This window comes from Natator depressus, chromosome 2, assembly GCF_965152275.1.
Source record: "Natator depressus isolate rNatDep1 chromosome 2, rNatDep2.hap1, whole genome shotgun sequence".
Taxonomy (NCBI): Eukaryota; Metazoa; Chordata; order Testudines; family Cheloniidae; genus Natator; species Natator depressus.
This window is the reverse complement of record NC_134235.1, coordinates 96,319,930-96,392,018: the sequence shown is the minus strand read 5'-3', so window position 1 is coordinate 96,392,018 and position 72,089 is coordinate 96,319,930. Positions and strand designations below refer to the sequence as shown.

At 39.0% G+C, this 72,089-nt stretch overlaps 1 long non-coding RNA gene across 1 annotated transcript; it reads right to left on the bottom strand.

Annotated features, from left to right (window-relative positions):
• Nucleotides 1-14,549: 14,549 nt before the first annotated feature.
• LOC141981472 (uncharacterized) lies at nucleotides 14,550-54,167 on the bottom strand. Its single transcript, XR_012637791.1, has 3 exons — nucleotides 54,049-54,167; nucleotides 17,950-18,047; nucleotides 14,550-14,670 (listed from the first exon to the last, which is right to left on the bottom strand). It is a non-coding gene; the product is annotated as an uncharacterized LOC141981472 (long non-coding RNA).
• Between the last annotated feature and the right edge of the window lie 17,922 nt (nucleotides 54,168-72,089).

Sequence of the window (72,089 nt, the reverse complement as noted above, 5' to 3'; positions counted from 1 at the left end):
CTTTGTCCCTCTGCACTTTGCTTCTTCACCATTGTGACTAATCCTTTGAATTACAGCATTGCTGCCATTACTGAAGGTGAACAGAAATAATTAACAAATAATGCATATAAAATCTGTTTTAGATCCTGAAAATACTACCAGGGTATATGTGTAGACTTAAATTACAAATACTTCCCTTTTACAGTAGAAGTTTATTTCTCCTTTTTCTGCCAGGGTCCGTGTTTTCATTGTCAAGGGAGTAGTGTTTTCTCTACAGCAGTCCAAGGCATCTCTACCACATAGCACTGATCAAAGAGGTGTGTGAGGAGGTGCTGTTAGCAACTCTAAATAGAACCCCTTCTGGGAGCCAGCACCCTGGTTAGTTAGAACAGGCAGGACACTAGTTACTTAGAGTAGGAGAGAGTTAGGCAGTCTGATTGGGGTTGAAAAGTTAGTGGAAATCAGGTGCCCCTGTAGGGAGTCTGATGAGCTAATGAAGTAATTAGCTTACCAGCTGGATATCTGAGAGAAGAAAGCAAACAATACAAAAGGCTGAGCCAGGTGGCAGGAAGTTGGCCCCATTTATCTGCTGCTACATTGTGTTGTATATAGAGCATAAGGCAAGAAGTAATAATAATTAAGAATAATACACTTGGTGAAGGTATCCTGGTAATGTGTATGTGTTCTGTTTAATCTCCAGGAGGTCTTACTAGCCAGGGATGGAGGGGGAACCTGCTTACAAGGTGGCATAATGCTACTAGCCATGACAGGAGAAACATAGAAATGGAAAGGAATGAATTTAGGTCTTGGCAGATTTCAAAGCTTACAGTTCACCTTTTAAATGAAAAATCATAGCTTATATTGTGTGTGATGAACCTGATGATCACTGTTACCCAGTTCAATGTTCAGCCAGTACAGGGCTTTATAATCCCTTCAATTCAGGGGATCAACTGATTGTAACTCTCCCTCTCTTCCTATATCCATAATGGTTCCCAATCCAGCCCCTGCTGAAGTTAGTGGAGAGACTCCCATTGACTTCAGTAGGAGCTAGATCAGGTTTTAAGACCCATTATCAGTTATAATTAAAACTGGCCCAGATCCTCCTTTTTTCTGTCAGAGAGAGCCCAGCTGAGGTCTTCTGGGTTGTCTTTGAAGAAATTTAAAGCTGACAAAATCCAGCTAGTCTCTCTCTCCAGTCCCCTCTCCAAAGGGATTTTGCTAATGGAAACAAGGCTTCTGAAGGAAACTAAAAAAATAGTAAAATGTCTCAGTCTGCATCTCTTGGCATTTACTTTCTTATAGAGAGAGAGAGACCGAATATGGTAGAATATTTGACCAAATCTGCAGTTCTTAATGAGGCAAAAAAGTCAGTGGAAGTTTAGGTTGAATAAGGATTGTCAGATCAAGCCCTGAGCAGCATAAGTTTGAGAAAAGTTTCACTGTTGACAATGGTGTTCTACAAGGCACTCCCATTACTGTCTGAAAGGAAGATTAGTTAGTAATAACTACTATTGGGAATGCCTCCATTTGTAGCCTGGTATCCATTTTTCAAAGGACTTCCAAATGTGTTCTCTGGCATTTATGTATTGCATAATGTCTGTTTCTTTCACTCTTTAAAGTAAAACTAATTATATTATGGTGCCACAATTACTTTGATTATTTTGACAAATAACGAGCATTCAAGTAGATGATATTGAAATTGGTGATTTTTTTTTAATTCCCTTAAAATCCCCCAGAAGCATTAACTTGTATCTCTGACTTTTAAAGATTACAATCTTCATCAATTAAGAAAACCATTTCCTTAAATAAATAATTACAGATAGGAGAATTATCATGAAACATCACATTTTTGAGACTGAAGTGAATGAAATTATCAAAGTCAAAGGTTTATTATCTCCTTAGTGAGTGCACTGTGATTTCATTAATGCTAATGGGAATTTCACGAGTAGCTAGTCCCTTGTATGTCTGTCTCTGTATCTAATCTATCATATAGATTCTGATAAAAGTGCCCATCACCATGGTATCTGAGCACCTTGGGAATCACAGATGTCTTATAACCAGGTATTGCAGTTTTTACACATCACTGAATTCACATGGAAAGTTGTAACTGCACAAAGGCTATAGTGCAGGGCCTTTTATGATGAACAGGCATATTTTTCAGGTTGATCTTTTGGGGCTATACATGGGCACTATCGGATAAATATTTATTTCCAGTCCACATCCCTAGATCTCATATCAACTGTGTGGTAATATAGTGTATTGCTGCTATGAACGGTACTGCTATTGATATAAATAGTTGTTCTATTCATAGAACAAATGCAGAATAGGGAGCACAGAGCAGTGAAGAGAATCTTGCATTCTAATTTGTTGTGCAAAGTAATAGGAATATACCACCTGGAGGTAGCAATTTATTAATATTCATTACTATTATACTTCCTTTAAGGTTAATTGCTCATGAACTAATCATTACTTTCTTTCAGTGTGTTCATTATTTATTAGCAATTTCTGACAAAAATAGACTTATAATTTTGAGAATATGGGTTATTCACATACTGTTTACTTAAACTGTTTGCTTTTTGTGGTGGTAAGTCACGCTGTATTGTTTTTCCTCTCTGAACGAGTAGATGAAGCATTTTAAACAAATGCATATCAAAGAGAAAATAATGAACAATGTATTTCTGGTGCAAATTTTTGTAGCAATAATCATTCACCTGAAAATATGTGAAACTTTCTGCATTCACAAACATGTTCATTAATGCCTGGCAGTTGTTTGAATAATGCCAAATAATGATTAAGTGTTCATAAATCATAGTGAACTGAACTTAACATTTTTGTGAATCCTTCCCACCTCCACCCCCGCACTCCCAACATACTAACATCTAGCTCTGGCATCAGTGAGATGGCATATGTTCTCCTGCTATGCAGTTGTAACTTGTTGACTTCACTGAGAATTTTCAGTGTGTCCCTTGTATCAGAATTTGGTTTGTTCTGAAGAGATCTATGGCAATAGGGATGAAGCATCAGTATGGATGTTAACTGTTCTCTGACAAATCCTTTTCTATTGCCAGAACTGAACATTAGTCATCAGGAAAATGAGTCTGAAAGAATATGGGTAGGAGCTAGATAAACTCATAGGATGGTGCTGTTGTTTCTGAGGTCTGAAGCTTTACAGTCTATTGAGACTGTTCATTGTCAACTTCTCCTTTTAAAGGTCAGCCAGAATAATCAGTTTCAGTTTTGGAAAAGGGAGAGACATGGTGGATAATTAAAAGGTGAACTGGAGCTAAGAAATGTACTATTTGTTAGTGGGAAGGGCAAACAGGAGCTGCTGCCTGGGTGCTCCCAGCCAGTGACAGTAAAAATGTTAAGATCCCACCTGTTTTGTTTTTTTCTGCAGTGAGCTGGGGAGGGGAGTGACCGCTCTGTGGCCACAGAGAGAACACCTGAAGCCAGGGATACATATGTTGGAGGACCAAAAAGTCGAAGATGTGGTTGTATAACATTTGTGAAAATTTGCCTACCAATATACAAACATTTGCTTAGTCATGGTACGGAGGAAAATGAATACTACAAGCTTCATAGAATCATAGAAGATTAGGGTTGGAAGAGATCTCAGTATGTCCTCTAGCTTGATGTAGAAATTATTACATCAGAAGTTCCCTGGCCTATATTATGCAGGAGATCAAGTTAGAGCATCATAGGCGTCCCTTCTGGCCTTAAAATCTATCAATGTGCTTATTGTTAGGAGCAGATAGACACATTCCACTTTTGGCATCTTCAGGCGCATCCCCTTCTCTTACTATGAGGGCTTAACCTGGCTTCCAGTTCCTTTTGGTTATGTGGTTACCAACTGTCTTTGTGAACTTAGTGCAGAGATAGGTTGAGTTTGGTTCATGCAGTTCATACAAGGGAATTGAGATGCCAATGAAAATAACACGTCTCCCGTTGTAAAAGAGGGATATCCTTACTATATGTCAGGCCAAATATAAAATAAGACCATTTCAAAGGAATTACAGGAGGTAATAAATGTACACGATTCCTACTCTCTGACCTGCTCCATATGATCTATACCAGTGCACTTAATATGAAATTGAAATTCATCAGCCTGAAAAAAAATTATCTGTAGGTAAAACGGGGCGGGGAGAAGAATGGGACACAAAAAGGCATAAATTAAATATGAGCAAACCACTGCTAGTTCATGGATGCAATTTGAATTTGAACTCTAACCAGAGCTGATTTTTCCAAGAACTTTTGTGGTTTTCTAACAGCACTAACCCTAACCACACTGATTAACAAGAAAAGTGAGTCTTGTTAAAGTTTCTAAAATGAATTTCTGTGGCTGTTCATTGGTGAAAATGCATACCAGGTTTACAGAGACCTTTTTAAAATCCTGACTTGGGAATTTCAGAGAGGGGAGTAAACATTTAAAAATGGTTCCACATCCTATTGGCCTAATTAAATGACATAAACAGACTGCACATAAAACACACACTTTCCAAATTGCTACAACTGGAAAATCTGCACAGTTTCAAAGTCTCAATGATGGGCACAATTATTTCCTGTTTAAAAATTACTGTAAATTGGCATTTGATCTGTGTCATTTTTAGAAAAGCAAGAAAAATATATTCAGATGTGCATCCAATTTAGGCTGAGTTAGCATATTTTGACATTTTATTACTATGGATTTGAGAACTTGATTGCTGAATATTAACATTTATAGTTATAGGGCCCAATTCTGCACTTAGATATTTTGTAATTGAAGTCAATGAGAGTTTTATTTGAGTAAGGACATGGGGATGGGGGTAAGGACAGATGGAGAGAACTGTATATATTTATTTAGGATTGACCACATGAGGATAAAGAAACATGGCTAGTATAATTTAATAATAAAGTTTAAAATACCTTATTACTCACACATGCGTTCATGCAAGCAGACAAACATATACAATAGTGATGATACACTTATAAATCCATATTACATTTGAAGTACAATGAAAAATGTTCAGGATGCTCTTTTTGTTGTGTTCTCCATAAACCTCCAGGCTGGTTTGTAACAAAGTAAACAAGAAAGAAAAGAGAAGAAAAAAAGAGAGAGTACTGCCTTTTGAGACACCTCATTGTTCAGTTGATAGATGCAGTTAAAAAGAGCATCTGTGCAGTATTTCTTCCCCTTTAATTAACGATTTTCACCAGTAATGCATCTATGACACATGCAAACATGTTTGATATGCATTTTATCAAAGCTGACAAATAAAGGTTTAATAAGGCATACATTATTTAAAAAAAAATCAAATTTGGACACGCTTTTCTGAAGAATGCAAAGAGATATATCTTGGCAGCACTCTCCAATCAATACATTGGAGTTGAGTTCCTTATTGATTCCCTTGGTAAAATGATAGTTTCTCTCTCCCTCTTTCCCCCCACCCCGCGCCCCGGTAAGATAGTGAAGTATTAAAAAAGCAGGATAAGTACATTTACAGCCTTCTCACTGCTGGCCGCAGGGTGCTATAAATGCACAAACTGGATATAATTGAAGCACATATTAACTTACCTTCTGTTGTACAGGAAGAACATAAGCAGGCTGTTAATGTTCACTGTGTTGAAACTCTTAACTTGGGGGTTGTGAATTAGCTTGCAGTAGTAATTTGGTAAGCACCTGGGAAAATTGCAAGCTTTGTTTCCTGCAACGTGGAATATGATTAAAAACAGAATATATTATCATCATGGGTACCATTTAAAAATGTGTAGACAGCATTCTGTGATGTTAAAATGGAAATTGGAAGTTGTATTCAAATGTTGAAGATGCTGCATGTTAATTATTGTCTACCACAGTGCATTGAAAGTGCAATTCAATTATTTGCTTTGTCAAGCAATATTTTGATTAACTTGAACTTTAATTTTGTACATCTGGTGTTTTTCACACTGTGATAAAAACAGTGTTGAAGTATGCTGCTCTGCCAACAGTACCCTTAAACAACAGAGAGAACATATGCAAAGCAACAGTGAGCCATATTAAAGACTGGAAAGACAGTCTTTTCAAAATAAAAAAAGAAACCTGTCTTTAAGGGTATGCAATCAAAGGAATTAATCTAGTGGGGTATTTATGGATACAAAGCCTGAGGACATGTTTAGCCCTTAGACTCACACAAACATTGGCTTTAATTAGGATAATTATATTAATATAATTGCTATACTAAATTATGATACACCCTTAGGTTTTAATTCACAAAGCAAAACACATTTGCACATCCAGGCCAGCAGTGAAGGAAATCTGCCAAACTAATGGTGAAACAGGATATCTTGATTTTTACATTGGGGCAGGTTTTCTATTTCTTAAGCTTGTACACAATGATTGGGGCTGATAGATGTTAATGTAATACAAACAACAACATGTCCCAGTTAATTATTTTAATTATTGGGCCGGAGGTTCTTTGAAATGTTCTTCTAGATTTATTATTTGCCTGCATTCTTCCATCCAGAGTGCAGGATTTTTATGTGATAATCAAGGACAAATTATGCCTGGTTCTGTGGGGGGTGCTCAGGGTGGTGGTAAGGTGCACAGAGCTGCCTTCTCTTGCATAAAATCCATCAGCATGGTTGGGGAGCAGAGGCGACATTCCATGAAGTACTCGCTTCCCTAAAGGAGAAGACATGATGTGAGAATGGGGGCGGGGGGTCATAGAGATTCTTAAATGAAAAATCCTCTAATTCAAAAAGTATTATTACATTAAATATGGAGTGGTAATAAATCCCGGTCATGATCTCTGAAGTACTGTATCTAGAAGATGATGATTTGAGAAGTTTATATCAGTGAAATATTCAGTGTGAAAGTTAAAACACTCTAAATTTTCTACTTGTCAGGTTGGTTGAGTTTCCATGAAATAGTGTTTTATGCAACATTTTCCATATGTGCTGGCAATTAAAAAAAAATTTTATTGGAATGAGGAGTTTGTTTTCTGGATGTCCAAAGGGATTTTGAGGCATTTTATTATAATGCATTATCAAGTTTTGAGTTGGGTTGTTTGAAGATTGACATGTAGTTTCAGTCACATTATATTGATACTAGGTGACTGAGCCTACCCTGTTTGCTCAGGAAGTTGATCAGAAGCCATTGTAGCTGAGAGGTAGAATTTGTTCATTGTAGATTTTCTTCAGCAAAAAAGTATTTTTTTGACAAAGTGAAACATTTCTTGCAAGAATTCTGTTTGATGAAAAATTGAAAATCTAAAAACTGAAACTGAAACAAATTCTGTTTATAAGTTGTCTTCCTTTTTTTTAACAAATTCAAAAAGTGGAAGAAAATTCTTGCAAATTGATGTTGGAAACTAAGATATATTTTTGACGACTTATACTAGAAAGAGATCTGTTAGTCTACAGAACCTCTGAGGCACATTTGTTTCTCTTCTACCACCCCTCTCATTATCATCCACCCAAAGCACACACATGATTTTCTGGGAGAGTGCTGACTATGAATAAGGCAATATTTGATCTAACCCAACAAGTCATATTTGGATAATTAAAGTGGGGAACTTCAAGGGTGCTCAGGAAATTATTTCTTTTTGTCTCCCTGAGAACAGGAGGGCAGTGAGCATTTCTGTTCTAGCTCATCACGGCTCATCAGGAATGTGTTTAATAATTCAGAAATTCACCAATAATTGGTATGTTGCTTAAATGATTGTAGGCTTTAGAAGATGAACGTAGAGTATTAAACTATTAAAGTAAGGTGAATACTAATTGTACTTCAAATCACAACAGTACCCTGTTGTCATACTTTTGAAGGTTAGTTCTTATGATTTTTGTATACTTTTTTCTTTCAGAGGAAAGTAATATGACTGATCACCCTGTCTTTTGGAATAAAGTAAAGCCTTGAGCTTAAAACTGTCTAGACTCTCTTTTCAGTTTGTTTTCTGACCTTTTCTTGTAATGCAGCATGTGAACATCTGACAAAACCTTTAATTTTGGCAGGTTAGGGTACATGTTGTTTGGAAGGGAAATGCAACTAAAAAGATAAACCCTTTCAAACTTTAATGTCACTATGTTTCACAATTCAACCTAACTTCAATATTCCTTTGGTTTTTCTTTTAAAATAAAAATATTTTTTCTGACACCAGAATCATTTTGATGGAATGGTTATGGAAGCTGGAATACTATTTACTTTGAGCACAGACAGCAAAAAGGCAAGATTTTGCTGATTCTTTCTTATTTTAGTTCTTTGAATAGCTTGACCTATTTTCAGTATCTTTATTGCTCCTTTGTCTATTGGATTTTTATAGCAGTCTCCAAATGTTATATAAGCTTATCTGGTTTTATTTAGCTGACATTTTTTAAGTGCGAGAGGAAGGGAACACCTATTATACCACTCACATTGAATAATAGGGACACCATAAATATTCTGGAGTGTTTTTTTTATAGTGAAAACCATGAAAGTTTCATTTTGCTTTTCTGTCACGTTGTGAAAATGAATATACACAGAGACGCATATATTTCATACAAAGAAACCTATATTAAGATTGTAAACTCAGGGCATGAAATGTAGTAAATGTTAGAATTAAGGTTTCTGGTGCAATCTGTATTTGGCTCCTTGGTGCACATGTATTATGATAGTCATTAACTAAGTGATCACTTACTATGTTTCCCCATGGTTTCTGCTTCAATTCGTACATAGGATGGACAACAAATATGGCAGGTGCAGTGAATGAGGCTGTCATCTGGAGGGCCTCTGCCTCATTTACAGTAGAGTTTGGAAAGTATGGACGGATATAGTAAGTGAACACATGACATTGTGGGTAAGATACTGAACTGACTTATATAAATGGATTCTGTAACTGACTCCGCCACTGCCCTCCAGGTGATGTTGGCAGTGTCATTTAAATCAGAATGGTCCCCCTATGTAGTTCCTTATTTTTCAGGTGCCCAACCAGAGACATCAAAGAACTGATTTACAAAAGTGCTGAGTACCTTCAACTCCAGTTGAAGTAAATTGAAGCTACAGGTGCCTCTAAAAATGCAGGGATGTGTATATAGTTCCCTAGGCTTTTAAAAAAGACAACTGTAAAAACAGAAATGTCATTTTGTAGACTATATGGCATACCACACCATTCCTTTTGTTTGGGTCACCATTGGAGTTTTATATATTTTGAAAAATAAAAGTTCTTCAGGACACCAGAAATTAAGGATCAATTCATTTCCTCCTTGATGGACCAAAGATTATTTTTTGCATTAAATTCCCAAGAGTGACTCTCCTTTCTATTGTGCAATGTAGTGCTTTGTAGTTTACTTTTGACAGATTTAGTGCTTCATTTGAATTAACTCCACTAGGAGGCCAGGCTTGGTAAACCTTTCTCTGAATGCAGTTTATTTATTTGTGTTATTTTAATGCAAATCTTACCTCATTCTGAGCAAATACTGCTCTGTGGCCTTTGAAACTTAATCTTTCTAATAATATTTGTGGCATATTTTGTAAATATATAGTATTTGCAAAAATGTGGAGCTGTCCTAGTAATCAAAGTAGCCTATAAATCTATTCTCTAGGAAGGTTACAGTTCAGCTGGAATTTTATGATGAATTCTCTCAGGTACATTTAAGTGTTCAGTATTTGGATATTTACCATTGTGTGTGGCGGGGGGAGGAGGAGGAGGGTTGTTTTGTTTTCGTTTGTTTTTTGTTTTTGGTTTTTTTTCCTCCAGCTATTCAATAGAATTCCCTGTCTCTGTTTGTCTGTCATAGCATCATCATAAATGCTGCAGAAATGAAAAGCAGGAGGAAATGAAGGAAATGTCTAGAGTGGACATTTATGAATGGATACAGTTAGACTGTATATAGAATGCTATGATTGTTTTGAGACTGCATATCTGATGGCGTAGATCTGTGCCTGATACCTTCTTGAATAATGCATCTCATTTGTAGATCTTTATTGGAATCCTCGCTCGCTTTTGTTCTCCCCTTGCGCCTCCTCCCAAAAAAACAGATCGCACCAACATTAAATGTAGTTTGATTTAAAAAAAGCTATTTTACAGTATTCCAATAATCAGCTCGCCTATTTTGGAATGTCTTACACTGAAAGAAATGAGTCTGGTCTGAATAGGGAGAGTGATGTGCAAAAGTTTGCTGAATGATTCACAGACACATATGCTTGTGATACTATAGAGTTTTTATGTGATCTTCATAGCATCTATGAGCAAGAATTGGTGGGTTTTACTGTGTTCAGATGTTGACAGGTAGATGTCTTTATCAAGAAGTCAAATTGTTCTTTTTTTAAGCAAAGATCAAATATTTTGATGTGTTGAAGTTTTGACTTGTGAGGATGTGAGTGCAGTTCATGACCACAAATCAGTCACCTTAATCCAATCCTTATGAGTAGACACAGTGACCAAATCTTGGGGGCTTAGAATGTTCAACCCATCTGGATTGCAAGAAGCTCTCTGTCAGAATGTCAGTGCTGTGTGCTAGGGAAGTATGCAAGAGTGTGGAATCTTTTATTGTGTTTCTGGAACTTTGCTGTCATAATGCAATTCAGGCTAGGTTATGTCTGATGAGGGGAAACCTCAGAAGTATCTTTGATTTCAACACATGGGTATGCTGGGCCAGGCAATGAAATGTCCTTAAAGATAGAAAAGCCGGATGGAATGGATAGCTTATAAGTGTACGTAGCTTTTCGCCTCTAAACTGTAAGATTTTGTCTGTCCGGTATCAATAGTGCACTCTATACTGTCTACACTACAGTGCTACAGCTACAGCCAAAGAAGGGGTTCTCCTATCACTGTAGTAAATCCACCTCTGTGAGAGGTGGTGGCTAAGTCGACGGAACTTTTCCATCAACCTAGCAGTTTCTATACTGAAGTTTACATCAGCTTAATTACGTTGTGCAGGGTATGAAATTTTTCACAGCTCTGAGTGGTATAGTTAAGCTGACCTAATGTTGCAGTGTAGACCAGCCCTGAATTATGTTCTGACACATAGTAGTGATCCCTTTGCTTTAAGACAGCAATACATTAGCAGCGTAGGGATCTTGTAGTACTCCTACTACTTGTGTTGTACCAGTTTTGTGGACTGAGGACTTCTATGTTTCTGGAGCTTAAACTGGTAACTTTAAGCAATACTAAAATTAATTATAAAGAGTGTTTAAAAATAAAGACGGCATGATGTGGAGGAGGCTTGAGTTTCTGCAAGGGAATTAAGAAAACAAGTCAAAGAACTGAAACAACAGGGAATCTTGTGAAGCCATATTCGGCTCAGCAGATAGGACTAGGAGACAAAACCTGCCAGACAGTCTTACATTGATCTGCATTCGCTGCATCTTCTGAGTTCTTCTCAAGGGTAGCCCAATATGGAGTGCATTGCAATAAATCCACCCCTCAGGCTACGTAAACATGGAGCACTGTTACAATATCTGTATCATAAAGGAATAGTCTTTGACTTTGGGCCAATTGTAAATGGTGGGAAGAAAGAACTCCTTGCCAGAGCTATTGCATGGAAATCCAGGACCCGTGGTGAATCCAAAATAAATCTAGGGCTGCAAAACCTATTGTCTAATGTCAGATAAATGCCTCTGCTAGAAAGTCACTTAAACCCCAGGCTTTTTTTTTTTTTTTTTTTTTTGAGGTTTCAGAATTTGTGTTTTGTTTTGCATTGGAATTAAAACAAAACCTGTTGAATACTTTCATGAAAATGGAATGGTGTTGAAATGTACATTTCAGCTTTCTGATGTGGGTAGGTAGAAAAGTAAATGTGAGTGACAGGCCTGGAGTGTGAGAGACCCAGGTTCAAGTCCTTGCTGTGCCAGATTCAGAATAAAGTTTTTCATCCCAGATCACTCCAAATCAGGCAGAGCAGGGACTTGAACCTGGGTTTCACATGTCCCAGGCCAGTGACCTCAATGAGTCTCTTCCTGCCCCCAAATAAAAACATTGCTGAAAAAGATGTCTCCCCAAAATATCTGGTTTTGATTAAACCAGCATATTTCAGCAAAATTTCATTTAGTCAACAATATTCCAACTAGGTCTACTATATATTTATATTGCTTGCTAAGAATGCTGACTTCATTTCAACAGCTGTAATATATTCATTATCCTGGAGACATACACCATAAGAAAAAAAGCAGAAACCTGAAATATTGGGGTTTGGTGGTTCTTGTCATCTGGTTCTGAAAATGCTGTTCACTCTGACTCCAAGTACCAGTCTCACTGGCATTACCTGCTACCCAAGAAATTATTTCCAGTGGTGATTATGATACAGGCAATATTATTTCAGTTTTAGAAGCCTTCACACTTACAAGTGTTCAGAATTGGCCTGAAGGATCTTCTGTCTATTTGTTTTGTTTTATCAAAACAGGACTTCTAAGGAATGCATTTTTTTAAGTGGAGAAGGCTAATAAACAAGTGCAGTGGCTTAGAGGCTATGGGGAAAAAATATAAACAGACCTGGTTCAGATACATTCCAAAGTAAGTGAGACATGTCAGGTATCAAATTCAAGGTAGAATGAAATGAAAAATAAGTCAGGTTTTGTTTCCAGTTGAGCTATGAGCAAGAAGCAACTATTATTGACTCAGGGGGAAATATTCATTTTAACACAACCATGATATTTGCCTTTATACAATACTTTGTGTGGAAAAGTACAGAATATTGTTAATATAAGACATTGTAAACCACAACCAATGCTGAAAAAGCAGGGGAGCTAAACAATAAGGACTAGAAACTGTAGTGAGATAAGAAATTGGAACTAAATTCCATTTTCTAAAGAGAGAAGAACTTCAGCTGATAGGCCTTGCAGTCTAACTATAGGTTGTTACCTGTCCCCTTATGCGGGGGGGAGGGTTTACCAGATTCCCTTGTTGCCTAGATTGTGTCCTCTGGTGATGGAGGTTATAAACCTCACACTGGTGCAGCCACAAAGGGGTTAATGGGAAGAACAGTTACCTTCCCAGCTGTTACTAGGTGGCTGACCAGCAGCACTGATGAAACATTGCTGGTCCTAGAGACAGAAGCCTCAGCTGGAGGAACACTCCAAGGCAAGGGAACTTAGAGATCTCTCAGATAGTTGGAGGAGGCCCAGCCTGTGAAGGGCTGCACACTGTCAGAAAGTCTGAGGGGATTTTGGATCTTCCTGAAGGTAGGAAAGGCTGTTTCCCTGGATAAACTTTGAAAAGTCTGTAGAAACAGACCATAACTGCTTAATACAGGATCCTTGGGCCAGAACCGAGAGAAGAGAGGGGGCCTGGATTCCCCTACAGACTCCCAAGGCAGGGGAGGTGTAAAAAAAGATTGGCACAAAGGGGGACAAGGACTATCAAGCCCGGGGGTGCGTCTGAAGGCCTGGAACAGGGTCATTTGACTGCTGTTTTATGGGACTCTTTATTACCCTGTCTGTGTGTGTTTGGGGGTGGGGGGAGTGGACAATGAGAGACCTGGTCAGAGGACTGAATTGTGAGAAGAGGCAAGCCACTCCAGGCTCAGAGTGACCACTGACAGCGGATGCCAGAGTTGAACTCCACTTGTGTGACGGGTGTATAGACACTGGAGTGAACCACACTTTATACTTTTTGGCTTGTACTTTATATGAGGGAAGTTCAATTGCCATTGGGTTTGGTTTTAAAAGGACTTTCTTTACGTTTATTTTTTTCTGTTGAATGAAATGCACCACAGAGATGTTTAAGCTCCATTTTAGCATGAGTATAAATCCAATTCCAGGTATTCTTAGGAGCCCAAGTGTCCCATCAGATCTTTTGTGACTTACCACCATCATAGGGCAAACAGGTGCCAAGGACAACTCCCTTTGTGGGGTGGGAAAGAAGCATTAAGGAGGTTCCAGATGGGAGAATAGAGGGGCAGGATAGTTGCAGGAAGTTCCCTCTGTAGCATGTAGAAAGGAAAGTGGCTTGAAGCAACCTTTTGTTTCCCTCCATTCCTCTTCTCGCTTATCCCCAGCCCTGTTCCTACAGTGGCCCCTGGAATTATTTGAAGATGTAGGATGATGTCACCTGCCTCCGTAAGAATCAGACCAAAGGTCCATCTAGCTCAGTATCTTGTATTTATACAGTGGCCAATGCCAGGTGCCCCAGAGGAAATGAACAGAACAGGTAATTATCAAGTGATCCATGCCCTGTGCCCATTCCTGGCTTCTGGCAAAAGGGGATACTATAAAGCAGCAACAGCCTTCTTTGGCAACTACCAGACATTGTGGGAAGTACCCAAGGACACTTGGTACTCCTTATCAATCCTGGTTATGCTGAAGGGCAAAGAAACTAGAGATTTCAGGGTAGCAGAACCACAGGCTCTTATGGCATGGGTTGGAGTGGACTACTTGGGTAGGTGATGTTGGCAAAATGATGACTTTCCTTGCATTTGCCATTTGTTTAGAAGGAAAATGTTCATTAGAAAATGAAGGCATTCACTTCAAATATTACTGTATTTAGTTATCCTGCGACATTTTTTACTTACCACTATATCAACTTTCCTTTGTGTCTTTGGTGGTTACTTGCTTTATCTTGAATGACTTGACTTTACAAACTTTATCATTTTACAGATTTAATCATTACTTCAGGTACTGCTGAAGCTATATTGAGTATATTGATTCACAGAGCCAGCAATACAAATCTTTCAGAAGTTGAGTTGAAACAACAGTCACTTCCAAGCTCTTTATATTTTGTCCCGAATTCTGGGTTCTGCTCTGATAGTTTCTTCTGTGCTGTGTCACTGCAAGAAAAAAAAGTCTAGATTAATTTGAGGTGCCCTTTTGCAGCTCAAACTGCTGCAGGTTCATATTAAAATAAAACAAATAATTTTGTTAATGACTCTTGAGGCATAGAGGTTCATTTATTTACAAATCAAGACAGATGTTTGATTCTTGCATTTAATAAACCTCCAGTAGAAACTTTTGAGGAGGGAATGTTTGAAATATAATTAAAATGAAGTTCACACCATGAAAATACTACCACTCCTTCGGGTTAATCTGTATTCCTCTATTTCTTGTAGGAGGAATACAGATTAACTCAAGGCAGTGCTCTGTTTTCTTCAGTGTTAATAATGAATTGAAAGTGAAGGATGTTGAGATTTGGGCTCCTTAATATATGTCTACACTGCAGATAAGAGGTGTGATTGCCAGCTTCGGTATCATAGAATATCAGGGTTGGAAGGGACCTCAGGAGGTCATCTAGTCCAACCCTCTGCTCAAAGCAGGACCAATCCCTAAATGGCCCCCTCAAGGATTGAACTCACAACCCTGGGTTTAGCAGGCCAATGCTCAAACCACGGAGGTATCCTTTCCCCAGACTCATGCTAGACAGACTCATGCTAGGTCAGCTGAAGCTAGTGTGCTAATAGCAGTGTGATATTCAAGTTCAGACTCAGGAAGTCAGGGAGGCTTGGACTCAGGTGGCTAGCCCAAGCCCATGTTGCAACTTTCACATTTCTATGTTTAGAATGTTGGCTTGAGTTGAGCTAGTGAGATTCTGTCAATCTGCACTGGGAATCGCACTTCCCAGCTGCAGTTTAAACATCCCCTTGGAGTCTTAGGGTTTAGGTTCCTAAATTACTTTAGGTGCTCTTGAAAATTTTACTTTTCGCAAGTAACTTACCTCATCTTTGTGTACAATATTTTGAGTTCAACAAATATACCTACTATGTGGAGCATACTATTCAGGTAGTGCTCTGGTTCCAGGTGTGTAGCTTTGAAGTGCTGCCATTCTATTGCATAGAGAAGCAGCACTGTTACTGAGACTTATTCTACATGACTGATTATCCATAGCTGAATAAAAGTTCAGTTCTTAAAGCAAACGAACAAAAATCATGTTCTGACAGTAGGTAGATGAAGGAGAAATAGGGCTGGGAAACAAGTATGATTTTGTCCTAATCCGTATTTCCCCCCAGCATAAAGCCACCATGTCAAATAGCACCAATTGACAAAGTGGGTAAAAAGAGGTGCAATATTTCAATAAGGAAGGAGTGCTGAAAGTCAGGGCTGAGATGTGTTAATAGAACTCTGTAGGGAATCTCGAGCAATAGCTATCAATGTTGTGCTTTCTCCAGTATGTGTATGAGTTTGTTATTTCCTTGAGCACTGAAATTGGTTCTTTTGTTTTCCAGAGGGGCATTTAATATTGATTTGAATAAGTGGGTAGAATTTTATACTGCATTGGAAGAAAGCGGGTGTTTAAAAACTTCTTCAAACGCTTTTCACTTATTTTAATGAAAATATTAAAACAGATAAAACAAAATCAGTGCCTGACACTGAGGCACCCAAGGAACCAGTCTTTCAGCCTGTATGAAGGTCAACCCCACAACTGTGTTTTACAGTGTCATTTCTGAAGATACTTGCTTCCTTCATCTCAGAAGACCCAAGATCAGATGAAGATGGCACAAAGCAGAAAAATAGGCTAAATATCGCAATGGAAGATTGTTCAACAAATAATAAATTGGAATCCTAGCAGGAATACTTTTCACAGTTTCAAAAAATAACCCTTTTAATTATCATACTCAGTTGAGAAGAAAAAGGTATAACATTCAATAAACTTCTACCATAAAGAGATTAGGGCCATTCAAAATCTAAGCCACATCAAAATAAGTATTTATCATGAAAAGTTGGTCACATTTTGGAAATAAAAATAAAAGAACAGATCTGCTAGCTTAATATACTATGCACACAAATGTGTGAGGAATTCATTTTTATTATTAGTGTGTGTACTTAAAGAACAGAAATGGCCATAATCATTAAACGAGAGCATCATCTAAAGAACAACTCAAAGGAAATACTTTTCTATTGAAATGAAAAAAAGGTAAAATAGACTATACCTCATATTACAATAGATTTAACCTTCCTCATAACGTACCTGCCTCTTTGATTCCATTGTGACTGATGTGTACAAACAAATCTGATTATTAATAATGGTAAAGAAATTTTCAAAGTAATTGGTGAGAAAACTTAATATAATTGGGGGAAAAGTCAAAAGAAATTCAATAAGAAAATCAATACCTATACTAAAATGAAGAGAACTTACATTCTAGCACCATTGGACCTGAATAAGGTTTTGGTTTTTTTTAAAGAAACATGTATTATAGCTAATGATTGAATCTTTCAAAAAACGTAGTGTTAAATAATATCTCCAACAATGAAAAGAGTGGAGTCCTACACAGAATCATGCATTAAGAGTCAAAAGATATAAGAAGAGAAAAGGTTTCAGAGTAGCAGCTGTGTTAGTCTGTAGCCGCAAAAAGAACAGGAGTACTTTTGGCACCTTAGAGACTAACACGTTTATTAGCGCGTAGGCTTTCGTGGGCTACAGCCCACTTCATCGGATGCATAGAATGGAACATATACTAAGAAGATATGATCAAACCAAATGTGTACACTGGGGTATGTGTACCAATGCTATTTCCACAGGGTGGGAAGGGGTGGAGGGAGGGAGGGGAAGGAGGAGGTTCACAGCTACTGTGCTGGTGCTCTGTACTTGACATGAACACATCTATCTTGACCATCCTAAGCCAAAGTCCTGCAGAGATGTCCTGCCGAAACCTATTTACTCAGGGTTATTCATAGCATGAGAATTCAGTCCAGAGAACTTGCTTCTACCCCACCTTCTTTCTCTGAAACATGCAGTATAGGCCACAAAGATAGCATATGGGACTAGAGAGATCACTGTTTTTTCCCCAGTATGGCAATGCCTATGTAACACACGAGCGTTAAGCACAGAAATGATGGCAGTAGGGGAACTGCAGTAGTGGTACTACCTATATTAAAGACAAAGCAGGACTGAAAAGCATGGCTTTCCTGTCATAAAGCAATGGAAACCTCTAAGCTTCAAAGTTCTGGTAAGGTAAGTTCTATACTGTATCTGAAGAAGATGTGGTTGTTGCCTTACAAGTGATTACAGCAACTTTTAAATCAACCCCAACATTACAAATTCTGGAGTTTACTTGACAAGAACTCTATTCCAGTTTCCAGTGGGTTAAGAAAAAAGTAGTGTTGCAGTGACTCACCCCTTCTGCTGATTATTTCAAGCACTTTGTTAAAAGTGCTGCTATCTGCCAAAGAAGGCTGGCAACACAGAAAAGAAGGTGAATTGTATAAGGTTGGCCTAAAATGGAAAAGAGAAAGGAGGTTAGAAAAAAATCCAGCTTGTCATACTTGCTTTTCCTCTCACCTTTAGAAAGAATATACAATTACTTTCAGATTGGTTGAAGCAAAGTTTTATTTAGGTGTTGGATAATTCATCACATTGTGTGTGTGTGTGTGTGTGTCCATTTCTCCTAAAGATACATGTTAATAGTTTGTAACTAGAAAAACAGCAGCAGCATCTCCCTCAAGCTCTGGTCTTCAGATTAAAAACCAATCTGTTTTTAATACTCACTGGGAAACATTTTCAATATATTGAAATATTGAATATTCAGTAGAGCTCTTCCAGGATGTGAGGTAACTCCATTAAACAGATACTTTAAGGATATTTTTAGAAGAATCTCCAGAAGAGCACATCTCACTGCCATGCTTAAAAGAGGAATGAAGTGAAATGATTATCCTGGCTCCCATCCATCCTTCAATTTCCTATGTTCCTTCAATAGTCCTCACTTGCACTAGAAAGCTGTGTTTGTTTCATTTTATAGCCTCCCTTTCCTTCAATGCTACTATATAGGACTCCATTTGTCCCTACTGTTCCTTTTAATAGTCCTGTCTTGTGTGTGATGAGAACATATTTATGGCTCAGTCTTTGTCCCATCAGATGATATAAAAATGAAATGTTTTTTTCCTATCTTGTATGTTGTCTTCCAGTAATTTTTTTATGCAGTGTGAGCAGGACTCTGACATCATTTATACCAGTGTATATGTTAATATAGTGTTAAGACCAGAAGAGACCATTGGAACACCAAGTCTGATGTACTGCATTATAGAGGGTAGAGAATTTCACCCAGTTACAGATACCCTTGTTTTTTGTCTGACTAAAGCATAACTTCCAGAAAGACTTCAAGAGATGGAGCATTCACACTTCCTGTGGGGGTTTGTTTCTATGGTTAACCACCCTCACTTTTAAAAAGTTGTGCTTCATTTTTAATTTAAATTTGTCTGGTTTCACCTTCCAGCCATTAGTTCTTATTATGCCTTTCTCCATTGATTAGAGTCCTTTAGTACCTGTGCTCTTCTTGCTATGAAGGTATTTGTACACCATAATCAAGTCAGATCTCAATCTGCTTTTGATAAACTAAACCGATTGAGATCCAAGTGTCTCACTGTAAGACATATTGTCCAGCCCTTGAATCATCGTGATACTTATCTGCATCCCCTCCAAATTTTCAGCATCCTTGTAGAAATGTGGATACCAGTTAGATAATATTGACTTATTGGCAAGTTTCGCATTTTCTTTTTAAGCTCTTTGGACCCCATCTGCCTCTGTGGTTGCACAGTACCTAGCACAACATGGTCAAAATCTGGGTGCTACCATCGTGTAAATATAAAATAAATAAGGGCTTGATCCTTCCAAGGTGTGAGCAAAACACTTGAGCTAGTCCAATAAAAAATTCATAAGTGGTTAACTTCTAGCATGAGAGTAGTCTGATTGCCTTCAGTGCTTTCAATATAAGATTGAGCTTTTCTGGGGTCAGAGTACTTACACTAACAACCTGATTATGGAACTATGTAGCTGTAGTGATAGGCACACTTTTAAAGGTGAAAATAAATAAAAAATGAAGGTCACATTAGCAATTTCATTGAAAGGTTATGATCCTGCAAACCTTTACTCACGTAACAGTCACACTGCAGTCAGTAAGATCTGCTTGCATGACTACAGATTTGCAGGATTGGGCCATAAATCCCTATTTTGAGGGGTTTATTATCCAGTCAAAAACACTTTTTGAGACTGTAATTTCATATCAGTGAGGTTTTTTTAAACAGTTTAAATTTCAGTTGAAAGAATGCAAGTATCAACAATAATAAGAAAAGGAAACCAAGAATGATGATTAAACCATAAGAAACTTGATATTGTAAACAGGCAGTATTTATTTCCTTCAATGAATTGCATAATTTTGTCAAGCATTAAAATGCAGTATCCATAGAGAGCAGCCACGTTGGCACAACTTGACTGTAATTGCTCTAAAGTAACATAAATAGATCATGAAGGCTTTTAAAGATGTTATGATCTGCTGGCTCAGTGATCTGCATTTGATAAAATCCCTCAGGGGCTTTAGAATACTAGATTTGTTTGTGTTGAGCCATCTCAAATCAGTGTTCAATCAGGTAACATAATGTTTTCGTGCATGATACTAATGTATTAGAGTCTGAATCAGAATTTTGTTTTTCAGTTCCTTTCTAGTATCCTCTCCTTGGTATCTCTCTCAATTATTCATTGTGCAGGAGTACTTGCTAAAGCAATGATTAAAATATATGAAAAGCTCTGTGATATTACCTTTTATTAATGTTCTTCAACTGATTCACTGGTTGAGACAATCCTATGTGTAGTTCAAATACAAACCAAGTAGCATAAAACTAGCGGCACACACTAGCAGGTCAGGTATTAGCTCTGGTGAAATCACACAGCTGTTATCTTCCTACTCAGATTTCCAAAGGGGTGTTTTCAAGACTACTTGAAAATCTACTATTTTATAGTGGGGGGGTGGGGGAGATAGGAAAGATTATTTTTTATAAAGGATTATTTTTTGTGCATAGCATATCATGACAGTATATCTTCATCCCACTACTTGATACCAAGTATTTCATTAAAATATCCTCAGTGTTATTAGCTCACAATACAAGTTCACTCCTGGTATAGGGATTTTCATACTTTCTCCTCAATCAGTTTATGAGGAGAAACTGTGCAGGAGAGACCCATGTTAGGGGGGCACTAGGACCCAGGTCAGCCCTCCCTCACCATTCCCCTATTTTATATGACCAGAGGCTCCAGCCTGTCAGAGCAGCTGCTAAAGCAGCTGAAGCAGGAACTTTTGGACAGTCAAGAACTTTCTACAATTTTGACTAGGGTTTTTCTCTCCTGTGCTGATTGGCTGTTTGCTCCAACACTCTCCCTCCATCCCCTCACATTCTCTTCACCTTAGCTTCACTCCACACCTGCCCCTTTTAGCCTCTTCTGTCCGGTCTTGTTCACCCGACCTCCTTCCCTTTACTTTCCATTTATTTTTATTCCCTCCTATTGGGGCTCCTAATTACCCCCTCCCCGCAAAAAATCATGGAAATAACATGCCAATCATATTGGTTACTCTACTTATGTGTCCTACTCTTTCCCTATACCGTGTTTCTCTTATATATTTAGGGATTGTTTACATGAACAATTAGACGATGGCAAACAGGGTTATGAAATTACTGCACATTAGCCTGCTGCAGTCTAACTGCCTATGTGCACCCTACTGACATGCATTAACAGTTCCTTGGAGCACATGGAGTCCTCTTAGAAATGGGACTAAATCAACATTCATTAATGAACTGCTAATGCATGTCAACAGGTTGCATGTGGATAGATAGACTGGCAGGCTATTGAGGAGTAATTTCACACTGCATCTTAGCAGAGTCTAATTGTTCGTATAGACTAGCCCTTAGACTGTAAGCTTTTTGGGTCAGGGAGCATCTGCTACTGTGTGTGTGTATGCTACCTAGTACATTAGGAGTCCCATTTTTGGTTGTCCCTTAGGCACTATTGTAATAAACATGATTAATAATTTTAAAAAAAAACAATGTCAATATTTAGAATCAAACTTCTGTAATCTGGTAGAGGTGGTGAATGTGTGACATTCTTACTTATAAAATTCTGGTCCAAATGGCCCAAAATAATGAATTCTTCATCTCAGATATCTACTTTATGCAGGCATCCTGAAGTTGTAGGAAAAATGGTGCATGAGGGTTAATTGGTGCCAATGAAGTAAAGGTAAGGAATGTGTATTGAACATTTAACAGCTTGTATCTTTCTTTTCTTGAATTGCGTTAGCTTTGTTCTAAATGCTTTGTTCTAAAAGCTAACACAATTCAAGACAAAGAAGGAAACAGTCTTACAGAAGAAAGGGACATCATAAATACGTGGACAAACTACTGCTCTGATCTATATAACCACCAGACAAATGGAGATCCTAGTGTCCTAGACAGCCCAGATTCAACAGAGGAGGATGACTTTCCAATACAGCTGTGAAAACACTCAAGAACAGAAAGGCTACAGGTATTGACAACATTCCAGCCAAACTGATGAAATTCGGAGGAGAAATCATACTAGATGTACTCACCAAGATCTGCAACAAGATCTGGAAGACAGGTGAGTGGCCCTCTGTGATGGGTTGGATCACAGAAACCCCTGGGGGGCTGCCAACTGATGTGCCAAGACTACTTCTGCCCCTGATTTCCCTGCCAGCTTGGGACTCCAGCACCCTGTCTTGTTGAGCCAGTCTGCTCCAACACTGACCCAGGGTCTGAACCACGTGCCCCAAAGCTGTAGACTTAACTGATTTCATTGCTGGCACCTATCCTTGCAACAAAGCCCGATGCCAACTCTGTCCACTTATTTATTCAAGTGACACTATCATAGGACCTAATCACATTAGCCACCTGCACATCTACCAATGTGATATATGCCATCATGTGCCAGCAATGCCCCTCTGCCATGTACATTGGCCAAACCGGATAGTCTCTATGCAAAAGAATAAATGGACACAAATCTGACATCAGGAATCATAACATTCAAAAACCGGAGGGAGAACACTTCAACCTCTCTGGCCACTCAGTAAAAGATTGAAGGGTGGCAATTTTGCAACAGAAAAGCTTCAGAAACAGACTCCAAAGAGAAACTGCTGAGCTTGAATTAATATGCATACTAGATACCATTAACTTGGGTTTGAATAGAGACTGGGAGCAGCTGGGTCATTACACATATTGAATCTATTTCCCTATGTTAAATATCCTCACACCTTCTTGTCAACTGTCTAAATCAGCCATCTTGATTATCACGACAAAAGTTTTTTTTTCTCCTGCTGATAATAGCTCATCTTAATTAATTAGCCTCTTACAGTTTGTATGGTAACTTCCACCTTCTCTGTATGTGTGTGGGTATATATATATATCTTCTATATGTTCCATTCTATGCATCCAATGAAGTGGGCTGTAGCCCACAAAAGCTTATACTCTAATAAAATTAGCATGGGGAAATAGTTTTTACTTAGTGTTGTCAAGGTTCCTCCCCCACTCTGAACTCTAGGGTACAGATGTGGGGACCTGCATGAAAACCTCCTAAGCTTACTTTTACCAGCTTAGGTTAAAACTTCCCCAAGGTACAAATTAATTTTATCCTTTGTCCTTGGAATATCCACTGCCACCACCAAACTCTAACTGGGTTTACTGGGAAACGCAGTTTGGACACGTCTTTCCCCCCAAAATCCTCCCAACCCTTGCACCCCACTTCCTGGAAAAGGTTTGGTAAAAATCCTCACCAATTTGCATAGGTGACCACAGACCCAAACCCTTGGATCTGAGAACAATGAAAAAACATTCAGTTTTCTTACAAGAAGACTTTTAATAGAAATAGAATTAGATAGAAGTAAAGGAATCACCTCTGTAAAATCAGGATGGTAGATACCTTACAGGGTAATTAGATTCAAAACATAGAGAATCCCTCTAGGCAAAACCTTAAGTTACAAAAAAGACACACAGACAGAAATAGTCATTCTATTCAGCACAATTCTTTTCTCAGCCATTTAAAGAAATCATAATCTAACGCATACCTAGCTAGATTACTTACTAAAGTTCTAAGACTCCATTCCTGGTCTATCCCCAGCAAAAGCAGCATATAGACAGACACACAGACCCTTTGTTTCTCTCCCTCCTCCCAGCTTTTGAAAGTATCTTGTCTCCTCATTGGTCATTTTGGTCAGGTGCCAGCAAGGTTACCTTTAGCTTCTTAACCCTTTACAGGTTAGAGGATTTTTCCTCTGGCCAGGAGGGATTTTAAAGGGGTTTACCCTTCCCTTTATATTTATGACAAGTGTAATGACTCATCCACTCCTTGTCTTTATTCAAGCCTAATTTAATGGTGTCCAGTTTGCAGATTAATTCCAGTTCTGCTGTTTCTCGTTGGAGTCTGGTTTTGAAGTTTTTTTTGTTGAAGAATTGTGACTTTTAGGTCTGTAACTGAGTGACCAGGGAGGTTGAAGTGTTCTCCGACTGGTTTTTGAATGTTAAAATTCTTGACGTCTGATTTGTGTCCATTTATTCTTTTGTGTAGAGACTGTCCGGTTTGGCCAATGTACATGGCAGAGGGGCATTGCTGGCACATGATGGCATATATCACATTGGTAGGTGTGCAGGTGAATGAGCCTCTGATAGTGTGGCTGATGTGATTAGGTCCTAAGATGGTGTCCCTTGAATAGATATGTGGACAGAGTTGGCAATGGGCTTTGTTGCAAGGATAGGTTCCTGGGTGAGTATTTTTGGTGTGTGGTGTGTGGTTGTTGGTGAGTATTTGCTTCAGGTTGGGGGGATGTCTGTAAGCGAGGACTGGCCTGTCTCCCAAGATCTGTGATAGTGAGGGATCGTCCTTCAGGATAGGTTGTAGATCCTTGATGATGCGTTGGAGAGGTTTTAGTTGGAGGCTGAAGGTAATGGCTAGTGGCGTTCTGTTACTTTCTTTGTTGGGCCTGTCCTGTAGTAGATGACTTCTGGGTACTCTTCTGGCTCTTTCAATCTGTTTCTTCAATTCAGCAGGTGGGTATTGTCATTGTAAGAATGCTTGATAGAGATCTTGTAGGTGTTTGTCTCTGTCTGAGGGGTTGGAGCAAATGCGGTTGTATCGTAGAGCTTGGCTGTAGACAACGGATCTTGTGGTGTGGTCTGGATGAAAGCTGGAGGCATGTAGGTAAGTATAGAGGTCAGTAGATTTCTGGGATAGCGTGGTGGTTATGTGATCATCACTTATTAGCATTGTAGTCTCCAGGAAATGGATCTCTTGTGTGGACTTGTCGAGGCTGAGGTTGATGGTGGGATGGAAATTATTGAAATCATGGTGGAGTTCCTCAAGGGCTACAGACTCCAACAAGAAACAGCAGAACTGGAATTAATCTGCAAACTGGACACCATTAAATTAGCCTTGAATAAATACTTGGAGTGCATGAGTCATTACACTAAGTAAAAACTATTTCCCCATGCTAATTTTCCCCCTACTGTTACTTACACCTCTTGTCAGCTGTTTGAAATGGGTCATCCTGATTGTCACTACAAACTTTTTTTTTCTCCTGCTGATAATAGCCCACCTTAATTGATTAGTCTCGTTAAGAGTTGATATGGCAACCCCCATTTTTTCATGTTCTCTCTGTGTGTGTGTGTGTGTGTGTGTGTGTGTGTGAAGATATATATTTTCTGTATTTTCCACTGCATGCATCTGATGAAGTGGGCTTTAGCCCATGAAAGCTTATGCTCAAATAAATTTGTTAGACTTAACTGAAAGCAGCTTAAGAAGTGTTCCTGTCTTTAACACTCAGATGCCCAACTCCCAATGGCGTCCAAACCCCAAATAAATCTGTTTTAGCCTGTAAAAAGCTTATAGAAGGTAAACTCATAAATTGTTCGTCCTCTACAACACTGATAGAGATATATGCACAGCTGCACAACCTTACTCCTCTCCCCCCCCCGCCAAGTATTAATGCATACTCTGGGTTAATTAATAAGTAAGAAGTGATTTTATTAAATACAGAAAGTAGGATTTAAGTGGTTCCATGTAGTAACAGACAGAACAAAGTGAATTACCAAGTAAAATAAAATAGAACAGGCAAGTCTATGTCTAATACAGTAGGAAAACTGAATATAGATAAAAACCTCACCGTCAGAGGAATTCCAGTAAGCTTCCTTTTACAGACTAGTGTCCTTCTAGTCTGGGTCTAGCAATAGCTCACACCCCCTGTAGTTACTCTCCTTTGTTCCAGTTTCTTTCAGGTATCCTTAGGGATGGAGAGGCTATCTCTTTAGCCAGCTGAAGACAAAATGGAGGGGTCTCCCAGGAGTTTAAATAGACTTTAAATAAATTCCAGCTCCAAGATGGAGTTTTGGAGTCACATGGGCAAGTCACATGTCCATGCATGACTCAGTTTTTACAGGCAGCAGCCATTGTCCACATGCTACCTTGAACGTCCTCATGTAGACTTCTTATGTGTATTGGAGCCTTCTAAGATCCATTGTGTGTTAAGTGCTTCTTGATTGGGCACTTAACTTGCAAATTCCTTTCTAAAGAAGCTGACCAAATGCTTTAATAAGGCTACTTAAAAATCAAGCAAGTACACAGCCAGTATTCACAACTTTGAATAAAAAAATGATACATGCATACAAATAGGAATAATAGATTCAATAGATCATAACCTTTACAGAGATATGTTACATGGCATATGTAGCATAAAATATATTTCAGTTATGCCATACGAACATTCATAAGCATATTTCCATAAAGCCTTATGGGATACACTGTCTCACCCTCCACATGGACACAGTCACTAATCAACACTCTGCCAAGGAAAGGCAACCTTCAATTGTGCCAAAATTACAGACCATAAGCTTAATTAGCCATCCCAGTCAAGTGATGTTGAAAGTCATATTGAAGAGATTGAAGCCACAAGCAGAGAATATCATCGCTGAAGAATAGGCTGGCTTTCATGCTGGAAGAAGTGCTACAGAACAGATTTTCAATCTTCGTGTTCAATGTGAGAAGTACATACAACACTAACAGGACATCTACAATGTCTTTGTTGACTTCAAGAAGACGTTTGACAGAGTATGGCATGAAGCTCTCTGGGAAACCATGAAGAAGTACAATGCTGATTGTAAGTTTATTCTTACCATTAAACAACGGTATGCCAAGGCCAGTAGTGCAGTTCTCGTCAATGGCACAATAGGAGAGTGGTTTCACACCACTGTTGGAGTCCGGCAAGGCTGCCTTCTTTTGCCCACACTGTTCAACATCTACTTGAAGCGCATAATGACTGATGCCCTAGAAGATCTCACATACACAGTCAGTACTGGGGGTGAACAATCTCAAATCTTTGGTTCGCTGATGACATTGATGGCCTGATAGGCAGCAAACATGAACTTGCCAACCTTGTGAAATGATTGGATGAAACCTCTGTAAATACGGCATGGAAATCAGTGCAGAGAAAACCAAGCTGATGACAAACAAATGCGATGGGATCAGCTCACAGATCACTGTCAGTGGACAAGAGCTGGAGACAGTGAAACAGTTCAACTATTTGGAGGCAATCATCATTGATGAAGGATCAAAGCAGAAATTCTGGCAAGAACTGGGCAAACAGTAGCAGTAGCAAAGCTAAAGCCAATCTGGAAGAATAAAAACATCTCTCTGGAATCGAAACTGCTGCATGCATTGGTCATCTCCATTTTCCTGTAAGTGTGCGAAACATGGACCCTTACGGCAGAACTTGAACAGAAAATACAGGTAGTACAGATGAGATACTTCCATAAAATCCTGGGCATCTCCTACTTTGACCATGTCACTGTGAATAAATTGAACAACTGTCTTGTCAAGCTTGAACGAAATAGAAGTATTGCAAATGTTAGGCCTCAAACCTCTGAATTCTGCAAAATGCAAGCCTTGTAAAAATAAAGCTTACGCTTGTGACTTGTGGTCAGGAAATGAGGCATCCAGATAGCGATTTATGCTGAGTCCTATGTACTTATCAATCCAAATTTACCCACATTCAAAATCTAATTGGCTACAGAAAATAAATAGGCCTAAAAATTAAATATGCATCAATTATACAATTGGGGCAACCACATAAACAATGTGGCCCACCCTGATTGGTTGGTCTGTTCTAAAACACAGCCATCAGACCAGATAAAAAGACAAAGGCACGGAAGTGTGTGTGTGTGTTGTCGGTCGTACCTGACCCACACCCCCTGAACCGAAGGGACGTGCACTTCTCGACTGTCTGTACCTGGCCAGGGCGGAAAACGGCCAACTGAAGGGTAACGTATTTTTCGGACAAATGCAGGGTAAGTCTATGGAGTAAAGAAGTCTGGTCACTCGAGCTGAACTGATCATAGTCTTATCGATACTGTAGTACAAAATCAATAATAGATGGCTGATGCATAATAGCTTTGCATGTGTTATTGCTTGTCTTTTACATAGTTCTAGAAAATGCATGTAGCGCTGTCATTCATCAGCTTTTATGTTGCCTTTAAGACACCACGAATATAGGGCTGGTGAATAATAGCTTTACTTATGCTTTTCTTCAGGGCTTTTATTATAACCTGCCAGGACCAGCATATGTAGAGTCACTATTCAGGAACTCACAAATGGTCCACAATATTACTTGTACTTGCGCTTGTCTTCAATATAATCTGCCTTTTGTATTAATTCTTATTCAGTGCTGGTCTTTGGTTTTCCTTTTCTTGTTTTGTTTATGCTGTTATTTTAGTCGAAAATCATTAAAAGCCTTTCTTGAGGAATAATTAGTAGTTCTTACTTATTTTATACGGACACCACTAAACCTCATTACATCTGTGTTGTGTGGTGGGAAGTAGCGAACACCCTGGGGTGAAATAGGGCCCCAAGGCATGCCTCCTTCTTCCTTTATCTCTGCAGTCACTAATGAAGAGGTCTGCAACATCATCACCCAATGTGCTGGGTCTTATGAAGACCTCCTGATGACTGGAAAGAAGCAAGATCATCTGGCCTATCAAAGATCATCCTCCAAGGGACAGTATAGGGGAAGAGAAGAAGAGATAGACAGAAGAAGAGATGGATTGACAACATAAGAGTGGACAGGAATGGACTTCGTGGAGACTCAAGCACTGACACACAGTCATCAGGGGTGGAAACAATTGGTTGATTGCTCATCAATGATGGTGCCCCAATGACCAATGTGGTCATGGGAGTGATGATGATGATCTTTCTTTTCTAGTTACAGAGGGGTAGCCGTATCAGCAAAAACAACAAGGAGTCCTTGTGGCTCCTTAGAGACTAACACATTTATTCGGGCATAAGCTTTCATGGGCTATAACCCACTTCATCAGATGCATGGAGTGGAAAATACAGTAGGCAGGTATAAATACACAGCACGTTAAAAGATGGGAGTTGCCTTATCGAGTTGGGGCGGGGGGGTCAGTGCTAATGAGACCAATTCAATTAGGGTGGATGTGGCCTATTTCCAATGGTTGACAAGAAGAGGTGAATATCAACAGAGGGAAAATTACTTTTTGTAGTGCTAACAAATACATTTGTTAGTCTCTAAGGTGCCACAAGGACTCCTCATTGTCTTTTCTAGTTAGGTTCTTAAAACATCACAATTTGACTGATGCATCAGAAATTATAGCATTAGAAATGTTGAATTGATTAGCCAGTTCTGCTAGTATTTTACAGCTTTGGTGTACACTGTAGTTTACTTGAGTTTATTTAGAGGGAAATATAAATTCAGATCAGCTCAAATGAGTGCAGTGAACCCTTTGTTGCACAATACGCAATTGTATATTCTCTATACATATGTTTGTAATGCTCTGAATATAATAATGCTTACCCGTGGCACAATAATATAAAAGGGCAACCAAACTAGCAGTAGTGTTTGAAACTTTTGCTAACTTGGTAAGTTTATTTATTTTTTCCCTAGTTAAAATATGTATTTTGGAGATTGAATGGCAGCAAAAACTTCTATACATGGAAACATTCATAGAGTGGTTGCTGTTTGCATGGTTCATCTTTCCCAACTGTAACTAAATGCTTTCTTTTTTGCAAAATATTTGTCTTGCTTGAGCTCACCAAATTAATTTGGACTGAACCCTGTCACTTCCGTTTATCTGAGAACTAACAGAATGACACACTGTAGTGTAATGTCAGGAAATATAATGGGTTGTTGGATTGTATCATGGCATTTGAAGCAAAGATGTATCACAGTGAGTGGTCTGCTTAATGTTCCAACATCTCAGAAATTAAAAATGAAATTTGTATTTTTTAAACAATGAGATTATTTGAAATAACTATTTATGGTTGAATTCCTATTTTGCAAAAGAGGACTTAGAGAATACAGTCCAGTCAAAATATAGATACACTCACTGCCAAACACCCATGCATCACAATGCCATGATTTGTCTAAAATTATATTTTTCTTTTCAGTGCATAGGAAAGTATTTGCATGATGTATTGAGGCAATGAATATTATGGGCACTTGAAGATTTTAGGTTAAAGGCCCACTTAATAATTAAAGAGCTATTTATATAAATGAAGGCAATATCTGTTTAACATACATATATTACCATTATTATTAAATCCGGTACTCAGCAAGAAACTTTCAGAGATGGGTGCCAATACAAGACCCTAAGTTGTTTCTGTCTCAGGTAGATAAGTGTTGTGCAGCTATTTTTGAAGTGTTGATGTCACCAAAGTATGGATATTAGCAACAAAAAACTCCACACCCTTTATCAAATATCAAACATGCATTTCAAGTCGATACGGGGAATCGTTATTTGAATGTTTACTATGTGGCAACATTCTCAATGTGTCATTCATTATATTTTAACAATTCAAGAACATGTACATGTTCTAAACAGGAACAGTTGGAACAGTCCTCCTCAATTTGGGCCAGGAAAAATAAGGAAGGGAGCATAATCACATGTCTGTCTTCTATTTTCATCAATGACAAGATGAAAAATTATAAATGCCTGTTCTGGGAAACACTATTTCGTTCCTGGAAAAACTGAACTGTTAATTTTATTTTACTGTTGTTTTTAATTAAAAGTGTTTAGTAAGGTTATTAGACACAACTTTGACACAGACCAGATATGTTAGCTAAATCATGACATGCATTGATGTGAGGCAAAAAAGGATGTTGATTGCCAAATACCCAAATTACTTAAAAATGTGTGGTGTAGAGAAACAAGAAATGGTAGGCCCAATCTCAACTGTCTCTTAATACCAATTCAGAAATGTGTCTCCCACTAGTTTAGTCACATGTGGTTCTTTGCCTTGCCTTAGGGGACTCCATGATTAAGACAAGCCAAATAAATGCAATTATAAACTGACTTTTTTTAATCAAAAAAGAGAAATTCAACATAAAACAAAACACGACATAAGCAATAAATAATGATTACTTCAGTTACAATCTCTTCTGTCTGTCTCTTTGTAGAGAGCTTTCAATAGAGATTACACCTCAAAAGTAGGTCTGCTTTAGTGAGGACATTCTTCTGTAGGTAAACTAAAACCAAAGTATATTATTCCCCAAACCAACACTGAGTCATGTTTTTAGTGTATCCTAGATAACCAAAACAGTTTATAGATGAGCAAGTGAATTTCATTTAAGGATTGGTGAATCTTGTTTGGTTTATCATGGATAATAGAAACAGTTTATAAATGGGCAGAGATAAGTGATCTTAACTAAGCCTTATGAAACTGAAAGGTGGTTTTTTGTTTGTGTTTGTTTTAACTCAGTTACTTAAAATAAATTGTTCAAGAAGTAGTCTTGAGACATGCAATGTAATGAACATTAAAAATCTTAACTTTAAATTAAATCCCACTATTTCTCTTTGTTTACCAAGGCTAGCTTATGTTTCCTTTCCAGGAACACATAGTCCAAACAATCAAGTGTTTAACAGCAGAAGCAGTTAATACCTTAAATTACAATAGAATTTCAATATCCTTTCAAAATCATTACAAGAAAAAGTTAAATTTAATTCCTTAGCAGTGCTTTAGCAAACTCCATCCCACTAATGATGTTGAAGTCTGTGATGTCATCATACTGCAGAAATGGGGCTGAACGGAAAGATGGCTGCTAGTTTGTCCTTCTTGCTGCTGCTGTTTGCTTGTAGAGATGAAGTGAACCAGCAGGGCTTACATGAGTGCTGAGAGTATAATGAGTGTATAAAACTGCATCAGGGTAAGAGGATAATCATATGACTGTAATAACAGTGTTAGACAATATAAGGCTGTGGGAGTAATAAAGTATATGTGAGTGTATTTCAGTTCAGAGGAATTTAACTCACCTAGTAGTTGCTGGCAACCCCCGGTGGCAGTTTCCAGTGCAGTTAAAAGACTAAAAGGAACCATTTCCCTGAAGTAAAAGACCTTGGATTTTGCTGATGGGCCTTGTGTTTGTGGGATAAAGGAGAATTTGTAGCCTCTGGTGGCTGAATTTCCCCCCTTTCTGTATCTGTTGTCCCCCTTGCGGGGTGCGGAGGTGATAGGATTCAGATGAGAAAGCTTAGTCATAGGGGTAGGCTGAGGAGAGTCTACCCTGAGCTGTGGGTTATATGGTATGACTCTTATAAGCCCCAGTAAAATTCTGTAAAATGCGTGGTAGATGAGAGCATGTGTGTTAAGGCAGACAGCACTTCTCCCCTGTGTTAAGTGTAATAAAATTTGCAACCTGCCACTTAAAATCCATCCCTGTGTCTGCCCTTATTTGCCAACATGTCCAGATCAGTTTGTACCCTTCTTTTTTCCATAGTTCCACTGAAGAAGGAAGGCATACTTCTTTCAGGGTTTGGCTGAATTCAAATATCAGCTGCTGTCACCATTAATTGGTGAACACCTTTGTGGGTTGGTCTTGTCAGCATCTTTAGCTCATGAATATACAGTCTGCTAGTATGCAGACAGCAGGGTTTTAATTGCTTTTGTCCCTGAAGAAGGAAACTATCAGAACATCTGTAAGGTTAGAGTTTTAATGCTTTCTTATGCTCAGTCCATTTTCTGAGATATCACTTTTGTTCCTTCTAGGTTTAATAGGAGTTGAAGTTCTGTTTCAAATGAGTCCTAACACTGCTATTTCCTATATGAAGTTCTTTCAGCTCTCAAAATAGTCTTTTAAACTCACTTGTTAAAAAATGTCTTGAAACTTAAATAGTCATCAGAGAAGGAATTGTTCTTTCTTCATAACAATCCCTGGAAAGGTTCTTCTTGTCTTTTGGCATTGGTAAAAAAGGTTGCTTAAGCACTGCCAGATAACTAACTAATGCCCTAATTATTATAAATATTTTATATACAAATTGCTATTCAGTAGTAACCAGTTATACCAAAACAATGACTCTGCTCTATGTGTACATTACTATTGTGATATTTGTACATCAATACTTACTGTTTACAAAACAATGGTATCAGGCAATTATTATTTGAAAGCTTACATTTAGATGAAAAAATTTGCAAATATAAATCTCAAAAGAAGCTTTTACCATCTTAAGCATTTGTGAGACAAAAAAGATTTTTACCTTTTATGTGGAAACATAAGCTAGAAGTAATCAATATCTTCTGTAAAACCTTTCCAACCACGTATGTTCTCCCTTAAATTTAAAGACTGTAGATGTAGTGTGTTTGTAAAAACAATGAGTTTCAATAAGGATATTTCTAGATATTTTTTGTGGGGGTTTAATTAATGTTTTCCTATTTGCAATGAAGAGAGGTAAAAGAAGCCCACTTTTATAATTTAGTTTATAGCTCCATTGTGTGTTTGAGTTCAATAATGATGGGAAATTGTCAAATGGGCTCAGATGGAATTATTTAATCAAAGATTATCAATCAGAAATTAGTATACCACTGTACAGAAAGAATAGACACATTACCACGCTTGTTGTAAGTAAAAGAGCTGGCCTCTGTGTCTCTTTCCTATGCAGTTCATGGGATGCTGGAAGTTTTGCACTCCCCACCTCATCCCTCAAACCTCTATCTTCTTACAGGTTACAAGACAAAGAAATCCATTATTTTGGGGGAAAATACTTTCCCATGATTAATTTCACCATGTGTTCTAATATTTTTGTTTTATTTCATTACTTATGGAATTTCCTTTAATGCAATATTTAGGTTACATGACTTATTAAACTAAAAGGGAATTCTAATATGGTCATTATTACGATCCCTGGTTGTATACTGATCACATTACTGATTTAGTTTCCGCAGTTAGCACTTTGAAATTTCTCCAAACATCAGGCCCAGTATTATCAAAATTACTGTTCAGTTTGGTGCCCTGATGTGCACAGTTGCAACACTCACTCTTAGGAAATAACATATTTATAATAGTTTTAGTAACATTGTACAAACATTCCAACCCAGCAAGGCAGGTAGAGATAATACAGAATGAGCTGATCATCCATACACTTACACCAGGAGTCCCCAACGTGGTGCCCGCGGGCACAATGCCGCCACCGAGTGCGGCCGCTGGAGAACCACCCGCCGAAATGCCGCCGAGAAGCGTTGCCATTTCTTGGCGGCATTTCGGTGGCGACAGGTCTTTCCGCTGCCACTTGTCGGCGGAATGGTGGCAGCGGGGTGTCTGGCGCCCGCCACAGTCTCCTGGGAATAGGAATGTGCTATTCCCACAGAAAGGTTGGGGACCACTGACTTACACCATCCCTTGCAAAACAACCTGAAGTGATAGTTACCATCTTCCTCATCTTCCTTCACTCACCATCATCACCATCACCAAACCTGGCATCTCCCAAGAGCTACATCTCTCCCTCCCAAAGCACCCAGGCAGGGATACAACTTTTATAATCTGCTATTCTGATGCCACTATGCCTGCTGCATATTCAGTAGGTGTTTCTCTCCTTTTTCTTATTTGTATTTCCTCACCCTACTAATGTTGGGGTGCCCTTCTCCCTTAGTTTATTAATCCTTTTAATCTCAAGTTTATTAGCATATATGTCAATTAGTTACCATGGCATTCTTGTGATCAGACATCTGTTGATGTCCTGGACTAAAAACATCCCAAACTGGTATAAAACTAGCATCTTGTGGTTACTTACTACCAGTTCAGTTATTACAGCGTTCTCTCTTGTGATATCTTATGATCTAGGGATACTCTTGGTTAGCTGCTAATGCCAAGTCTTTTGGGGCCTTATCCCTTAATTAATTTAGCGAAGCTATTGTATAACAGTAGGCTCATTGCATTATTACTTTAGCTTATACCTGTGTCTCAGCAAGGAAATACCTACACCTATAGGGTATACAGATGGGACAAGTGGCAGTTCCCAAAAACAACTTTTAACGGATCCCCATTTCAGCATTACAGAGAACATCTGCAATAAAAATTGTCACTTATCAATCACCCAGTCCTCTGAAGACATTTTTAGTAGTTTGAGGGTATCTCTTTCCTGGACATCTTTTTTTTTTTTTTTTTTCTCAGACTTGGAGGCATCAGCCATAATGAATATAGTCCAATACTCACTCATATGGAACTCCTGAATATAGGTCACTCACAGCTTATAAACAAGGAGTCTCAAACTGGGGGTTGGGACCCCTCAGGGTGCTGCGAGGTTATTACATGGGGGGTCACGAGCTGTCAGCCTCCACCCCAAACCCCGCTTCACCTCCAGCATTTATAATGGTGTTAAATATATAAAAAAGTGTTTTTAATGTATGGGGGGGGTCACACTCAGAGGCTAGCTATGTGAAAGGGGTCACCATTACGAAAGTTTGAGAACCACTGTATCCGATGAAGTGAGCTATAGCTCACGAAAGCTTATGCTCTAATAAATTTGTTAGTCTCTAAGGTGCCACAAGTACTCCTTTTCTTTCTACTGTATAAACCAACATTCTGGCCTTAGAATTCAAACACACTCTTTGCTAATACCATAGACAGATTTTTGGAGAATAATTAATATGTGAATGAAGTTAAGATACAAAAAGGAAAAGAGCACTAAAAGGCTTAATATTTACTAACAACTCTGATAACCCATCCCTAAGCATCTCTCCCTTTTGACCCTGAATAGAGAGCATCCTTACATTCTTATAAAGCCTGTTTTCTTGAAATAGAGATAATCTCTATATCAGACTGGTGCCTTCGATAAGGCTCTGAGTCTTTAATAAGGAATTCTTAGGGCGGTTTGCCTTTCTGACCAAACAGTTTCTAGGTTTGCACTCTTCCATTTGCAGTAAATTTAAATTTGCAATGAAAGATTCCTGTCAAATATTCTATAGAAAGCATGAATCATAATAACTAAACCTTATATACATCTTCCAAAACATAATATAAAATAAAATTAATATAGAACGCTAATCGAAAATAAATTATAAAGCTGCATTCCCGTGTCTGTAATCATATATGGAGGTAACAAACATGGTTTTATCTTTCCTGACAGTAAGGGGCCTGTCATGTTGACAGAAAGCAGAGACCTCCCAGGAATTCCCTTAATTAGCTTGAATACATCATATAATTAAATAAGCAACTGAAATTTAAGTATGTATGCTATCATATTCTCCAAGCATCATGTGTATGAAAAAATAATTGTATCTCCAAAAAATTCAGTAAAGGCAACTTCAAGTTTGAAATAATCCTAATAATAAATTATAATAATATCTGTGTTCCCATGCTTAAGTACATACCTAAGTATTCCGAATCACTCTGCATACGTACTTTAAATATTCTGTACTCAGTATTGTAGTTAAGTATATTTTAAAGGTACCTTTAAAACATCAAGCTATTCTGTTGCAGAGGAAAGATAAGAAGAGTCACAGGAGGCCAATGTGGCTGCACAAGGAGCTTTAAATGACGGGCATGTCACCCAGGAATTATACGTGGGAATTGCATGAGCATGTAGGGACAAACTCAAGAAAGCCAAGGCAAAGAATGATTTACAGCTCGTAAAGAATGCTAGAGACAACAAGAAGAGGTTATTCAAATATGTCAGACAAAAAAGAGAGATCAAGGACCATGTGGGTCTGCTGCTCAATGGGGAAGGTGAGCTGATGAGAAGATGACAGGAAGCCAGAGCTGCTCAATGCCTACTTTGCTTCAGTCTTCTCACAAAAAATAACATGTGACCGGACAACTAGTGAAGTTGCTATAGACAATAAAGGGGAAGGAATGCAGATTGGGATAAGTAAAGAACACATCAGAGATCTTCTAATTTGAATAAATTCAAATCAGCGGGGCTGGATACTGTTCAACTGATGGTATTGAAGGAATTAGCTAAAGAAATCTTGAAGCCCCTGGCAATAATACTTACAAACTCATGGATGACAGGAGAGGTCCCGGAAGACTGGAGAAGAGCTAAAATAATGCCCACCTTTAAAAAGAGGAAAAGGAGGGAACTGTAGACCAGTCAGCCTGAGTTTGCAGATGACACAAAGCTGGGGGAGGGCGGGGGTTGCCAATATTTTGGAGGGTAGAGCTAAAATTCAGAAGGACCTTGATAAATCGGAGACTGGGATTCTAGTCAACAAAATGAAATTCAACACAGACAAATGTAGTGTGCTACACTTAGGGAAGCAAAAACAAATGTACAAATATAGAATGGGGGAAAACTGGCTTGGCAGCAGCACTGCTGACAAGGTGCTGGGAGTTGTGGTGAATTGCAACTTCAATAGGAGTCAGCAGCTCAAGGCTGTTGCAAAGAAAGCAAATGCAATTTTAGGTTGCATTAACAGAGGCATAACATGCCAGTCATGGGAGGTGACAGTACCGCTTCTCATTGCTGGTTAGACCTCAGCTAGAATACTGTGCCCAGTTTTGGTCACCAATGTATAAAAAGGATGAAGAGAAACTGGAAAGCATCCAGAGTTGAGTGACAAAGATGATCAAAGGGATGGAATGCAAGCCATATGTGCAAAGGCTGAAGGAACAGGGTATGTTTTGTTTGGAAAAGTGGAGCTTAAGGCAGGGATATGATAGCGATCTTCAGGTACTTGAAAGGCTGCCATAAAAAAGATGGAGAACAGTTCTCTTTTGCCACAAAGGGCAGGACGAGAGGCAATGGGCTTAAACTACAGCACAACAGTTTTAGATTAAATCTCAGGAAACTTCCTAACTGTAAGAACAGTAAGACAATGGAACAGACTGCCTCCGAAGAATGCGGAAGGTTCTTCGCTGAAGGTTTTCAAAAGGAAGCTGGATAGTTATCCGTCTTGGATGGGTTAGACACAACAAAACCTGCATCTTGGCAGGGCTTAGATTAGACGACCCTTGCACTCCCATCTAACCCTATGATTCTACCTAAAGCATAAATATCTTTTTTACCAGCAAGTACTTTTTCAAAATAGATTTTTTTAAAAAAAACAATCACATCCCTTCCAGCTGCCCTGGACTTTGGTTGGCCCCACTGTCCTGGCTTGGGAGCTTAAAGACCTCAGTAATGGCTGCAAAGTTTTTGTTTTTTTGTTTTTTTTCTGTTGGCCCTGCTGTTCCACCAATCAGGAAGGGTGGTGACCCTGCACTCTTCACTTCTGATGTGTCACTGCAACCAGCAGTTGGGAGGACATTCAGACCAGCCCAGCTGAAGGTTGTGTGTGTCAGGGTTGGGGGTAGAGACCAGGCAGACACACACCTCTCAGTGTCCTGCATTGAGAGAACAAGCTCAGTAGCTGCAACCCATGCAGGGTGGGTTAAGAAATGTCTACCAATCACTGGGCATGCTCCTGTGCTGAAGGGGCTGTTGGGATACTGGAGCCTGCCTGAGCATAATGTGTGTGTGTGTGTGTGTGTGTATTATATATACAAAAAGCAACGATGACATTTTATTCATATACAGAAATGAGCATGGAATAACAATGAAATAATCTCTTTATCAAATGTAAATAAAATTGTAAAATTCCTTTTCATATATAGATTTTAAAATGAAATGTTGTATATTATGAAAAATTATACATCTCGCTCTCACTCTCTATCTATCTGTAACAATATGGAATTTTATAATTTTATTTACATTTGATAAAGAGATTTTTTCATTGTTATTCCATGCTTATGTCTATATATGGATAAAATGTCATTGCTGCTTTTTTTTCCTTTCTTTCTCTTCCACTAGGTGTTTATATTGTTTAGGTAGTTGTCCATATATTGACCAGATAACTGCAGGGAGTATGGGAATTGAAAGCATTGGGCAATACATAAGTACTATTTCCACAGCATACTTGTACTTATAAGTACTTCTGTAATGATGTACTTGGCACTTACATTTGTCCTTTTTATCAGTACTTATGGCAACACTGAATTTTATTAATAACAAATTTAGCACGTATACTGAGGCTTATCTTCCTCCATTTATACGCATCAAAACTATCAGTTTTTTGCACAATAGTTTTGATCCTGGTGAACAGGAGTCTGAGTCTGGTTGAGGGGAACTTCACAAAAGTGTTGTCCGAGATCTATGCCAAAACATTAAGGCTCAGAGTTATTGGAAGGTCCTGGAAAAAGTATGGCTCAAAAGTCCCTGAGAGAGAAGATTTTATTCCAGTTTAGGAGGGGGTAGTGGAATGCAGTTAAAGATATGTTCTGTTGTATTCAGGATAAGCCTGGAAATCAAGAGCCCCTGAGTTCTAATTCTGTCTCTGCATTAGCTCCACTGAGCAGTGTTGAGAATTAATTAGATAATACTTGTAGAGTGCTTTGAATATGAAAGCATTCTGTAAGTGCTAGGTATTATTATTAATCTTGTCCTGTAGTAAGGATAATGCTCATGATGTTGAAAGTATACTTGTATTAAATGGCTGTTGATTATCAACCACATCAGGTTTGCTTTGGCATTTAATCACTTGTGAAAGCCATTTATTGCAAAAATACTGATGCCATACAAATTATCCCTTAATTAATTCTAGTGCTTGCAACAATACTTAGCAATTTTTTTTCACTTTTACCATTAATAATTATTAATCACCATGGTGGTAATCAGCTGTACGACATAGTTTGGAACTATTTTTGACTCCCTGCCTAGATGGAAGTGTTACCAAATAGTTTAAAACAGGGGACTGGAATTCATGCTTCAGCATTCTATTTCCAGGCCAAATGTTTAGCCAGGCCTCTTCCAAGTCTCCACTAGTGAGTATGAAAAATTATGTATCCACATTCCACATACATTTTGCACACACTTCCATGACCCCCGAACAGTTCTTACATCTATGTGAGCGCACAAGGAATACAGTGATGCATCCGATGAAGTGAGCTGTAGCTCATGAAAGCTTATGCTCAAATAAATTGGTTAGTCTCTAAGGTGCCACAAGTACTCCTTTTCTTTTTGCGAATATAGACTAACACGGCTGCTACTCTGAAACAAGGAGTATGTGTGTGCAATCTATAACACTCGTGCTTGCAAACAGAATTACTGAAAGAGGCATGCATGAGTCTGCAATTGAAAAGCCCAGGCATATATGTCGAAAACTTTAGGCACATGTGTGTGGAGAACGTGGGCTGAAAATGAGGTGTTAATCTATCTAACTCAGTTTTCTGTTTGGAAAAATATAGGGGGGGAGGGGGGAATGACCTGCTTTCACAGGGAAGTGTTGTGAGGTTAAAGACACAGCTGATTATAAATCAATGCAGCTTTGTTGAAGTCGATGGAACTTTGCCAATTTATACTAGCTGTGGCTCTGCCCCATAAAATTTTGAAAAACACTTTAAATAGAAGATTATCCTAAGTTCTGGTACTAATTACTGGGTGGTAAGAAACTGATGACAGCCTTAGAAGCGAGGGGAGCCAAATGTGAATGCATTTTAGGGGCGAGTTCAGAGTGGAAGATAGTTTTGTTGTGTGGAGGATAGTGGGTTTGTTTTTTTGTGATTCTTGCTTGGAGAATGGGGTGGGGGAGGAGAAGAAGAGAAAATATTAATTAAAAAACTACCCCTCCGGCCCCGCAAGCAGCTTTTGGTGACTGGATGCTCTGACATTCCATTCTGATGTTGGCAGTTTGTGGTTGTGGTGGTGGTATTTGATTACTAATACAGCACCAAGAACTAAGCTAGGCATTTCACAGACCAGAATGAGGGCAAGGTCCTTATTTCAAAGAGTTATTAATCTAAATAAACAGCTGACAGATGAGAAAATGGATGCAATGAGTGATTGAGTTCAGCACATGGCTGCTAGTGTCACAAAATTTGTTTGTAATTTGTAAAAGATCTTCTATTTTCTGCACACTCCTCTGAAAGAAGTATTAGGGTCAATATGGTAAATATTATAGGGGGCTTTAGAGATAATATCGGAATGCAGTGTCTTTAAGGCTTAACATACAACAGTGAATGCTGACAGACAATGAGATAAGGATGTATGAATATGTGTACCTATAGATGATCAATTGCTTTGTTGTTAACAACAAGCATAGACAACAAGGAGCTGACCAATATGACATGTTTATGCAAATTCCTAACAGGGAAGTTTGTGATTAACCTTCACTGACTGTGAAAGCATTGATATAAACAATGTGACAATTGAGATGATTTATCTGTTTCTACTCTAGTGTTAACAAAGGGCCTGATCCAAAGCCTACGAGAGTCAATAGAATGATTACCATTGACATCCTTGGACTTGGAAACAGTGCTTGAGTACCTTCAAGTTTGTTTCTGAGCAGGTCACCTTATCATTAATTCTCACAGGTCTTAAACAATAATTTTGTCTGTTTCCAAAGAGAGATGCAAAGGTCTCATTTTTCACATAAAACAGAGTGATTATTCAAATTGGATACTGCAGCACTTTATTGCAGACCCTGATTATCTTTCATCTCATTAAAAAGCTGTTGAAAAATAATTTATGATTTAGTTTCTAACAGGTGATGAAAAATTCATTTGAGCTAATGGCTGAATCAGATTATATTTTATTGCTTAATTTTTATTGGTCTTGATACAGGGGCAGTAGATTAATTATATTTCCCTTTCACCGTCTCAGTAACATGAAAAACTATCACTTCTGGGAAGGGAATTTATTTAGTTCAGAAAAGATTCTGCTCTGTTTTAATTACATTATTTCAGGGAATAAAAGAGTAGACATGGCCACTCTGTGTCTTGAGCAATTCATTTAGGAAAGCATATCCCAGCTGGCTATAGAGAGAAGACTTAGTGAAATATATGTTTTAGAGGTTAGGGTAGAACCTCGCAGCACTCTTGTTATTTCCTGTGCTCAGAAATGTTTAGAGAGAGAGAAGGAAAGAAGATCTAATGTAATTGTCAGGTCATTACAATAATCTGGGGCTGAATTGTTTGTTCAGCAGTAAATAAGAGGGGTTTCGTGGAGACTAAAATAGTTCATTGCACTGCAAAAAGTAGTTCTTTTCCCCCATTTCCTTCTTTTCTGTTTTTTTAAGTGGAAGTTAGTGCTGGTGAAAGAAGTCAGACTGACACAGCCCTGGAAACTAAAGGTCTTAATTATCCACAGAAGAGGTATAGCATGTTGGGGTTCCTTACACAGCATGGACTGCACCACGAATCCAAGTTCCTTTTCACTGAACCACCTGCTTTATCCTCTAATCTGGACTGAGCACCTTCAGGGATTAGAGGGTAGTTTCATCTCTGCACCTATTCAATCCTTGCCCTCTCTGGAGAAACTGCCAGGAAGGGAGCCAATTAGTGGCAATTGTGCGGGTTTATTTTTTTGTGAGATGTATATATCTGTCCACCAGGAACTGGTCTGAGGCCATCAACGCCCGTGACATCAAACATTCATTGTGACAATAACAATTTTCAGTCAGACGAAGCAGCACTATATATGTTTTGAACTAGTGACCTAGAGATGAAGGGCTCTCTATGTATTTACCTGAGCCCCAACTAATCTCCCTTGGTCTGTTTTCCTCCTCCTTGCTTGTGGTGCTCATTTTCTTGAAACTTAATCAAAGTGATAACTGCAGTTGCTTATGTTGAGAGGCAACCGAAGTTTCAGCAATTCAGGAATAGAAAGTGGGGGTTTTCAACAAAAGTAGGTCAATAGAAAATGAATGTATGGACATTATGACCCTCACAGTAAAGTTAACTATTTAACTGTTAATCGTTGTTTGTGCCCCAGGTACTTTGGTGTGAGTTTTTATGTTTATTTAAAATTATATATAATTATAGTATTATAGTTATACTGTATACTATATATTAAAGTATAATGTTAGGTGAGAAAAATTAAATATGAAGCAGTTATGCCAACCGAACCAAAGTCAGGCCAATAAAGGTTGCTGGGAAAGTCCCTGAACGAGATAAATAGAATAAAAGAATACTTGTTTAAGTTGCAGGGAGTAAGAAAAAAGGGGAGGCCTGCATTTTTGTACCAAATGTTCTGGGAACAGTTTGTTGAGATAGGAGGCACTGTTTTCCACTCCCTGTTCTTGTGTTATGTGTGTTCTTAACTCCTCGTCTCCTGGTTGACACCCATACCGATAAGAAAGTTAGTGAAGCATTGCGATTTGCTAAAAGTTATCTACAATAAGGGGGTAGAAGTGCATGCATAATAGAGAAAGAGGATTTTAACTAACATAGGGGAGGGGTGAGCTGCTTTATGAATAAATCTGTGACGCAACGGAACTGTCTATAAAAACCTATTAGTTTTACTTAGAGGCTGCTGGTTCTCTTTGGAGACAGGCTGCTCTCTATTGTTGTGCGCACTCTTCAATAAAGAGCTTTGTGTTCGGACCTTGCTGGTGTTGCCTGCCTCTCTCCGGTCAGACAATGAGTCGTGCCATCTGGGGTTCGAGTCCTCAACAATAAAATACTATATATATTATAATCATAATATTGTGCATGTATATTATGTATATAAAATATGCACACACAATACAATACACAAAACATTTATATATGTTCAGGAACAGAGAGAGTTGGCAGATAACTTTCTAGCTTCTAAGTTAGGTTGCTTAGAAAAGGGAGATTAGATGCTGTTTGGTAGTTTACAAGATCACTAGCGTAACATGGAGGTTTCTTCTGAACCGAATACCGCATGTTGTAGAATGGGTGGTAGATTCCCCTCATCAGAAGATATGTGGACAATGTCTGATACTACGATTCCAATATACTCTACTCTCTTATCATTGTGGGAATGACAGTGGGTCAGAGCTACTCAGTGGTTCTATTTGTATGAATGATCCAAATATTTGGAAGGAGGGAGGTTGTGTTTCTGGCTGTGTGGTTACCTTGGATTTCTTGGGGTCCTGTGAGATGTAGGCACCCCATAGCAAGAGGGCCTGGGCTATATAGTTGAGTGCAAGCAGTCAGGATATATTAAGTAGTTTATAATATGGAAAATTTCTACAGGGTGTGACTGTGCTGTTTCTATGACAGAGGAGAGTTAAGCTCTTTGTGGCTCCTCCATGAAAAGGAAAAATAAATGCAGGAATTCCTTGTATCAGAATCTGTATCATGGATAACATTTTTCATCATCACACTTTAATTTTCTTTTTCCCACTATTTCATTTCAGGTCATCTGAAAACCATGTACATCAGTGGAATTGAATGGGGCACTTTTGTGCCAGTGTACCTAAGGGACTAGTCAGATTGCATTACCTCACTAATTCTTCTACTCTTTGGATTTTTGGTTAAGTAGAGTAAACTAAATACATTTTGTTATTTGGTTCACCCACACAGATCTTGGTACAGGACTGGGACCTTAATCTCTATTGCCCTGATTCAGCGACATATTTAAGCATATGATTATCCATAAGAATGAGAATTGTCTTAGTGAAACCAAGGAAGCTTAAGATTCAAAATTAAACATGTACTTAAGTTCTGTGCTGAATTAAGGGCAAAAAGTTTATTTTTCTTTAAACTAAAATTATCCCTTCAGAACACTAACAGGATTGAATATTACCCTCTGTCCTTCACATTGTGACCTCTTCTTTCACACTCTGAGGATGACTCTTCAGAGTGCACCATCTGGAATCTCACAGTGAACAGACTCTCATGGCTGACTGGAGGAGAAAATGTGACTTAACCATACTCTAGAAACAAGTAAAGCACCAAGAGGGAGGCTAAAGATTTGCTGCATTAACTGTGCCTGGGTTACCATCATTAAAATAAATAGAACCAAATCACAAATGATGACCAAGTTTGCTTGGCTAGGAAAATGCATTAAGCTGAGCAAATGGGGAAAAATAACTGATAGCTCGCTGTACATAGAAAACTAAGACAACTAAGATTGTTTAGGAAAGCAGGTTAGCTCTGCTGAAGCTATGTGTCAGTTGCATAAGTTGAACAAGCTGTTGATTTGTAAGAAGAGCCTAACAGAATATCCAACTGAGTAATGAAAGACAGAAGAAAATATACAAACTGGATAAGAGAAAAATCACAATTTCTTTTTAATGTTGAAAATTAATAATCACAGAAGACTTCAGCAGCAATTGATTATATTTTCAGTTGTGCAATAAAAAAGGAACAAATATCTTTGCTCTTTGTCAAGAATAATTTAGAGTATCTTGAAAACACTGAGTGACCTGACACAGATCACAAAGCTGCAGGTCTGTGTAGTGCTATATGATTCACTTCAGCGGGGTCAGCTGGAAAATGACAAGGACTTATGGGGGCAGGGGGCTGTGGTGATTCATTTTTGTGTGTGTTGGCAAGTTGGGTTGGAGATTTAGCATGTGATTCCAAAGAAAGGAAAAAAAATCTTTTGCGCTAGAGTATGCTGACCTGGCAGCAGGGTTTGGAAAACACACCATGAGAAATCATATGGGGAACTGGAAGTTCATGAGTAAAATCTGAACTCCAGTGAGAATAAATAGCATCATGCAGAATTCTGGCCAGAGAGCTGTCAGTGGAGAGAGTTTGACATCTATGATAAAATTTCAACACAATAAAACCCCACATCAGTGGATTGGATATCAACGTCCCCATTCTTCAGCCATGTAAGTGCAAGTCAACACATGAAGCTCAGGAATTCATTGGCTTCAGTGAAAAACCTAGGATAAAGGAAGAATTTCATGGAGCTCAAGCAAGAGAGTTTGGCTATTATGAATTCCTGAGTAGTAACATGAAGTGGCACATATCTTTCAAAGGCATTACCAATGGCATACCTGCTTTTTGTCAATTAGGTACAGAGAACACCTATAGAGAAAAAAGTTGCTTTTGAAAGAGGTTTACCCATCAGAAGCATGTATTCTGCATATCAGAAAGCATGAAGAATAAGCAGCAGTGTTAAAAAATAAAACTGATGACACTGATCTGACTTACAGATCCTAAAAATATATTATGTACAGTAAGCACATTCTAGTGCCAGGCCATATGGAATGTGACTTTGTGTCCATGAAAAGGACTTAGTCGGCACAAGAATGTATGATTTATGCCTTCCTATACCACCATTTGTGAATCTTGCCCCCAGTTTTGTATGGAGGAAGACTTGTAGATTACTTAGTAGCAGATCAATACATGTCTTTACAACTCTGGGATTTCTTCAGCATGTTGGATGGCTTATTGGAAGATTTGAAAAAAAATGAACTGGAAATATTGATTCTCATATTCAGATATGTATTTAATTATTTTTCATTCAAACAAACCCAGTTTATGCCATTTGATTGCTTCTGTTTTTTATTTTGTTTTATCAGCAGACTGACATTACATTCTACTGCCTTTCACTCACTATGGAAAAGTTGAGATTTCAGCGAAGAGTAAGGATCAACACAATACCACCATTGTTTCCCAAATCAAGACTGGACAAAGAGAAGGGTGATAGGTTGGCAAATGGAGGAGAAACACATTTTCCATGAATGCATGGGAGAAAGCTGATCAGATATAGCTAAATAGCTAGCTAAATCTCTTGAACAATAGTTTTCAGTTAAATTATTTAACAATTTTAATACGACTTTCCTATCTCTCATGTGCAATTATCGCACTATGGCATGGGTGGAAGATGCTCACTTCATGAGATCTGTGAAGTTTTCTGTTTTAATTAGTGTATATATATAGTTCAGAGGTTTTTCAAGGTGAGTCTGATGTCATCATCCATAGTGTGTGGTTGGGAGTCATGCTGACACAGGGGTTATTGATCTGAGCTGGTCAGGACGTCATAGAACCTAAGGGGGGAAGAGAGTGGGGTTTAAATAGAGCTTTCTGGAAGACTCCATTTCATGCCAAATTTCAAAATTTCAAACATTGGAATGGAAGGGGGGAAAAAACCAACCCTTTAGAACATTTTTTTTTTTTTTTTACAAAAAAATAGAATTGTGTTGCAATGATTGTTTACAGATAGACACCTAAACTTCTTGGTGTCTCTGGTCAGAAGTGACTCTAAAACATTCCTGAAGAAAACGTCATCCAAACCGATATGCCTTCATGAAACATTTCACCTCTGACAAAACAAAATTCCACCTGAAATGTTCTGACCAGCTCTAAGCAGAGGTCAGTTACCCAATAGATGGCACTGACACCCTGGAGAATGTAGGTTCTCTGCAAAAACAGAACAGCTTTCAATTCTAATTGATGTTCTAGAGAGGGAGGCTCCTTGATGGATGCTCACTGCAAGATGTACTGAAACAATGATGCATCTGGCCATGCCGTCCCCTCCAAATTATCGCTCGGTGGCTCCTAGCCCTGTGTTACTGTGCTCTCAGCCCAGCTGGAATTTTTGCTGCTTAATGGCATCAAGCTGGGTTCCAGCAGATTGTGCTGGCAGAACTCCTAGAGGTGAATCTAGATGTGCTGAATAGCCAGGCTCCTGTGAGTCTGAAACTGCTCAGTCGCTCACGTATTGCAAAAGTTAAGAGAATTTGAATAATTCTCTTGGCCAATCATCATCTCATTCTTTACCTAACTAAATATGTTTTGGGGTCTGAATTGTGCTCACCTACTTCATTCAGAGTGAAGTTAAAGCAGTGGTTAGGTGTAGATTCTGGATAGAAATCAGCTTCTGCCTTCTCTTTACTACTCTTGCTGTTACTCAAAAAAGGGAATATATATAATGGATGGATGGTTGATATTTAAATATTTTTTTCTAGGAGGAGAAAGAGGAGAGACCAGAAGCACCAAAGCGGTTTGCTGCTCTTGACTGAATGTACGTAAGGTTTGCTGGTTGTTCATTTGCAACACCTCCACTGGTTCTAGTTTGAGTAATGAAACAGTATGGAATTTTCTTGGCCGTGACACCTCAGGGAAGTGTATTTGCATGAAGTGCAAAGTAGCCTAGCATCTTGGGTGAGCGATTCTGAATATTGACAGTCAGCTAAAATATTGACTAAGTGGGGGGAGAAATTCCTAAATAAGGCAACTGAAGAAACATTTAACTGATAATGCAGAAAGAGACCAGAAAGGGCAGAATATTGAGTTAGGAATAAAAAATACCTGGTTGAACATCCAGAATGTAACAGGAGGAGCAAGCAAAAATACGTACTATTGGAAAAAATGGGATGAATGAGAACCACAATGTGAAAAAGTGTCAGAAATACTGGTTGATGGCATGCTCTTCTACACACAGGAAACTGTTCTTCCAGTGAAGGTATGAATAATTCCTACTGAAGTCAGTTACAGTACACACATTTGGAACTGCTTGTGTTCTGCTTTAAGAGAACTGCAGCAACAGGGCAATAAGGGAGGTGAAGGGAGAAAGAGGAAAGCAGTGATTGTGATTGTGGTACAGTTTGTGTGGTTTGTAGTAGACACTGATTCCTGCATGATTGGCTGCCTTCATGGAGAAACAAGAGGGTAAATCCCACCACAAGTGGGTAAGTTGTCGTTATGGTTTAAAAAAGTCTCAGATTGTCCTCGGGCCTAGCTGGATGAATGTATTTGTTGCTTGGTAGGCCTTGAAAGGGCAACTGGATGAGGCTAAAGAGGTTTCAGGGTGTAAACTGATAATTAAAATGACTTGCCATCTGCTGAGAGGAAAAGGAAAATGCTCTATCAAAATATACAGATCCCTCCGAGGGGATAGCATAGGTGTAACTGGCTGCACAATTTATCCCAGTATTATTATCTCATTAGTTTTGAGACTAAAATGATTCCTTTAGTAGGAGAGAGAGGAGCACAACACTTGGGGATAACAAACTTACAGCCCACGCAGATGGCTGAGTGAAATTATATCACACAGCAGAAAAACAATTATATTTCATGTGAGTTTTAGCTGGAGACATAATCATATATTTTCTACCTTTGTTTAACCACCATATTAAATATTAAAATATTCCTACCTAGAACAAAAAACAAGTGGAACCTGTCTAGTTTGAATTTTTGTTATATACTTAAAACTGAGGTCAGCTTGGCCAAAGTTCACAACTCTTTCAGCAAACCTGACCTGATTTTTACTGTTCAAACTGAAAACCATGTGAAATGTACTAATTTTTGCAGGGTTAAAATGCAAGGGCCTGAGTATTTTACACCAGTTTTAAGCCTGAGTGACTCCATTGGATGTGAAATAAAATCAATGGAACTACATTGAGAATCAGGCCTCCAAAGTGTGAAATTTAGACTCAATTGTGTTTTTACGTTTTTGCAGAAATCCAAAGCAAAACCCTTTCAGGTGCAGACTGAAACTGAAAGAAAAGTTCTAAGGAATCCCCAGGAGAAAATATCTTATGAATGTTGGGCAGTTCTGCTCTCCTACTTTCCTTTTCATATACTGGCCAATTGGTACAAAACATTGTTGTATCCACTGCCAAAAATAAATAAGGGCCAGTGAATCTTCCTGGTTTCGATGTGAGAGATCTGGGATTGTAAGCTATTAGGTATAACAAAATAATGGGTTGAGGAGCAAAAAAGATCAGTCCTTATCCTTCTGCTACATATTCCCATTTTTGAAAATATCTGTATGTTGGATGGAGTGTGGACTATGGAGAGGTGTGGGGACCGCATTTGACCATATTGTGTTTAAATTGTCTTGTGGTAATTTATAATGTGGGAAGTTATTAGCTAAATTTAACACACTGTACTATAGCAGAACGCATTATAGGCAATGTAATGCAACATGATACATCGTTAATGTATTATGCCAGGTTAGAAAATTAAAAAAAACCCCACAAAAACCCGAAAAACCTCACAAGAGACACTCGTTCCTTTATTTAATATGTAATCTTTGGAAAATGGCTGTTGCAACTTATCCACAAATATTTTACCACTTGTATGTGTTCAAAGCAAAAAGTAATGATTTTGGCTCTTGACCATCTGTTTTTCAAATACAGTGGCAGAAGAGAATTGTACCTGCTGCCCATTACTAATGTGGGTTGTGGCAAAACAACCCAGTTTTAAGAACAATTACCTTTCCATCTACTTTAAGAAATAGTTGCTTTTCAAAGCTAGGATCATGTCTTTATATGTGTAGATAGCACAATAAGGCCCCAGTACTGATCAAGGAATCTGATATTTACATATTAAATAATAATTATAGAGGTGTTGTTGGAACTATTAAAGTTAAATCCGTGTCAGCAATTCCATTTTTACGTGTTTTCAAGTCCATAAGAATCTGCTCCAACCCAAATCTTGGTTAATAGAATCTGGGCCTCCGTGAACCCTCTCTTACCCTTAATAAGTGCAGGTAGGTATATAAGAGTACTCTTTCCTTCCTCTGCTCTATAGAAAAGCAGAGAACTTTTCCACTCATAAGTGGTAGAAATTCTCTTTGCTGAATTTGAAATGGGTGGTACACCTAAGCAATTCTTTAAGAACTGTCCAACACTCCTTTCAAGAACCTGGGATATTTGGTTGGGGGGGGGGGCGGGGGTTGGTTTGTATTTTGTTTGTTTGTTTTAACTTTGAATCAAGGTCCAAGGAGAATTTGATAGGTATTGCAACAAATATCCTTCTAATACTTTTCCTTGGGCTCTCTAAACCTTCTTGTGTAGGGTTTTTTTTTTTTTTTTTTAACTTCTGTTTCATGGTTCTTCAGTGTTTTTGTTCTAGGGACGTTTTCAGTGTTCAGTACTGGGAAATCTAGTAAACTCCTATTCCTTTTGAAAGAAGAGGCAGTGTGGGGAAAGAGGGAAATAGAGAGGGAAGAGAGAGAAAAATACCCTGGGAAAAATGTGTTGGTGGTCCTGGCATTTGTAGTTTTCCCAAGAAACTTACTCTCTTCTCATCCTGTAAATTCTGGTCAATCTTAACTCAAACTGCATTCCATAAGATTTGTTTAAAAATATTAAATGAAAAATCCATATTTCACCAACTGAATTTCTCAGCTCTTCCTAGCCTATTCAGCCATCTGCCCAATTCCAGCATATGTTTAGTTTCCTTATTGCTTTAAAATCAAATTCTTCTCTCAGCCATACTGGTATAAATCCAGAATAACTTTGCTGAATTCAACAGACTCTGGATTCCTCCTAATGTGATTGAGGGGGGATTTACCTATAAGCTTTTCTCTTATTTAGTTCTCATAGTTACAATGTACTTTTTTTTTCTTTTTAGTTCAGATATTTAAATATTAGATATTTACAACCTTCATCCCTTTCTCTGCTGTTGATAGCGTGGGCTTCTGGTTTCACCAGTTTATTAACCCAAGGCTGTTTCTCTTTTCCCACATTAGATCTCTTCCACTACACGACACAGATTAATTGCTGTTGCTAACTTGTGTAGATTTATTGGTTTTAGTTTTATTTATTCATATATTTTTGTCTTGGAATGCTTGTGAATTATTCCAACAACCTGCTTTAATAGCTCTGAATTGTAGGAATATAACAACTGGGTTATGCCATATTGAGTTTCAGATAACTTTTTCTTTGTCTTGGGGAGGGGGAAGGAAGAACGGGACTGGATAAGTGTAACTGAGGACTGAATTTGTTCCAAAATATTTGTATGTATAACAGGACCTGCCTCTCTAATTCTGGGACACCCACGACTGGCCATTCCTGTTTAATTAGCCCACCTCACCTAGAGTCGGCCCTGGTGACAAAGGGGAAAGCCTAGCAATCCCTACACCCAGACATAATAGAATGATGCCCAGTGAATCACTTCTCTGCACTTGGGGCTTGCTCTGGGCTGGGATATTGTAGCAGTGTGTATGTAACCCTTCTGCCCGTCAGAGTTGGCAGCAACAAGGGCCGGGTTCAGTATCTAGGGGTTTCATTCCAATAACACAATGCAAAACCGGCTCGAGCCCCCACCCAGTGACCTGGGACAAATATATACCACCCCCGCTGGGTGCCTCCAAGAGGCAATATTTCCCGTCTCACAAGCACGGAGTTTGAGTATAGCAAAAGCCTTTTAATAACAGAGAGAAACAATGTGGCATTATGTTGGGGAAACAACACCAACAGGATTCATAACACAACCCATGAGCAAAAAGACCCCACCCCAAGCAAATTGGGGCATGACCTTTCCCTTTGGTTTTAGAGTCCAGCAACCCAAAGTCACCCAAAGTCCCAAAAGTCCAACAACCCAAAGTCTCTGTCCCTGGTCAGTGCAGCACCAGAGTTTGAATGTTTATCTGCAGAGTTTTACCCCCCCAACCTGGGTGGAGATGGGGGTGGGTTAAGGGGCACCTTATGTGGTCCAAAGCCGATTGCCCCAACCTCTCCATGGGGCTCCGCTCTGCTCCACCAGCCATCCCACAAATTGCTCCGCTCTGCCAGCCGCCCCCATGAGCTGCTCCAGCCATGCCGTGAACCACTGTGCTCCAAGAGCCACTCTGCTCTGCCAGCCATCCAGCAAACTACTCAGCAATATATCTTCAGGCTCCCCCACTACTTAACACAACACTCAGTGATTTCAGCTCTTAGTAAGCTTAGCTCTTTTGTGATTTCAGCTTGTAATATGGGAGCCTCTGCACCAGTGGCCCAAAGTGAATTCTACTCAGCAGCGTGTAACTAGACTCCTAATGGAATCAAAATTAGCTCTGATATTCCACAGTGGAGAAAGGAGGCAGTGCAATTAGCATGTAAGGCCCATACTACCAGGTATTAATATCTGTTCTCAGCATCTCTCAATTCACTGAGTTTTGGAACCCATGTCCCATGCTTAGCGAGTGCTACTTAGTTGATGGCGAGTCCCTCCATCATAACAAAAGGCCAAGTACAGGTACCACTGTCCTTGATTCACATAATCAGGAAAATAACAATTTATTCTTCCTGTCCCAATAACAGAGAAACTGGGGATCCCACAGCAGCCAAAGTGACCATTTGGGCAGCTATGGGCTCATGCTAGGCGGGGTGGGTGTGCCTATGCAAATGAGATCAGCCCCTGAAGTTCTTTTCCACAACTTGCCACACCTCACCACCAGCTGTCAGGGTGGAGCTCATCCTGACTCCGCTTACATGTAAATAGAGCCTCTTCCCTTAGAATAATCAGCAGGTGGGAGAAGGGAGACTGAAAACTCCATGAGGTATGTTTCACAAAGCTTTCATATGATTCTCCCCTGTAGTGAGAAGAATTTAGTGGGCTATGGAGTGTGCAAGGCATCCAAACCCAAAAGATCCAGTGAGGAAGGATCATGGAAACGGGAGTCATCTTATGTGAAAGTTTACCGTCTTGCACAGCTTTGATGACCACTCCTCCTACTGACGTTATGCCTAAGGTTTCTCAGCAGCAACTGTGGAAGGGACTTCACATTAGTTAATACTCACACTCCAAGCAGCATTAACACTCTTGATCAGCTTATTGATTCACTTGCAGACACCCAGTCTATACCCACAATCTTCCTTTGATGCACACATCTCTCTTCTTCTGCTGAGGTTATTCTGCCCTTAAGGAGAATTTGATCAGACCCTTCATTTAATTCTTTTAATTCTTTGATGAGCTACTCTTTTTAAAGGTGATAAAAGAACACTAGAGAAACCATTGTAGAGCAGCCCCTAAGTTAGTAACAGTATATTTTAAAATACCTCTGGATAGATCACAGCAGAGTCAATAATTATTAATAATTCACAACAAATAATTGTATTGAAATTTAAAGACATTTGTGCATCAAATTGTCCTTGAACATCTTGCATTTAAATTTATTTGTTGTTTGAAAATTTGCCTAAAACTCTTTGATAGATTATTTCTCCAAATATTTTCTGGTTTGTTGCTTGTCTGTGATCAGACCATTACAAGTGACCAGCATCTCAAAATTCAAACTTTGATTGGATGAAAGTCACATGGTATAATTCTGCTCCCTGACTGAAAGATATTTTCTGCTTAAAATATGATGTATCTGTCCTGATGATAATCTGGTCCTTTAGCATATTGTCTGAAAGAAAACTTGGAGAGTGTGTACTCATTTATATCAAATTTGTTTAAAAAATTGAGTGAATATTCTAGTAAAATTTTTGAAATGTTTGCTCATCTCTACTAGTAAATATGTTAGTTAATTATGCACATACATTTAATTACCAAGGGAATGTTTTACCATCATTTTGTTTCATTGTTCAAATGTGAATCAACTTGTATTTAAAGGGATACTAGTAAGTGAGTAAGGCACAAAATCTAGGTTTTTGTGTAAAGAGGGGAATTTATTAATTTATCTCTAATCTTTAAATAGCACTGGTCTCTGGAATATCAAGGGATTGACATAAGATTCCCCCCCCCCCCCAAACCTCTCCAAATGAAACTATTGTTTCTTACCTCTTTTGACCTAAGTGATTAGCCAATATTTGGAATCTTGCAGGTTGTTTCCATCAGGAGAAGAAATTGAAGATAGGTATTTCTTTACATGCGTGCAGTTCTGGTTCATTATGAAGAATGCACACAGACTTCTATTTCCCTTTACACAGTAGGAATCAAACAGGAGACAGTTTCTTTGCCCAGTATACCAAGCCTCTTCCAACCTCCCCCCCCCAAGCTTTCTTCCCAAAAGCTCTCTTGTCTTTTTCTCAGGCTATACTACAAGTGTTTCTCTATCTGTCCTTGGCTTTCTGCTGCCTTCTGTGTTTGCTTCTGTGGTGTTTCTGGCTGCATATGTTTTTTTCTCTCAGACAGTTCTACCAAAGCAACGCTCAGACCTCTGTGTTTGCATTCAGCCCCCAGCCAAACCCCTCTGCCTCACATTGGCCAGTGCCTCAATGGCTTTGAAAAGGGCCTGTGTTTTGAGTGGTGGCTCCTTTGTTTCAGACGACTAACAACAAAAAGAAGCTTAATTACTTCTTATATTTAATATGAATGAAGGCGGCTATGGTGCCTACAATCTTCAACAAAGTTTCGCTGTATAATGCTATTTATAAATTAAGTGAAGCTAATGTTTGTTTTCATTGTCCGAGCTGAGTGAAATGCAGAAAGTAAACACACATTATAAATAGTGAAAAGTATAGTAGCTTTCTAAAGTTCTTTGTGTTATAATAATAATGTAACACATGGGAGGAGCTTCAATGTATATGATTTTTACCTTGATGGTGTCTCTCTTTGTGATCAATCTACTGATGATTAGTTGTTTTATTCCTCTTTCCTGCAAACTCCAATGTTTTAGTTTGAGCAGTGGTTTATATATATGAACTGCCACTTCAGATTATGAGGAAGTGAGGGAGGAAACAGAATGTGACGTATTTTCCAGAAAATTATTTACTTTATTATTTACTCATGGGGCTTTCTATATTGATCATCATCAACAGTATGCAAGAAGCTCACAAACATTCATGAATTTAGTCACCCAACACTTTTTTGAGGTAGCAAAGTATTATTATCCCCACTTTACTGATAAGAAACTGAGGCTCAGAGAAATTATATGACTTTATTGGACCACCAGGAAGTTTGTGATGGAACTAGGAGTAGAAGTGTGAGATCCTGAGACCCAGCTGAATGCTTCCACCACAAGTCTATCTTCCCTTTAGTAATCTGAGCACTGTAGTTTCTCCTGACCCTAACATCAATGATACAGTGCATGCTCTCAGTCACTTTTTTTCCCCAGTCACTCCAATCATCACTTTTCCCTGAAACGTAGAGTGGGGAGCTGAACTGTGATCAGGAAAGACTACCTCACTTTGCTTACCATGTGCTATTACAGCTGCTTTGATTGGTTCTCTGTTTCAGTCAGCCTTGGGAGAGATGTTGACTAGTGACTGAGGGATAAGAACCTACTTGTGGTGATCTCTTCTACATCACCAAGATTGAGATGAAGGAGGGAGATAAGCAGAATGAAGGGATGGAAAGGACAAAACAAAAACAAGGGATGAAGCAAAGCAAGATATAATAGGAATAAGAATGGATAAAGGAGGGAAAAAAACCCAAATCTCTTTGCAGCTCGTGGGTACAACATGGCAGCTCTGTGCATGTGATGTGTGCAGGTTGTACGTCCATAGAGTACTCAGGCAGTTAAACTTGCAGATCTAAATGCTTTGTTCATATAATATGTTTTTATTCCACTCAGAACTCTTCTTGAATTAGAAAGGCCAAGGCACAAAACAAGATTAAACTAGCTAGAGACATAAAGGATAATAAGAAACATTCTACAGATACATTAGAAGCAAGAGGAAGACCAAGGACAGGTAGTCCAGCTACTCAATGATGAGGGGAAAATAATAACAGAAAATGTGGAAATGGCAGTAGTGCTAAATGATTTTTTTGTTTGTTTTTCACAAAAAAGGTTAGTAGCGATTGGTTGTCTAACATAGTGAATGCCAGTGAAAATGAGGTAGGATCAGAAGCTAAAGTAGGGTAAGAAAAAGTTAAAAATTACTTAGACACGTTAGATGTCTTCAAATCACCAGGTCCTGATGAAATCATCCTAGAATACTCAAGGAGCTGACTGAGGAGATATCTGGGCCATTAGCGATTTATCTTTGAATGTCATGGAAGAAGGAGGAGATTCCAGTGGACTGGAAAAGGGCAAACACAGTGCAAATCTATGAAAAGGGAAATAAGGACAACCAGCCTGGGGAATTACAGACCAGTCAGTTTAACTTCAGTACGCGGAAAGATAATAGAGCAAATAATTAAGCAATCAATTTGCAAACACCTAGAAAAAATAAGGTGAAAAGTAACAGTCAGCATGGATTTGTGAAGAGCAAATTGTGTCAAACCAGCCTAATAGCTTTCTTTGACAGGGGAAGTGGTAGATGTGGTATATCTTGACTTTAGTAAAGTATCAGGGGGTATCTGTGTTAGTCTGTATCGACAAAAACAATAAGGCGTCCGGTGGCACCTTAAAGACTAACAGATTTATTTGGGCATAAGCTTTTGTGGGTAAAAACTCACTTCTTCAGATGCATGGAGTGAAAATTACAGATGCAGGCATTATATAATGACACATGAAGCGAAGGGAGTTACCTCACAAGTGGAGAACCAGTGTTGACAGGGTCAATTTGATCAGGGTGGATATAGTCCACTCCCAATAATAGATGAGGAGGTGTCAATTCCAGGAGAGGCAAAGCTGCTTTTGTAATGAGCCGGCCACTCCCAGTCCCTAGTCAAGCCCAAATTAATGGCGTTAAATTTGCAAATTAATTTTAGTTCTGCTGTTTATATTTGAAATCTGTTTCTGAAGTTTTTTTGTTCAAATATAGCTACTTTTAAATCTGTTATAGAATGTCCAGGAAGATTGAAGTGTTCTCCTACCGGCTTTTGTATGTTACCATTCCTGATGTCCAATTCGTGTCCATTTATTCTTTTACGTAGGGACTGTCCGGTTTGGCCAATGTACATGGCAGAGGGGCATTGCTGGCACATGATGGCTTATATAACATTAGTAGACATGCAGGTGAATGAGCCCCTGATGGTGTGGCTGATGTGGTTGGGTCCTCTGATGGTGTTGCTAGAGTAGATGTGGGGACAGAGTAGGCAACAAGGTTTGCTCCAGGGATTGGTTCCTAGGTTAGTGTTTCTGTGGTGTGGTGTGTAGTTGCTGGTGAGTATTTGCTTCAGGTTGGGGGGCTGTCTGTAAGCGAGGACTGGCCTTCCTCCCAAGGTCTGTGAGAGTGAGGGATCGTTTTCCAGGATAGGCTGTAGATCGTTGATGATGTGCTGGAGAGGTTTTACCTGGGGGCTGTATGTGAGGGACAGTGGTGTTCTGTTATTTTCTTCGTTGGGCCTGTCCTGTAGTAGGTGATTTCTGAGTACCTGTCTCGCTCTGTCAATCTGTTTCCTCACTTCCCCAGGTGGGTACTGTAGTTTTAAGAATGCTTGATAAAGATCTTATAGGTGTTTGTCTGAGGGATTGGAGCAAATTTGGTTGTATCTTAGGGCTTGGCTGTAGACAATGGATCGTGTGATGTGTCTTGGATGGAAGCTGGAGGCATGTAGGTACGTATAGAGGTCAGTAGGTTTCCGGTATAGGGTGGTGTTTATGTGATCATCACTTATTTGCACAGTAGTGTCAAGGAAGTGAATCTCTTGTGTGGACTGGTCCAGGCTGAGGTTGATGGTGGGGTGGAAATTGTTGAAATCCAGGTGGAATTCTTCAAGGGTCTCCTTCCTGTGGGTCTATATGATGAATGTGTCATCAATGTAGTGCAAGCAGAGGAGGGGCGCTAGGGGACGAGAGCTGAGGAAGCGTTGTTCTAAGTCAGCCATAAAAATGTTGGCATACTGTGGGGCCATGTGGGTACCCATAGCAGTGCCCCTAATTGAAGGTATAAGTTGTCCCAAATCTGAAATGGTTGTGTGTGAGGACAAAGTCACAGAGCTCAGCCACCAGGTGTGCCATGGCCTCATCATCTTGACAGCTTGTAGTCCATCCTCAGGTGGAATATTGGTGTAAAGAGCTTCTATATCCATGGTGGCCAGCATGGTGTTTTTAGGAAGATCACTAATGCATTGTAGTTTTCTCAGGAAGTTGGTGGTGTCTTGAAGATAGCTAGGAGTGCTGGTAGCATGGGGTCTGAGGACAGAGTCCAAATAGCCAGATAATCCTGCTGTAAGAGTGCCAATGCCTCAGATGAGGGGGCATCCAGGGTTACCAGGTTTATGGATCTTGGGTAGCAGATAGAATACCCCTGGTTGGGGCTCTGGGGGTGTGTCCATGTAGATTTGTTCCCATGCTGTAGCAGGGAGTTTCTTGAGCAGATGGTGTAGCTTCTTTTGATACTCCTCAGTGAGATCGGAAGATAGTTGCCTGTAGAATGTGGTGTTGGAAAGTTGCCTGGCAGCCTCCTGTTCATAATCCAACCTGTTCATTATGACTGCAGCACCTCCTTTGTCAGCCCCTTGACTTTAGTAAGGCTTCCGGTACTGTCTCACATGACCTTCTCATAAACAAAATAAGGAAATAAAACCTAGATGGAGCTATTATAAGGTGAGTACATAACTGGTTAGAAAACTGTTCCCAGTCAGTAATCAGTGCTTCACAGTCAAGCTGGAGGGACATATCGAGTGGGGTCCCACAGGGATCAGTTATGGGACCAGTTCTCTTCAATATCTTCATCAATGATTTAGATCAGTGGTTCCCAAACTTGTTCCACCGCTTGTGCAGGGAAAGCCCTGGGTGGGCCGGGCCTGTTTGTTTGTTTGCTGCGTCCACAGGTTCGGATGATCACGGCTCCCACTGGCCGCGGTTCGCTGCTCCAGGCCAATGGGAGCTGCTGGAAGTGGCGGCAGTACGTCCCTCGGCCCGCGTCGCTTCCAGCAGCTCCCATTGGCCTGGAGCAGCGAACCGCAGCCACTAGGAGCCGCGATCAGCCGAACCTGCAGATGCGGCAGGTAAACAAATTGGCGCGGCCTGCCAGGGGCTTTCCATGCACAAGCAGCGAAACAAGTTTGGCAACCACTGATTTAGATAATGGCATACAGAGTACACTTATAAAGTTTGTGGACAATACCAAACTGGAGGTGGGGCAGGGGTTTGCAACTACTTTGGATGATAGGATTAAAATTCAAAATGATCTGGACAAACTGGAGAAATGGTCGGAAGTAAATAGGATGAAATGCAATAAGAACAAATATAAAATATTGCACTTAGGAAGGAACCATCAGTTGCACACGTACAAAATAGAAAATGACTGCCTAGGAAGGAATATTGCAGAAAGGGATTTGGGGATCTTAGTGGATCACAAGCTAAATATGAGTGAAGAGAGTAACACTGTTGTGAAAAAAGCAGCCATCATTCTTGGATGTATTAGCAGGAATGTTGTAAGCAAGACATGAGAGAGAATTCTTCCACTCTACTCTGTGCTAATTAGGCCTCAGCTGGAATATTGTGTCCTGTTCTGGTGCCACATTTCATAAAAGATGTGGGCAAATTGGAGAAAGTCCAGAGAAAAGCAACAAAAATCATTAAAGGTCTAGAAAACATGACCTATGAGAGAAGATTGAAACAATTGGGTTTATTTAGTCTGGAGAAGAGAAGACTGACAGGGGTGTGATACCTGTTTTCAAATACATAAAAGGTTGTTGTAAAGTAGAGGGAGAAAAATTGTTCTTGTTAACCTCTGAGGATAGGACAAGAAACAGTGGGCTTAAATTGCAGGAAGGGCAGTTTAGTTGGACATTAGGAAAAACTTCCTAACTGTCACCATGGTTAAGCACTAGAATAAATTGCCTAGGGAAATTGTGGAATCTCCATCACTGGAAATTTTAAGAGTAGGTAAGAAAAACACCTGTCAGGGATGGTCTACATAATACTTAGTCCTGCTTTGAGTGGAGGACTGGACTAGAAGACCTCCCTGAGTCCATTCCAGTCATTTGATTCTATGAAGTATTTTTTCACACAACGCACAGTCAACTTGTGGAACTCCTTGCCAGAGGATGTTGTGAAGGCCAAGACTATAACAGGATTCAAAAAAGAAGTAGATAAAGTCATGGAGGATAGGTCAATCAATAGGCAGTGATGGTGTCCCTAGCCTCTGTTTGCCAGAAGCTGGGATTGGGTGACAAGGGATGGATGACTTGATGATTACTTGTTCTGTTCATTCCCTCTGAAGCACCACTGTCAGAAGACAGGATACTGGGCTTTGGTTTGACCCAGTATGGCTGTTCTTATGATTTTTGTCCTTCATTTGGAAACCATCCTTATTTTGATGTAGACTCTATTTTGATACGTGAGATCAGAAAAGCCTTAGCCTAAGTGCCCAGGGATAATTTAGTTTTTCCTCATCTTATGCTTATCTGAATTATGTCACACTTGGCAGTTTTGCTTTCCATGATTTATACCTGTCTTTTAGGCTTTTTTATTAAACAGCTCTGTGGGATTGGTGACACAGACCAGCTAAACGGGTTTCATACAGCTTTTGCTTTTGGAAATCTATTCTATTTTTTCCTTCCTTTTTGTCACCAGTGACCAAACCTCGTCTCATTTTATAGCCAAGGAAACAGGCAACTCAGGCATCGGAGCTGCCACCCTCCTTTTCCCTCCTCCCCACCTTCAAACTATGATCATTGTAGAGGAACATAACTATGGGTAGTTGTTCTGGTAGAATGTGAGTTGTTGTTGTTTTTCTCCCATTATTTTTCAATGTGTGCGCTCAAACTTCATCTTCTCTAAGGAGGACAAATCATTTCACTCATGCTGCTTTTTATACCAAAGAATAGAAAATACATGATCCTGTTAACATCACATGTCAAAATATACAAACAAAATATCCTTAAATCAACCAGTCATACCTGTTTCCATTGTTCATCCGCAAGTCCATTTCTAACAAGCCTAATTCAAAAGTCTAAATCAGTGGATTTTCAGTATAATAACTTCTCCAGCAGCACTTTGCTTGCTTTGCTTATCTGTAAATTTTGATTATTATTAATGGAAATGTGTTTTCGTTGGTTTGTGTATGGTGAAATCGAGATTTAATAACACTTACTGACAAAAATTCAATCCTTCCAAGCCTACTAATGGTGCATTGTGCATACAGCAGGGGCTGAAGGAATGATCATAGAAGTGGGTGGGAGTTCTGCTATTGCCCTGCTACTGATTAGTCTTGAGCAAGTTGCTTCACTTCTCTACCTTAGTTTCCCTGTCTGCAAAAAGGGGATAAATGCACTTAACTGTTTCTCAGGTGGTGTGATTTGTTAATGTTTGTACAGCCCTTTGTATATATTCAGTATTAAATATTATTTTCACATAATTTGAACTAGGATTTTTCCTTTACCAGATTTAGTGTTCAATCATGTACGATATTGAAGTACAATGGGTGCTGAGGGCCCTTAGTCTTTCACGGGTTCAGGCTCCTCAGTGGGATATTTTGCCTAGAGCTACCTATCCTTGCACTACATGGAGAAGGGGAAACAGGTGCACGCATTGTTTGGGTATATCCCATGGTGTACAGGATGGGTGACAACAGAAGCCAGATGAAAATCAGTGGTTTCATTTTGTAGGGTTTGTCTGTTTTCATTCATTTGGAATCCTACCCTTTGAATTTGGATGAAAGATTTGCTAACCTCAACAGATATTTCAGGGAATGTGGCCTGGTTTCAGGGATGTAGTAAAACTCACAACTAGATAAGTTTCCCCTGGTATCCTTGTGAAACTTTCCTAGTGCTCCACTAGCTTTCCTATTTCAAGTTATGACTGTTTCACATCTATCTACCTTTACAGCCAATTTTACCTCTCTCCAACACAAAACTAGTTTTATCCCCCTTTTCCCGCGGCACTGCACTGATCCATCTGTGTGCTATTTTCTAAAAATTTACTATGCACTAGTCAGGGGTGGTGGGCAGATCTCTTGCTAGATGTGTATTTGCTCCTGTAAAGCCTCTCTCCCACACCCACCCCTATGGTCAGAGGCAAGGAGAAGACCCAGCAGCAAAACAGAGTGTGCGCTCAGCAGAAGTGCTAGTGTAATGCTACTCCAATCCACCCTTATTCCTGTGTTTGAAATCTAAATATCAGTAATACATGTTGTGATATCTAAGGCATTTATTAAATAAAATAATAGTTCATACATGCCAACTTACACTCTCACATGTAATGGACTCCTAGACACTGCTGGTGGAAGCCAATGGAAGAAGGGTAAGGGTATGTCTACACTGAGGTTGGGAAGTGTGGTCTAGCTAGATCAAAGCTGGCTCATGTAACAATAGCAAGGAATCTGTGGTAGCCTAGGTGGCTGTGAGGGCCACCCTCCATGACCCTGAGTACATACTCAAGTGGCTGCTGCCCATGCTGCCCTGGCTTCAACCCCCTGATTTCAGTTTAGGCGTATCCTAAGACAGCTGCTGTGATGGCCATAGAGAAGAGGTACTAGAAGAGGATGAGAGTGACTCTTGTTAATTGAGGGAGGCCCCGTGCTGTGCCTGACACTTTCAGCAGAAAAGCAGTAAAAGCTATTAACTGAGCAGCATGTCAGTCACAGTCTGTTCTGTGGACAGCCTGTAAATGTCTGGTCTGTTTTTTAGACTGGCCTGTCTTAAACTGTTCTATGAACAGTGGGTTATATCTTCAGACAGTGTAACTCAGTGAAGCTATGACAGTTTATACCAGCTGAGAATATGGCTCAGTGTGTCAAATTCAGCTCACTGAGAACAAAGAAGTTGTACCTCTGTTCTCTTGTGCATGGTCAGCTGGTATTTCTTATGTTTTATATCTGAAGAGCTTTGTTTGTGGTCAGAGTCAGTATAAATCTATTAATTCAGGTACTTAATCTGGTCAGCGCTAATATATTTGGTAGAGATGGTCTGCGTTAGATCTAAATTCTTGTAATTATTTCGAGCAGTGTAACTCATTGTGGGCAGTGTGTGTAACTCATGGAGTTAATCTGGTTACAGCTCTCTGTGCAGTCTATACAAATCACACATCATATTTTAATTACATTGCTACTCTGCTTTGCAATCAACCTGTGAAAATCCCAAGGTTATTTAACTGTTAATTAAACTACAGACCTGTTTCCTTTACACCTGGACACCGGAAATACAGGCACCACTAATGAGTCCGGAAATCTTTTGCAAATTAAATGGAGCACTTTGATTAGGAAATGGCTCTGCCAAACTTTTGCAGCCACATGAATCAAGTCTATGTAGACATGTTATCCTCTCCCATATACAAATGACTATGGAAACAGAATCATAGAATATCAGGGTTGGAAGGGATCTCAGGAGGTCATCTAGTCCAACCCCCTGCTCAAAGCAGGACCAATTCCCAACTAAATCATGGTCAGGGAAGGAAGGTGAGAGTGAAGAGGAAAGTAGAATTAAACTGTGTTCCCCCCCAATAATTTTTCTATTTGTTTAAATTCTCTTTTAAATGAATAAAAAATGCTAAAGGCTACACTAGAAGCTAAGGCCTACAGTGGCTTTCAAGCATGGATTTTATGAGCTAGTTCCTTCACCTCTTATCTATGTGGTAATTCTATAGAGTGGGTAACTAGCAATGCAGGTGCAGGGGAGCACTTCCCCATGATGAAGTGCAGATGAGTCTGAATGCTCCCAAGATTCATGGGTGGATACAGGATTTGGGGGGTGGGGTCAAACACACAAAAACATGTAAAAGTTATTTGGTTTCAAGTTCCATTTTTAAAACATCATGTCACATCTCAGCACAGATTCATCAAAAGTTTGACAGACATACCAGTCTGAGGCAGTGAAGGTCATAGTTTTTATGCAAAACCAGGTGAAATGAAAAAGATTTAGAATGAGTTTTCCTTTAATGATTGTGGCTTATTGGAACCCAGAATTCAAAATGAAATATGAGAGATGTGACTCCACATACACTGAAATAAAAAGAAAAGGTTTTCCTTGAAAAGAAATCACTGAGTTTTAAAAAAAGAAAAGGGAGTACTTGTGGCACCTTAGAGACAAACAAATTTATTAGAGCATAAGCTTTCATGAGCTACAGCTCACTTAAGCAGCTTTAATTGTAGCCAAATGCAGCAAACTTTTTTTCTTAAGGTATATGACAGATTTTCCTGCCCCAGTAACACTCGGTTGATTAGAATGCCATTCCTACCAGAACAATATAGTCTAACGTTAGTTTCTTTAAATCTATTTTCTCTTTTCTCATTTTCTTCAGTTGCTGTATTTCCTTCCCATTTATTTTCCCCAACTCTCAAAATAATCTCCTCTTCTACATTTTTCTGCAGATCTTAGAATCTGCCTCATTTTTCTGATACTTATATTAACTTGATCTTCAAAATACTTTGCTTTAAGATCTAGTTTTTAAATTCAGCTTTCAATTGTTTCTTCTTCTTTTTCAACTGCAAGTGATTAGATATTCAAAAGGATATCAATAAAATTCTTGTTTTGTACCCTTAAGTTTGTTTGTTTTTCACAAATAACCAACATGCTATAAACACTAAACACACTGAATAATGAAACTTGCCATCATGCTTACCTTACATCACAGGAACTATACACTTTCTATTTCTAAACTTTATTACATGAGAATTTATAATTAAATAACTTCATCTGTGGAGCTTAAGATATATTTTTGTTAGTTAGTTTGTTAGTTATACACAATTAGGCTCTGTTATTACTGTCGGATCTGTTCCTGGGATCTCCTACACATGGATTTTGTTTTTCCTTTTAAGGGGTCACTGCAGCTTTTATAGGTTTATGGGTTGTTAATGGAGGATCTGCTCAAATAATCCCATCCTCCAAAAATGTGAGTGTGTTTATAGAGGTTGACAAATAATACTTGATCTGGAAAGATAAGGGTGGGCAGAGAAACAATAATAACATAACATTTTCAATGTCTCACAGCTGCCCTGATTGCCTTTTGTTACACCTTCCCCACCTCAGGTCACAACCCACCAGCTAAAAAAACATTAAGCTAGCAAATAGGGCTCTGGGCTGGTACTCAAGATATGCAGGTTCAATTTCTGGCTCAACTAAAGACTTCTTGTAGAATCTCAGGTGACAAGTCACTTAATCTACATAATGTCTCTGTCCTACATCTGTCACATTGGTCCTTCCAAAAAAAAAAAAAAAAAGGGTTGCCCAAAAGCAGGTGAAACTGGCACAAGGCATTCCAGATTATTTTATTAAAAATTCAAAACATTTTAAGTGCTTGAAACAAATAAACATTTCAAGTCAAAGAATGTTTCATTCGTCTCAACACCCCTCACCCTAAGTTTTTAATTGGCTGAAAAAATTTGGTTTTGGTCTTGTCACCTGAGATTCTACAGGAAGTCTTTAGTTGAGCCAGAAATTGAACATGCATCTCTTGAGGTGGGGAAGGTGTAACAAAAGGCAACCAGGGCAGCTGTGAGACATTGAAAATGTTATGTTATTATTCTGTCTCTGCCCATCCTTACCCTTTCAGATCAAGTATTATTTGTCAGCCTCTATAAACACACCCACACGCAATACAGGTTTATCACCATTATCATTGCTATGTTTTTACTCTTTAATAATAAGAGTGGAGTGAAGTCTTTTTACTTTGAGTAAGCTGTTGTCAGCCTGAAAAGGTAGAGAATCTCTGTACCCAGGCCATCCTTCCTTGTTCTAGCTACAGCTGTTTTTCTTTCCATACAGTTCAATTTACAGAGACAGATTGTTGGTCTGTTTATCATTTCAATTTGTAAACATTCCCCAAACCTTGCAGATTGTGGGCATGATAGCAGGAGACTGACCATATCCAAGTGGAGACCTTATGTCTCTTACTGACTAGGTAGTGTCATCCTGTACTCCATAGCAACACAACTCCACTGAAGCTGTCCTATCAGAGACTCTCCTGGTTGTTGCTGCCCCTAGAATCTCCCTGAAATAAAGGGTCTCCCTCTGTAAAGGGGCACAATGTAAGAGTTAATGTGGAGTGTGGATCACAACCTTTTTGCGAACCCTCCAAGAAGATATGTAGGGCAGTGCTGTGTTGGCAGCTAGCTCCAAACCCCCAGCAACAAAGGGAAAGGGAGAGCTGAATGCAGGAGGGCCTCCTCCAGGATTATATCACTGGGGAACAATCTGTCCCTTCCCTCTTGGAGAGGAGACTGTGCATCATGGAGGGTCCTTGGCTGTGGGGCATCATGGAAGATGTCCAGCCGAGGAGCTGGCCCATAGAGAAGAATGGGGACATGAGGTACCATGTAATTCAATTACCAGGAGACACTGTGACAACCAAATGAAAATTTCATTTTTTAGGCATTTGAATTTTTTTGTCAAAAACTGAAATTTTGACCAGGAAGACTCTTTTTTTGGTGTGTGTGTGTGTGTGTGGGGGGGTATTTTAATCAAACCCCAATTTTCTATCAAAATAGTTCCAATGGAAAATGAGGCAAGTGGGGTCAAGAGTTGGTTTAGGTTGGAAGAGACTAAAATATGCTTGTATTCTGAGATTCTCTCTTCTCTCTCTTTCTGCTGTTTCAGAACTGCAAGTACAGCATTATGCAAGAATCTCCCTTCATAATGAATGGTAGTTATTTAGCTTCAGTTGCTGTTCTATGTGATGCTCCTAAACGATTACATGATTGGTTAGCCTTTCAGATACCTTGGTAAGGGCAATCCCTCTATAAAAACAAAACAATATTTCACAAAAATAAAAATAACACAATTTTTCAGCTTGGCTGGCATTTAATGTACATTTTTCCACACTGTTTTTCTCCATTAAGCATTCCTTGACTCAAACACTGTAGCATAAGTAATGAACAACAACTTAGCTTGAGATATGCAAAACATTACAGAAGTCCAGTGTCTTTAAACCTCATCTACTGTAGCAGAAAGGTGTAAGATAATTTTGAGTGTTAAAAAATGAGATATGATTTTGTAAATCCATTGCTGTGAATCCTATAATGTTAGCCGTAAGACACAATGGCTTGTTATTTGTAACTTATATTCAAGTTAATAGGTGCAATGCCACTAGTCAAAAAATGATGATTGCTCAGAGCATGTTTTCTGTTCTGATCTTTTCTTTGAGAGGGCATGCTCAAGTTTTTAAGTTGAGTTTTAAGTGCCTCTGAAGGAGGCATGGTTGAAGGAGACAGTTCTCTTGACCTGAGTTAAGTATTCTTTGCACAAAGATCTACTCAGCAGAAGTCCTTTCTGCAATATACAAATGTAGCTTACAAAAAAAAATCAGAAGAGAAGAAATATAATCTGGACTGTTCACATGGACTACTGGAAGCCAGCCATATAACCAGAAACTAAAAGCTTTGTTACAGATAAATATCACAACTGTTGTCATTTTAAGGACAACGATGGATTATAGGTGCATGGAAAATTTATCCTTTCCTAGCTGACTTGACCTAAAGATCTCCTGAAGCACTTTGCCTGTCTGTATTGCACATAGCACTTTAAAAGTTTATAGATTCCTTCCAGGTTCAAAAGGGAAATCCATCTATTTCTTAATTATTCCTCATAGTTGACTGAGCCTGGCATTGTTTGCTTGTGCACTCTTGTATATATCCCCACTAAAAATTTTACTCTTCTTTTTCTTATCACAAAAAGTAACTTCTTAATAATTTATTTTTTCTTTGTTTAAGATAGGCTATCCTGTTAAGGATACACATATTAGATTATATATATTTTCTATCTTGGATATATGGAGAAGCTATGTGAGTAGCAATTATTTTTCTGCATCCCATCACTAGCAATTCAGATCTTTAACAAGAACAGAGAGTTAAGGATTTAGGAAGATGACAGCTGTGGCTAACATGGGTAATAATTTTGAACAATGACATAGTGAAAGTTAAACTAATGATTTTAAAGTGTCTTTTTAAACCATGTCCCAAGTGAGCCTCCTGTGAACTGCATTAATCACTTACAGATCTTCCACACCAAGATACTTTGTCGCTAAACTTCACATTAATTTATTTATAGATGTTACTCAGGTTCCCATCTCCATAACATCTAAGTATCTCACATTCATTATACCTTCAAAAGGAAAGGCCACCCTTTTGGAAATTCTGCCCTTAATACAGAACCTAAACTGATCAGCAGTGAGAAGTAAACTGATGGTAGCACCATAAGTGACAAAGCACTCTTGAAAGATTGAGTAGGAGCAATGTATATGTTGAGAGAAGAGATGAGAATTTTGAAATAAACAGAAAATGCACTGGTAGAAGTTAAAGGATAATACAGGTAGTCTACAAAGATAATTCAGGCAGTCTATAAAATATTCCCACCACTGATATTATAAAAATAGATAGATCTAGCACTCAGACATATAACTCCACAATTTCAATATAAATTAAAATCTTCTGTGTGCTCACGTTACCCACATTGTATAAAAATGTCTTCTGATATTGTACTTGCAAAAATGACATGTTCAAATATGCATACAAATGCAACTGTTTATAAACACAGTCTGCATTTGCAAGGGCAATTTGGTATTTACATCAACAAATCAGGTAACTGTAATGTAATGGATTGTTAGATGTTGGTTCGTTCATTCATTCATTGCTAGAGCTGATTTAAAATTTCTGTGTAGAGTTTTTGACAAAAGTTTGAAGCTTTTCCATTGTTGCCCATCTCTACTCATTATCAAATCTGCATCTGTAATATTTATCTGTGTGTGCAGATACAGGGTTTGCATACCCAAATATATGATCTGGAAATGATTTAGAAAACTCAACCCTAAGAATTTTAGGATCTTTGTAGGGAAGGGTCAATGTTCTGGGCACCTCAAACACCCCAATCCTAAATCTTTTTCATCTTAGTACTTATGGTCCACCCAGAAACCTATATTGAACATCAAAGATTACATTACAGCAGTTAAAAGAGACTGGCTTGTAATGAATGTATGACCCCCCCACCCCCCACAACATGCTGGAGCTGTGATTCTAACACTCGCCTTTTTCTCAGCTAATTAGGAGTAAGTGGATGTGCCCATAGTGTACATTGGTATCTTTTCTTCTAGAATGGTCTTGAATTAACTCTTTTTAAAGAGGACAGTCCAGAGGACTATACGCAGGACACTCTGCCCCATGTGAAACCAGTGCAGTTGCAATCAGTGGAGGTACTCAATCTAGTTTCCCCTCCCTTACGCAGTCTTCCACACACTCTCCCCCCATGTAACTAGGAGAGGGCTTTTGACAGGATAATTTTCATTAAGGGTCCTTTACTCAGGAATGTGTTTCCTTGTACAGTCCACCAGGGACCCTATCCACATGAATAAGCGCTCATCATCATGCATAAGTGTTGAATAACTAGGTCGTCTATGTAGCATTTAGGGAATATCTCTCAAATGATTGTTTTTGTTAAAATGGGGGCAGGGGAGGTTCTAAGTTTTCCCTCTGTAAAGATCTCAAATGGGCCTCCAGTTTTGAACTGCCCCAAACCACTGTAAGCATAAATTTGCAAGCAAAAATATTTTATAGCATAGACATCTGAATAGCTTCAATCAGGTGTTTAGCATTAACATGCCTCAAAAGCTCTCCTGAAAAAACTGCAGGAACACAATTGGAGGCTACAATTTGAAAATGAGACTCCAAATCCGCAAGCACTCTATTCAGCTCCTCTGCTGCAAAGTAAAATGCAAATAAGTGTTTTGTTGCCATATGCTCTACTCTTGGTCTTTTAAAAGTCATATGTTTTTAGTTCTCCTGTCTGAAGAAATCTCGTATTTGGAAACTCTTCTCCAGAGATTTGAACAATCACATTACTGTTCTGTCTGGAGTTGAGTATTAAAAATGATCCTTTCAACGTTTTTACAATAGGAATTTAGTATTTGTATAACACACAGAAGAAGGTAAAATTGAAAGAGCACTTCTGATGATCGGTACATATGGTGTGATAAACCCTGATGGACCTACTGACTTGAAGGAGTATCAGATGAAAGAAGCATAACTCCCTCTCAGTGCTAGCACTTAGCTGAGTTTATGGATCCACTAGTCACACACGCGATGCATTAGATTCACAGGGTATTAAGGCTAAGCCTATTACCTGACTTATATTTATGGAGATGATAGAAATTAGAGTCATATAGTACGGAGTTTGAGTGTGGTTGGCCACATTTTTGTCAATAGAATAAAAAAGTGTGCCTGGAATTCTGTTTGGCACTTAACATCCCTTCCTACTCCCCAAAATCTATGCATCTTTCTGGCATAATTCATGAAACACGGACAGTTGTGACTTTAAAATAGGAAAATCGGACATAATGTGAAGCTGGCACTTGACATCATCTATCAGTGACAACTATGCAACTTCATAAATCTTAGGTTCACATTGTGAATGCTGAGTTGTGGGACTAGTAAATGTAATGACTGCGTATTTCCAGCTCATGAATTCAAACTAGTTATTTGCAACATGCAAATCTTATTTAAGAACTATGACTTTAATGCTTAAAGACTTCATATAGTCTAACAATGACAAATACCTTAGCTGATTGCCACAGGGTCTAACCTACTGGACTTGGCTTTAAAAAAAACTTATAGCAGATAAGGGAGTTTTATTGCTCAAGTTTCAATGCAGTTAAATTATTTGTCTGGCTATTGTGTCTAGTAAAAAGTTAGATGTTGATAGTTTTAAATTAGATATGTCTGTTGAATGTATATGTATGTGTATTGCCAAGGTTAATTCCTATGGGTGGCACTACCTGAGTAGCCACAATATCACATTAATGCATATGCTCAGATATGTAGAAAATGGGATGTAATAAAAATCTTTTAAATCATGTATAAAGTTTACTAATCAAATGCACATTTGATCAAAACTAGAACCATACATAAACCCTTTTTTGAAGTTTCAATAACATACACCCATTACATTTCTGCTCAATGAATTTCTCATTCCAGTTGAGACTGGGAACAGAAATTCCAAGAAATAGATGGTCTTGTAGGATTTGTTGCCTGAGTCAGCTATGAATAGTAAAGAACTTCCTATTCAGCACCCAAGACACAAAACAACCCCAAGTACTCTGACTCTATGTTCTTCTACTAATTTCACCCACTATTTTTTATTTGGAATACCTGAAGGTCAGGAGCCTGGGGTTCTATTCAGTCTTTGCCACAGATTAACTTGGGAGAGTCCCTTAAGGCTGCCAAAAGTTACACCAGGACCAGACTAATGCTATGCTGTCCCAGGATGCACAGAGTGCTCTTTGACTACAAGTCTGGACCTGGGTAAATAATGTGTGTGTCCGCTGATTTCCTCTCCAAAAGTGGGATTAACCAAAATCCATTCAAAAGCTAAATAATTTGGGCTTGCCCAGGATTCTCCAGCCAAACAAAAGTACTACTCACTCCTCCTCACCAAATATTAAAAGATTGTACAAGCTGTGGGTATGACAGCTAGTACTTGCTGAAAGAGCTGAGTGATTAATGGATATTTTGGTTCACTGGCTATTCTGAAAAATAAAAAAAATCGTTTTTGCTTTGGGTCAAACCATTTTTTTAAAAATTTTAACAGCATTGAAAAGTTGGGAAATATTTTGAGTTGGGTTGAATAAGAAGTTTTGTTTAACCTGACTTGAAAGCAGAGGAGGACTTGATTCAGAAAATGAGGGCATGGGCAAGGCAGAGGGCAGGCACAGTGAAGGAGGTGAGAAGGAAGAGGTGGTGGTGATGGTCTTGGTCTCATAACTTTTCATCAGTGGTTAGGGTTTACCTGGGATTTGGGAGAGCTGAGTTTAGTTCTTCCATCTTGGAATGTACAAACCTGTAGCGGGGCAAGCACCCCACTCCAGGGAGAAAGGGGTTAAAGCCAGCTCTGGAAAAGGGCTGCCACAAGGAGCCAATCAGTCAAAGGCAGGTAGCTGCGAATCCAGGCCCGGTAGGGCAGGTATAAAAAGGGTTGTGAGCTAGGAGACAGGCAGTCTCACTCCATCCTTGGGGTGGGAAGGACCAGGCTGCCTGGGAGTATAGGGTACCTTCAACAGAGCAGTACTGGAGAAGGGGCAGGCTGATCTGGGGAGCTCAGGCCTGGTGACCTCCCAGTCTGAG